This window comes from Mangifera indica, chromosome 10 (assembly GCF_011075055.1).
Source record: "Mangifera indica cultivar Alphonso chromosome 10, CATAS_Mindica_2.1, whole genome shotgun sequence".
Lineage (NCBI taxonomy): Eukaryota > Viridiplantae > Streptophyta > Magnoliopsida > Sapindales > Anacardiaceae > Mangifera > Mangifera indica.
The window spans coordinates 7,648,125-7,720,213 of NC_058146.1; the positions used below are offsets into that span (position 1 = coordinate 7,648,125).

At 31.6% G+C, this 72,089-nt stretch overlaps 1 protein-coding gene and 1 pseudogene across 4 annotated transcripts; both read left to right on the forward strand.

Annotated features, from left to right (window-relative positions):
- Positions 1–16,312: 16,312 nt before the first annotated feature.
- On the forward strand, positions 16,313–29,133 carry LOC123227885 (annotated as a pseudogene).
- A 17,094-nt stretch (positions 29,134–46,227) lies between these two features.
- Positions 46,228–59,832, forward strand: LOC123227739 (kinesin-like protein KIN-7K, chloroplastic). Of its 4 annotated transcripts, none has more exons than XM_044652855.1 (24): positions 46,228–46,483; positions 47,120–47,380; positions 47,475–47,572; positions 48,066–48,155; positions 48,989–49,041; positions 49,490–49,555; positions 49,639–49,692; positions 49,852–49,911; positions 52,820–52,898; positions 53,119–53,186; positions 53,299–53,361; positions 53,568–53,672; positions 54,158–54,262; positions 54,393–54,500; positions 54,582–54,728; positions 55,494–55,676; positions 55,865–56,023; positions 56,257–56,487; positions 57,032–57,172; positions 57,242–57,367; positions 57,451–57,501; positions 57,702–57,749; positions 57,860–58,060; positions 59,001–59,832. In XM_044652855.1, the coding sequence occupies exons 2-24, from the start codon at positions 47,148–47,150 to the stop codon at positions 59,559–59,561; spliced, it is 3,030 nt and encodes a 1,009-aa protein (XP_044508790.1). In that variant the 5' UTR covers positions 46,228–46,483; positions 47,120–47,147; the 3' UTR covers positions 59,562–59,832. The 4 variants fall into 4 exon arrangements, with proteins under 4 accessions (XP_044508790.1, XP_044508791.1, XP_044508792.1 ...); XM_044652856.1 differs by lacking the exon at positions 46,228–46,483 and adding an exon at positions 46,527–46,667; XM_044652857.1 differs by lacking the exon at positions 46,228–46,483 and adding an exon at positions 46,981–46,996.
- Positions 59,833–72,089: the final 12,257 nt, after the last annotated feature.

Consider the following 72,089-nt stretch of genomic DNA (forward strand, 5'->3'; position numbering starts at 1 on the left):
ATAAAATAAATTCAAATTCTCTGATGTTTTAACGTTGTGTTATAAGTACAATATATATTCAACAAGTCATCTATCATATTCTACGCAAGCCAAGAGACTTAACATGTGTAAGGTATACATCTCTTGAGATCGGTTTAGTTAGAGGATCAGCAATCATGTTACGCGTAGAAATATATTGTACCATCACTTCTTTCTTCGAAATGATGTCTCTGACAAAGTTATATATGGTGTCGATATGTTTGGTTCGATTGTGGAATTTGGGATCCTTTGTGAAAGCTATCGCAGCTTAATTATCACAATGCATAACTATAGGACCAACTGTTGCGTCCAATACACCCAAATTTTCAAAAAATCTTTTTTTCAACCAAACAACTTTTTGCACAGCAGCAGAACATGCTACAAATTCTGCTTCCATTGTGGATAAGGCTATGCACATTTGTTTCTTACTGCTTCAAGATATAGCGTCATTTTGGAGTGAGAAAGCATAACCTGAAGTTGATTTGCGTTGGTCCAAGTCACCACCCCAGTCAGCATCCGAATAGCCAACGATACGCAAATCCTTTCCTTGGTAGCATAAACAATAATCCATAGTGCCTTTCAGATATCTCAATATCCTCTTGACAGCCTTCCAGTGTTCCCTTCCTAGATTTGATTGATATCGACTAACCAATCTGACAGCAAAGTATATATCGGCATGAGTACACATCATCGCGTATATGAGACTTCTAACCGCATTTGAATATGGTACTAAAGACATTTCATTTCTTTCGTTTTGAGTCTCTAGACACAAGTCTTGGCTCAATGAATCGCCTTTTGACATAGGATTATCTACAGGCTTGCAGTTTCCCATGTTGAATCGTTCTAGAATCTTTTAGATATAACGCTCTTTTGACAGAGCCAAAAGTCTCTTTGAACAATCCCTTTTGATTTTTATACCTAAAATGTAATCTGCTTCACCCATATCCTTCATGTCAAAATTTGTGAATAACCAATTTTTAATGATCATCACATATTCCAAATCACTCCCAGTTATCAGCACATCATCCACATAAAGAGATAGAATTACAAATTTGTCATCAGACCTTTTCACATAAACACAATGATCTTGTTCTAACATCTTAAAATTATAAGACAATATTGCCTTATGAAATTTTAAGTACCATTGTCTTGATGACTGTTTTAGGCCATATATTGATTTTTGGAGCTTGCATACTTTGCGCTCTTGGCCTTTTACCACAAAACCTACAAGCTGATCCATGTATATTTCTTCGTCAAGCTCTCCATTAAGAAAAGTTGTTTTGACATTCATCTGATGTAATTCTAGATCTAGGTGTGCTACTATAGCTAGAATGGCACGGACTGAAGTAAACCTCACAATAGGCGAAAAGGTTTCTTCATAATCTATACCTTCTTGTTGAGTATAACATTTTGCCACTAGACAAGCTTTGTATCTATCATTGAGCCATCCGCCTTTCGTTTAATTTTGAGAATCCATTTATTCCCAATAGGTTTTCGATCCGACGGTAAGTCCACTAGACTTCAAACTTAGTTAAGTTCCATGGATTTCATTTCTTCCTCTAATGCTTTTTGCCACTTTTCCTTATTAAGGGATGATAGAGCTTCTTTGATATTTTTAGGCTCATCGTCTTCTGGACGAGCAGTTATGAAAACTTCATTTTCAATTTCGAAACATCTCTTGGGGATTCAAGAGCTTTCGCTCCTACGCAATTGAGGATCTTCACTCCCACTATCTGAAATAGGTTAGAGCATAATCTCATTGCTCCCACTTTCTATAACAGGTAGAGACATCCTCTCTTGTGACACAACTAATGATCGTTGGGACGAACCTTCTCCATATTCCTCTTCTGTTTCATACAGATAAAGACTTTTATCAATATCACCCTTTTTAGGAAATTCATTTTCTATGAATGTCACATTTCGAGATTCTATTTCAGTCATTCTTCCATCAGAGTCCTCTCATATGAACACGTACCCTTTGGAGTGTTCAGAGTATCTTATAAAGATACATTTCTTGCCTCTTGGACCCAATTTTCTAAATTTATGGAATGTGTCATGGATATATTTAACAGACCCCTAAAGGTGCATCATATTTAATTCAGGTTTCCTACCTATCCATAACTCATAAGGTGTGGAAGTTACTGACTTAATGGGCACATTGCTAAGTATATAAGTCACAGTCAATAAAACATCTCCCCAATACGAAATTGGAAGATTCGCTTGCGCCATCATAGACCTAACTATTTCCAACAGTGTTTGATTTCGCCTCTCCGCTACACCCTTTTGTTGCGAAGTTCTGGGAATCGTCAATTGCCTCATAATTCCTTTTTTACTACATAATTTCTTAAATTCGGTGGATAAATATTCACAACCTCGATCAATTCTCAAGGCTTTTATTCTTTTGTCCAACTGATTCTCAACCTCATTCATATAATATCTAAAACAATCTATTGCTTTTGACTTATGGGAGATCAAATAAACATAACCAAAACGTGAATAATCATCTATAAAAGTGATGAAATAGAATGCTCCTTTTCTAGCTCTAACATTCATAGGGCCACAAATATCTGAGTGTACAAGTTGTAGAGAAATTTCAGCTCTAACAGTTTTGTCAAAAGGTTTTCTAGGAGTTTTTCCTACTAGACAATGCTCACAAACAGGCAAATCTACTTTCTTGACAGGTCCTAATAAACCTTCACGGGCCAGTTTGTTCATTCTCTCTTGGCCAATATGCCCTAATCTAGTATGTCATTTATTTGCATCCACATTTAGACTATTAGGAGTTGTAAATAAAGAAAAACTAACAATATTATCATTAATACAATTTAAGGTGTCCAACACCATAAAACCTTCAGACAGAAATCCATATCCATAAAACATATCATTATAATGAAGTTTAACCAAGTTTCCAAAGAAAATAAAACAATATCCTAATTTCAACATAACTATTACAGAGACTAGATTCCGTCGAATTTCTAGAGCATATAAAACATCATATAGGTACAAGGTTTGACCACTGCACAAAACCAATTTGCATGTGCCCATTCCTTTTACTTCAACTTTGGTATTATTACCTACATATATCCACCGTGTTTCCCTCGATATTTGACGAAATTCAATGAAAGCGTCTCTATCACGAGCTACATGGTCTGTGGCTCCTGAGTCTATAGTCCACATAGGATGAGATTCAGTTAAGAAAAAGGTACTGAAAACATAAATCTCACAATTTGAGACAAGATAAGGTAATACCTTTTTCGGCTCCATGCATTCACGGGCGAAATGACCCTTGTTACCATAGTTATAATAGGTCAATTTAGACTTATCTCTTTTCCCAGAGCGCTTACCTCTTTTACGCTTGAACCGTTTGTTCTTGTTCACAGGTCTTTGGACGATTTCCTTCTCTTTTTCTGGATTTTCACCATTTTCTTTTATAGTCAGAAAACTTCTTCGAACTAGACTCAGCAACATATGCATGAGCATTTGGTCCAGCAGCCTCTAGGTGTTTAGCTTCCAATTCAAGATGGCGAGCAATATCATCAAAAGTCCTGATATTGTCATTATGGGTCATGTTCACTTTCATGTGCTCCCAACTATCAGGAAGAGATCGTATAATAGCCTATACTTATTGTTCATCAGTCAGTTCATGCCCAACTTTGTTCAGCTCAGTTATCATGTCTGACATTTCCCTCAGATGTTGCTTCATCGGCTTATTGGGAACTTTTTTATATGTATCGAACTTGATGGTCAACTACCATAGTTTGGAGACGGTCGTTCCTCCAAACTTTTCTTTCAATGCTACCCACATAGCATTTGCAGTTTCAAATTGCTCATACTGATAAGCAATATCATCATTCATTGAGTTGATAAGTATTCCTCTGGCAATCGAATCTTTCTTTTTCCAGGAATTATAAGCGTCCATATCACACTTATGTTGGGCATTATTAGGATTCTACCCCTCAGCCAGCTGGGGCTCTTCCATGACCTGATTAACAGCTTCCAAGGCATCATATTCATCTAGGATATAATGCATTCTCATTCTCCATATTTTATAATTGTCCCCATTCAATCTTTTTCCCTTTTTCAAATCGGCAATTATGTTTTTCGAAGTCATTTCAATATATAACTACAGAGATACGCAACACAACACCAACAATAAGATATATACACATTTTATTGTCGCAATTGTGCATTAAAAATTAAAATATGTCACATAAGGCATAAAGTCGAAAGTTCACTATATTCTCAATCATCGTCTATGACGCAAATGTTTCACATTTTAACAATTAATCCAATCACGTTAATGTATATTCTAAACGAGAATAATTGAATTCTACTAGTCTCAGAATTCTCACAAATAACCATAAAATATATTATATTATATCAACATGGAGTTCAACATAATCATAATTTAAAAACAAGCAAATACACATGAAAATAAATATGGACATGAAATTCAATAACTATGACTAACTTATGAATTATCCTTGACTTGAGATTTGTACAATTTAAAACAGGGCGTCTTGTTAATCAAACGCTCTCCATATTTATAGAGATTTGATCTCCACCAATCAGATTGAGAAAAGACATTTTCTCTATCTCTAACAATATTAGGAGTAACTTTATCTAAGATAAAGTTATTATCATGCCTGCGATATCCTACATGCCTTGCACTTCATTGATTTGGGAAAATAGAGAGTGATGTAGATTTTCTTATATTCATTACAATTCTACGTTCTTCAACGAGCTGTAATTCATCTATACATTGCCAATAATTCTTGAATTTCTTGCCCCGGACAAGATTAGAAATTATTGAACTCCAATAATCTGGCAATGAACTTAGTAATCCAAATATTCTCTCATTTTCAATTAATTTTATGCCCTTATTTTTTAAATCGTTATATATCTCATGCATGACACCAAGGTGAGTGAAAAGATTGTGCACTTGATTCATCTTATAGTTCATATAGTAGTCTTTAGTTAACATGTTCACCCTATATATGACCAACAAATAAACAATAATAAATTATACATGCATAACAATATAAACAACACATGTTCACATGTTTAGCAAAGTATAATTCAAAACCATGATCAAAATAACACCTATAAGTGTTCAATTCATGCATAAATAGATTACATAGAATAGAATCTGAGCTAATATAAGCTGCCAAGCATAATTAGAAGCATGCACGTGCTCCCACTCACCAAAGCACTAACTCACACGCTTCCACACGAGAACAACTCAATTCATGAGACCCCACGCATTGAAACTAGGTCCTCACGCACTGCCACGCGTAATCAAAATGTTGACCGTTGATTGGTCAACTATTTGACCATTGATCGATCAACAGTTGACCGGGTTACCCATGAGTCAGGATTCAGGTTGGGTCGACCCGATTGACTAAATGGGTTGACCCATTGACCATCGAGTTTGACCAACCCGTTGACCAATCGAGTCAGGTAATTAGGTTTTCCCAACCCAATTGCAACCCGCGACGCAGTATGAACCCTAACATTTTGACTGCAAAATTAGTCGTCTTCCAACCACCTTCTGGCGAAGATTAAGTTCTATCAAATTTTCGACAACAAAGTCGTCGGATTTTGGCGAATTAAATGCAAGAAAGTCACGGTTTTTGGGTGAAACATAGACCACTGAATTTCGTCCAATTTCATGCAGTTTCATGCAATTCTTTTTCTAATTAATCATGCAACTAATATCCAGAATTCATCCTAACATGATTCTAAGTATCAATTTCACAAAAATTGTAACAAATCCATCAAGAAGCATTAACGTCCGTACGCATTATTTAAAAGAAAATTTACTGTTCACATAAATTTAATCTCTAAACATGCTTCCTAATCATGTTTATATCACCAGCATCACAATTGCACAGATATAAGATGACTCTGATACCAACGTGAGTATGCTCAAATTTTCAAGCTTTGTTTGGATCAGTATGTTAGAGCTTGAAATTGGCTTGAACAAAGCACAGTCAATCTAGAATGGTGAGCAATATTTCCAAAATATACATCTATTCAATATGTCCAAAATATACATTATGTCTTGTTAAAGATCCATCTAATACAGCATTTGAATCCTTAAATATGTCTCCAAGTACCAATCAATATTTTCAAACTTGTTCAAAACAACATTTGAATCCTTAAATCAACAAGATAATCGTTCTAATACAAGATAATACAAAATCTAGAATGGTGATCGAGCAAATAAGCAATTGAAATATTCAAATAATCACCAACCTAATGCATATTGAAGCTTTGTCATCAACTGCTTACAGGCAAGTTTGTGTAAATAGATGAAACGTCGTGAACTTATTATGAATGTTTCAACTTCTGTTGACTCAATAACAACATGAAAATGCAAGATGCTTTTTAAGTTCCAGCAAAGCATGAAAAATATGTGTCAAGCCCATACTAGCAAACATGACTTTCTAATAAAATATAAAACTTGCACCAAACTAAAACATCTTGCATGATTAGCATAGCACAAAACCAAATTCAAATTTGTTGGGAAGAAAGCAAGCAAACAAACAAGACCAAAATCAAACTTTTCCTCTCTTAATTGAATTATGTGACTGCAAATAATCAACAAAAATATGATTCTTTCAAATAATTAAAAACAAGTATAATAAAAATGACCACAATTTAACGTGAAAACTTCTTCAATATAAAAAGTAAAACCACTAGCATCGCCCAAATATAATCCACTATATCCAAAATAATGGTACATAGTTTTCAACCTACGAATAGACACACAACCCTCCAAAGCAACAAAACATGACAACAATACAACTGCAGAAAATAGAAAATATCACAATAAACTCGTAAGTTTATATCTCATGTTATAAACATAAAAAACAAATCTCCATCATCCAAACTATAGAACTAGATGTGCTTAAAATACTATCAAAATTTACAAGGAATCTAACAGTAGATAAAGGAGAAAAAGATATTTTTTCTAATTGTCTAAATTGAACTTCAACATACAATTAGTCATGTTTCAACATAGATAATAGGTTATTTGAAAAATAAAATGCGATCTTCATTATTTAGAATGAAAAATAATGAGTCTTCTACTAGAAGTCCAAAAATAAGAACCATCCAATGGTGAAATTGAGAGAACATGAAAATCTCTCATAAATGCAAACTAAAAATCCAAGACAACATTTTTTTCCTTGTTCTTTTCTTTCTCTGATTTGTTGTGTGTTATATATATGCATTATTTTGCAATGTTGAACTTTATTTTGCCATAATTCATGAAGACAGTGAGTCGAGCTTTTCACATAAAGCAAATTTGGGTTTCTCCCAATAGGAAAGGATTCAAAACAAACAAAAACTAGCTTACAACTCGTATGTGTGGTTGATGTGTTGAGTTCTATAAAACTCAACACCTTTTTGCCTTTCACTTTCAACATTATAATCCTTGCTTGATATTGCAATAAAATTGGTTACAACTATGGTATAAATACAGGGATAAAAATATATAGAATAAATTAAAATGAATTGAGTATCACTAAATCACACATAAACAATATCTTTTCATAATTGGTGTTAGAAAACCAAGTATGTATTGTCATTCATCATAGTTAATAAACAATGTATACTTTGTTTCTAATCTTCAAACTTTGCAATACCAAAAAGAACAAAATAAATATAAATAGTGTGCATATAGTTTAAAATCTCTAATAATAAGTAAAGGGTCCTCAAAAGAGGGAGAAGACTTGAGTTTTAGTCTTTGTTATGTTTGTAAAACCCTAACTTATCTAGTGTAATAATTGTGGATCTAAGTCACTGTGTCCCGAGTTTATCCTTCTAACCAAATCGAGCAAGGTTCCTTAATTAAAAAAAAAAAGAAAAGAAAAGGTGTATACCCCATGGTGGTATTTAATATAATCTAGTTTGGATATAAGTAAAGACCCTCTTCTCTGAAACAATATTAAAACTTAGGAGAGAATTATGATTGATAATTTTTAATAATTTTTAAAGAACTATACCTACAAATTTTATTATAATTATTGTGTTAAATAATAGAAAGGAATGCATAGCAATAAAGGGAATAAATTCATGTTTTATAGGTGAAACACTTGTGTTTTATGATAAGCTTCAATCCATGGAGTAATTTCAAACGAAGCAAAAAACTACGAAAGAAATAGCTCAAACCTCAAACTGCAGATAAACTCCCTTGCTCAAAGAATACAATCTACTAGTTAACATTCCTTGCATGTCACTCACACATAATGGAAAATATTAACCTCTTGTTTTATCAAGTCTAGATCGTTATATTATCTCCAATATGTAATGAATTAAGTAGGTATTATTTGAATTCGAATTTAAAGTGTAACTGATAAGACCATAAACCCACCGTCATTATCATAGTCTATCTTGCATAAAATTTCAAATTGTGTACATTTGTTTATAACAAAAAAAATATTATCAATACTTTAGTGTTATAAGAAGGGTCTCCACCTAACATGACATCGTATTGTCAATCTGTAACATAACACTCTCCTAACATCTTTTAGAATTCAAATAAATTATTTAACATATTAGTGCTAGACATAGCATTCTTATTGTGATTCTCCATGGAAAGATACCAAAGAAGAAACTCAATGTATAGATGTCTCTTGAAGTATGAAGTTTAACCCATCAATAGCAAACAACATACAATGCATAAATGCCTAATTGCAATATGCTTCTGATCTTATAGAATGAATAGTTTCTTAGACCTTAAGCAACACATTTTCTCTTCTTACTCTTCATGTCCCATCGTAAGCCTACTAGCTTCATGACTTCAAATGAGAATGTATAGTTTTTGCCCTGAGATGACCACTCATGATATCGACTCTTGAACCCATTGACAAAATCAACAATATTGATCCCTTTAATGGTACGTAAATAGCACTTGTTTCTCAATCACTATCAATCGTTTTCACTAATGCAAGCAACAATTAAGTACTTTAGACCAGGGATCCTATACCCTCTTTAGGGTGTATAACTTTCCAAGCTCCCTACCTTATGCCAAAAGTTCTCCTAGCAAAAGCAATAGTAAGTTGCCTCTAGACAATATGTCCCAAAGTCTTATCTGATATGTAACACATATTAGACCTAAAATTAATAATCAATACAAATATAGGTTAACAATAATGATAACTCTCTCACCATCCAAATATACTATATGCTAAATACCGCATATGTTAACACCTTGATTGACCGATTGTGCCATTAGGCTTGTTAAACTTGTGGACTAGAGCGGTAACTTAAAGATACCATTTTTGACGTAAGCAGTTTGTATCTTTCAAGATGACCTGTCTACTTGGCTACCCTAAACATATAACTAGCTTGTTGATCCCAAGGACCAGATTCGTGCGGCTCTAAAGTGATTTCATATTTGACTATCACAAGCGATGTAACACTCTTCTTCAGTTGTATATATACCATCCGAAAGGAATATGAATTTGAAAAAATGTGATTATTTGAAATTCTCGAAACCTTAAATACTTTTTCATTCAGTGCAACAGAACTCGACTCGAAGAAATACAAGCCCATCTTGTGACTCAGTAGGATTGAGTTTGAGGTAGCCATGGTGGATTGAATTCATAATAATAATTCTATAATTAATTATGTACAGTTATAATAAAAATCAGATGAGGCCACAACATTTTTACTTGGACATACACTGGTCAAGGATACTGTAAATAAGCATTGTTAGATTTCAAAAGCAATAGAATCAAAATCTGAGTTTCGCTTTGATACGAATACTTAAAAGACATGGTCGGTTCTCCCGGTATTTTCTCTGGCAATTAATTGATTGATCGTTTTATTTCTTCCAATAATCAAAGTTTCTGTCGAACTGAGGATTCAATAACTGTTTCTTCAAACGATTGATTGATTTTGAAGAATTGCTCATAATTTTAAGTGCATTTTTTAAGAAAAAGTTGACTCGATGTTGATTACGGAACAATTTGTTGAATTTTGAAGAAACGAGGGCATTATGTAAATTTAACAATTGTTTCATTTGTTTTGTGTGTGATGATTTCTATTTAACATGCACGGAGCAATTTGTTTTAAGGTAAGGAAATTATGTAAATTTACCAACTATATCATTTGTTTCATGTGTGATAATTTCTATTTAACATGTTTGAATTGCTGGAAATTTATTCGTATTGATTAATAATGAATCGTTGCAATTTGAAATGGCGAGGACTTTTGTGAAGTTTTACCTGCTTCTCTTTTTAATTTATGTGTGATGATTACTAATTTGTGATTAAAAGTTTGATTTGTTTGATAATCTAAGTTTCTGTCATATTGAGGATTCAATAACTGATGCTTGAACTAATTGATGGTTTTGAAGAATTGCTTGCAAATTTAACTACATTTTTAAAGGAGAAACTAATTGGGTTTTTGATTATGGACCAATTTGTTAAAATCTAAAGAGCTAAGACGTTTATTTGAATTTACCAGTTGTTCATTTCTTCTTATGTGATTAGTCCTCATTTATGTGTTTGATGTGCTTGTTGAAGATTAATTTGAAACTTTCTAGGTGCATCTCATGTGACACAAGTTCATGAACACATTTCTAGGTACATCTTATGTGACACAAGCTAAATGTTTGTACAACTCAAAGTTCAATGTTCACAGTATAAGTTCATGTTCATATATGATTCATGTACAAGTTCATGTTCATGTTCATACACAAGTTCAATGTTAGGTTATTAATAGCTTATGTACAAGTTCAATGCTAGGTTCATGTATTTAAGATTTTTAAAAGTCATCCTTGTACCTATAAATATCCTAGTGTTTTGTATTTGAAGCATGAATAAAAAATTATAAGTCTCTTCCTCTCAAATAATTCTCTCACACAAAGTCTCTCCCTTATAAAATTACCTCTTCTCTCTAACAAAGTAGTATCAGAGCCTAGTTCTTTTAAGAAATGGCAAATAACAATGGAGTCTACTCATTTCAATTTCCTAGCCTCATAAAAGAAAATTATGGAACTTGGTGTCTACGCATAAAAGTCGTACTTAGCTCGCAAGATACATAGGATTTTATTTAGAAAAGTTATGTACAACCTGAAAATGAAGTTGATTTACCATATAATAAGAAGGATGTTTTGGCGAAGATAAAGAAGAAGGATCAATAAGCATCACCCTCATCCATCAATGTTTGGATGATTCAATATTCGTGAAGGTGGTCGATGCAAATACCTCAAAGGAAGCATGGGAGATTTTGCAAAGTTCATTTCAAAGAGTTAACAAAGTGAAAAAAGTGCGACTCCAATCATTACGAGGTGATTTTGAAGTTTTGCGTATGAAAGATTTCGAGTTAATTTCAGATTATTGTTCAAGAGTAAAGACCATTGTAAGTTAAATGAAAAGGTATAATGATCAAATTGAAGATGTTCGTGTGGTAGAAAAGATTTTTCGTTTCTTAACACCAAAGTTTGATTATGTGGTTTATGTCATTGAAGAGTCCAAAGATTTAGACTCCTTGTCACTTGAACAATTATAAGGCTTTTTACAAGCCCATGAAGACAAGATTAAAAGGAGGGAAGATGAACCACTAGAACAAGCTCTAAAAATAAAAGTTTCTTTGAAAGATAATAATAGTAAGACTAACCAAAAAGGACGAGGAAGAGGGCGAGGTTGTGGTCGTGGTCATAGTTGAAGAGGACGAGGTAGAGGTGATTATAACAACCTCACCAATGATGAAAGGAGTCATCAATCATATAGAAGGCGAGGAAGAGGAAAAGGTAACAATTCTAGACCAAATGAAAATATGTATGATAAGTCTAAAGTTAAATGTTACAATTGTCATAATTTTGGTCATTATTTTTGGGAATGTTATTTTGCAACGACTAATGTTAAGGAACAAGTGAATGTTGTTGATGACAAACAAGAAGTTGGAGAGCCCGCTTTGTTACTAACACTCAGAGATGACAAAGGAAAAGAAGAAAATTTGTGGTTCTTAGATAATAAAGCAAACAATCAGATGTGTGGGGACAAAGAAAAATTTGTGACACTTGATAATCAAGTGCAAGGCAATGTTTCCTTTGAATATTCTTCACAAATTCAGATTTGTGGAAAAGGTATTATTTTAATTTCCTCAAGAAATGAAAGTCATATGCTTATTATTGACATATACTATTTGTCTAAATTAAAAACCAATATTTTGAGTTTGGGACAACTTATTGAAAATGGGTATGAAATTCACATGAAAGATTGTTGCCTTTGGCTCAAAGATCAAAATGATAAATTGATTGCTAAGGTGTTTATGTTCAAAAATATAATGTTTATGTTGAATCTCCATACAATAGAAGCAAAATGCTTGAAGGTAGTTGTGAGAGATGAAGTATGGCATTGGCATATGAGATTTGGGCACTTGAATTTTAGAGCACTTAAATTTTTGGGAGATAAATACATGGTGAAAGGAATGCCTCACATAAACCATCAACATCATTTATGTGAAGGATGTTTACTTAGTAAGCATTTAAGAAGGAGTTTTCCAAAAGAAGTTGAGACAAAAGCAACTAAGCCATTTCAGCCTGTGCACATCGATATGTATGGACCGATCTAATCATTATCTTTTGGTAACAATATATATTTTTTGCTTTTCATTGATGACTATAGTCGAAAGACTTGGGTTTATTTTTTTAAACAGAAATCTGAAGCATTTGAAGCATTCAAGAAGTTCAAAACTTTGGTGGAAAATGAAAATAGTTATACGATTAAAGCTTTAAGGTCTAATCGAGGTGGTGAATTCACATCAAAAGAGTTCAACAATTTTTGTGAACTACATGGTATTCGTTATCCCTTAACAGTCCCTAGATCGCCACAACAAAATGGTGTTACAGAGAAGAAGAATTAAACAATTCTCAACATGGCTCAATGTGCTGAAAACCAAGTGTATGCCTACAGAATTTTGGGCAGAAACCATTTCTTGTGCAGTTTATTTGTCAAACCTATCTCCAACAAGAAGTGTCAAAGGTAAGATGCCACAAGAAGCATGGAATGGAAGAAAGCTTAGTGTTGCTCATGTTCGAGTTTTTGGAAGTATTGCATATGTTCATATGCCTCAACAAGAAAGATCCAAGTTAGATGATTGAAGTGTCAAACATGTTTTCATTGGCTATGATCAAAAGTCTAAAGGCTATACGTTATACAATCTAAGCATGCATAAGCTCGTAGTGAGCTGAGATGTTGAGTTTGATAAAGAAGCAATGTGGGATTAGGAGACAAAAGAAAAAAGCACCTATGACTTTTTTCCATACTTTGATGATGATGAAGAAAATCTTATTCAAGATCCAAGTTTATCTCATTTTCCTACTTCTTCTACATATGAGGAAGGTTCTAGTAGAGAATTACAAAAAATGAGAAACTTGTATGATATTTATAATGAAACTGAAGAAATTTCTAATTATGATGAAAATAATTTCTTTTGTCTTCTTATAGATAGTGAACCACTAAACTAGGAGGAAGCAGTGAAAAACAACAGGTGGAGGCAAGCTATGGAAGAAGAATCAAAGCAATTGAGAAAAATAACACTTGGGAATTGTCAACACTCTCTGAGGGTCATAAAGCTATTGGAGTCAAATGGGTTTATAGGGCAAAAAAGAATGCAAAAGGAGATGTGGAGAGACATAAAGCAAGACTTGTTGCTAAGGATACAAACAAAAGTATGTTATAGACTATGAAGAAGTTTTTGCACCTGTTGCTCGCATAGAGACAATTCGATTGATGATTTCTCTAGCAGCTCAAATGAAGTGGAAAATCGATCAACTTGATGTTAAGTCGACTTTTCTAAATGGCTATCTTGAAGATGAGGTCTATGTTGAGCAACTAATGGGTTTTCTAGTTAAAGGCCATAAGGATAAAATTTTGAGATTGAGGAGAGCATTATATGGTTTAAAGCAAGCACCGAGGCTTAAAATACTCGCATTAACAAGTACTTCAAAGATGATGGATTTATTTGTTGCCCTCATGAGTACTCTCTTTATGTTAAATCATAGAAGAATGGAGATTTGTTACTTGCTTGCCTTTATATGGATGATCTTATCTTCACTGGTAATAATCCAAGATTGTTTGAAGAATTCAAGAAAGCTATGTCATAAGAGTTTGAGATGACGAATATAGGACTTATGTCATACTATTTGGGCTTGGAGGTGAAGCAAACACAAAATGGAATTTTTATTTCACAAGAAAGCTATGCAAGAGAAATATTGGAAAAATTCAACATGCTTGACTATAATCCTGTCAGCACACCTATGGAATATGGAATAAAATTGTCAAAGTTCGATGAAGGATGTAAGGAAGATCCCACTATATTCAAAAGTCTTATGGGAAGTTTGAGATACATGACATGTACAAGGCCAAATATTCTTTTTGCAGTTAGAATGCTAAGTCGTTTCGTGGAAGCTTCTACTTCTACCCACATGAAAGCTACTAAAAGAATACTGCATTATCTTAAAGGAACAATTGATTATGGGTTGTTCTATTCTTCAACAATTGATTTCAAGTTTATTAGATTTTGTGATAGTGATTTTGCAAGAGATGTTGATGATAGAAAGAGCACTACTGGTTTTGTATTTTTCATGGGTGATTGTGCTATTACATGGAGTTCGAAGAAGCAGTCCATTGTTACTCTTTCAACTTGTGAATTTGAATATATGGTTGCAACATCTTACACTTGTCATGTTATTTGGCTTAGGAGTTTATTGAGGGAACTCTACTTACCACAAAAGGAAGCAACTGAAATTTGCATTGACAACAAATCTGCACAAGCATTAGCCAAGAACCCGATTTTCCATGATCGTAGCAAACATATTGACACAAGGTATCATTTTATAAAAGAATGTATTGAAAAAAAGGAAATAGAGCTTAAGTATGTTAAGACACATGATCAAGTTGCGGACATTTTTACAAAGCCACTCAAGTTTGAAGAGTTTCATCGATTACAAGCATATCTTAGAGTAAAGAGAAGATTTCAAATTAAGGGGGAGTGCTGAAGATTAATTTGAAACTTTCTAGGTGCATCTCATGTAATACAAGTTCATGAACACATTTCTAGGTACATCTTATGTGACACAAGTTAAATGTTTGTACAACTCAAAGTTCAATGTTTATAGCATAAGTTCATGTTTATACATGATTCATGTACAAGTTCAAGTTCATGTTCATACACAAGTTCAATGTTAGGTTATTAATGGCTAATGTACAAGTTCAATGCTAGGTTCATGTATTTAGGATTTTTAAAAGTCATCATTATACCTATAAATATCCTAGTGTTTTGTATTTGAAGCATGAATAAAAAATTATAAGTCTCTTCCTCTCAAATAATTCTCTCACACAAAGTTCCTCCCTTATAAAATTACCTCTCCTCTCTAACAGTGCTGGAGTATTATTTGTATTGATTATTGATGATTCTGTTTCAACTCTGAAGAGGTGAGGGATTGTGTATAATTTTACCTGTTGCTGTGTTTAATTTATGTGTGATGATTTCTCGTTAAGGAGTTTGATTTGTTAGATTTCTTTTTTCAGTTTTGCAGGCATGAAAGAAAAGAATACTTCCTCCGTGCTGAGACGCATTTCAACAAATTGTGCAACTCAGGTTTGTGGCTGAAAAGTGCTTTTTGGAAAGCAGTTAATAAGTTATGTTTTAGGAAAGTGCTTTTAGAGAAGTGTTGAGAGCATGAAGGAAACGATGGAAAAATAATTTTTGAAATATTTAAAACAATACAGTAATTCTATATTTTGAACATGCATTTTGATGACCTTCCTTTGAAATATATTTGTGAAATCTTCTGACTGCCATGGCTGATTTTTCTGAATACAATTTCATTTTGGCACGCTAAAATGTATGGAGGTTGTGTTGCTGCAAAAGTTCCAGAAGTTGAGAGTGATATGTGTTTGAAAGAATTTATTGCACTCAAGAAGTGCATGCAATATATGGTATCATATTCTACATTACAAAGAGACGCACTTTGTTCTATGACTGAAAAATTGTGTTGAAATTTGTTATAGCATAGGATGACATAGTTTTTGGTATTTGTTCTCTTCTAGAAGATTTTGCTCTTAACATCGTACTTTTTATCTTGCTGAATAGCTCCGAGAAGGTCTAAGCATACTATTCAGTCAATATCTTGAGGAATATACCTTATATGACAAGCATCAACTTGAAGCTCAAGAAAAAGAAAAGGTTCTTTATTTACCTCAAAAGTTTTGATTTTTTCTGGTTTAAATATGCTCCACAAGCTTATTATGTTTGCTGCTATTGCGCAGATATGTTCCTGATATTTCATATTTTTCCTATAGGTGTGACAGAAGTATATGATATTCACATTGGACCATCTGCTGTTGTATTTTCTGAGCTCTGCCATTTTGGGTTCCTAAGGTTGAAATTGAAAGTTAAAGAAGTTGATTGCATTTGTGGATAGCTTCACAGTGTTATGACATTTATGATATAAGCTTGGGTTTCAGCTCTCCTGAGGTACCCACCATATCTTGTTGGTAACATTACAAAGCTGATTATCAGGAGATATGTCTGGAAAAGCATCAAGTTCTTAGCCTAGCATTGGTTTAAGTGGTTCTAGTGCTGCTCTGTCACATGTATATATACAATATCCACCTCTATGTTGTACCGCTCCTGAAACAAGGAGCACATTATGATGATGGAAATGAGTTGCTCTTCTCATCAATATCTGACCAGGTAATGTGATCAATCTGAAATTTCATAAGCATTTGATGCAGTATTAGGTGTTTTTCAAGTAATTATTAACTTTATAATCCCCCTCTGACTGGGTAGTCTTGTAATCTTCTTCGTTTTCCTTTTTGTACATATATTTTCATGGAAAACTGTTCCTTTCAATCCTCTTGCCACCCCTACATCTGATTCAGTCAGTGAAGGGCCAATCTTATCCATCTGATTTTCTTTAAATGCAAAACTTGTAACAATACAACGATCCAACACTGAGATTCAGATTTGTAACAGAGAAACAGAGGAAAGCTTTAGCCATAGGTGGAAGTAAGAGTCAGAGAGTATACTAGGTTTCTTTTGGACAGACTGTGCTCTCTGTGATATTGTAATTGCAAAGATTAGGCAAGAGAATATCTAGTATGTTTTGGAAATACTGAACAATTGATTTTTATTGTCTATCAAAAAGATTTTATCTTAATGAAGTTTGATTGTTTCTTTTCAAGAAAGATATAAACACGATGCCACAAAAGCTGTTGAGAACAAAAAAGTTATGTTTGTTCCTTAGATTTTTAATGATACAGTATGCTCCTACAAAAAATCTGTTTTGGAATTTGGATAAACTAACTGTGATGAGCCTGTTGATCTTGGTAACACCAAATCTAGGTTTTCAGGATATTTTGGTACAAATTGCAAGACTAGCACATCATCCTTGACAGTCATTTGCTGCCTCCTTATCACATTTTGGTATATCTGGAATAACTGCAAATGAGATATTCTGCCCTCTGTTCTTATGCTGGGTAGAAACATTGTAAAAATCCGATAGATAGATCTCAATTTACAGTCATTCAGTGTTTAATTTGGATAGATAATACCCATCTCCATACATGTTTGCCACTTTTTTTTTTTCGGGTGGACTTGGCCCTAAGGGTTAAAGGTTGACAGCATGCATCAATGGTAGATGTTTTATGTTGAGCATTATTTTTCTAAAATCTAAAGGTACTATTCGTGTCAACTTAAGGACGGTGTAAATCTTATAACCTCTTGGTGACCTTGGGTAACTAATTCACCTATTTCTCTTTTGCATCTATTTTTGCCATCAACTTTCCTTGTTTTTTCGTTTCACTAAATGGAGTTCAATTACAGTGGGCTGGACTTGTTGACTTACAATTCTGTCTCAAAATCACTTGCTTGGTGGAAACAAGGAAAATGAACATGCGCTGGTATGTGTACACACGAGAGTAGATTGGTTCTTCTTGCTCCTGGAATGCAGTGTCAGATGCTCACTGGCTTTCAGGTATTGTTGCCAACTCCAATATTAGCTTTGTTTTATTTGAAACCTTCTAACCTAGATGATATCTTTGGTATGCTTGCTTTCCTAAAACAGTGGCCTTGAAAATTGGTTTTGAGGAAATGTTTTGGGTATATTTCTAAAGCATTATATTGGTAAATACAGGGTCACATTTTGAGATCATGAAACAGAAATTTTTCACCAAAATTTCAAATGGTCAGTTTCCTCATTCTGCCATATACTGTAGATCAGTTACCCTGTCTTAAAAACCACTGCCTTTTCTCCAGTAACTTTACATGCCAATGTGTATTGTTGTGTGCATTTATTTGCAATAATTCAATAGTTAGTAATATATACTTTTTGAATCTTCATATGGTACAACTTCAATAGTCAATACTTTTTCTAAATTTGCATGGGGTGTTTTGGTGCACCATACAGTGTTTTCTTTTGTAAATTAATATTTAGTACATAATATGCATTTTGAGAGAGACTCGTTTGATTACTTTAGAAAGTACATTCAACTTTTTGAAGTTTTCTTCCAGCTAAATTAAGAGGTTATATATAAGGTAATTCAATTATTAATTTTTTCTTTATATTAAAAGATTACTAAAATAATACACCCACACCACCACATGCCGACACCTCCAACACCACCCTCACTTGCCACCACCCACACCACCACCTGCCGATTTTGTTCTCTCCAACATTTTTGTCCTTTGATTTGTTTTAGCTCCGGCCTATAGATGGAGATCAATTATCTTGATTTCATTGATATGAAAAGATTAGACTGAGATTGAGATTGAGATGAATGAGAGCACCAACAAGCCCTAGCCATTGTCAAGATAAAAGATGAGAGATAAGATTGAGAATGATTTTGTTGATTATGTCAAGATGAAATCGAGATAGATTTGGTTGATTTTGTCGATTTCATCACCGTTAGATTCTCTTATTCAACTCCCACTTTTTGATATATTACAGTTTCCATTTTGTCATTTCTTTTCCAACCCTTATTAGGAACCTCTTAAACAAAAACGAATACTACAATATAAACAATGCTAATGCTAGCAACAAAAAGTAACAGTTCCTCCCAAAGGTTGTAGCCTCTTAATTAGCCAAAGGTTACCTTAAACTCAAAGATAATATTTTTCTCTCTTCTCCTCAATCCAACCACTCCTATTTATTCTTCAAATATCCTAAAATCTAATATATTCTTTATTTTTATTATCAATATCATTATTAATTATTTTTATTATTAAATCCTAACATTAGCCACGTCTTCGAAAACCACTTTGAGGAAAATTGGAAAGTCTCTTTTATTTGTTTATTTATTTATACTTTGTTTTGTTTTTCCTTTTTTTTATCCAACTAGTTTGACTTTTTTTCATCTTTATATTTCTTCCTACTCAATTTGGAAAAATTCCTCCCATTTTGTCATTATTTTGTGGTCACTAGTGATCGGAAAAGTCAACTCCATACTTCCTTTATTTTAATGTCATCTTCATTGATATTGGCCTAGTGCATCTCCGTCAATGTCTCATTTTGTCTTCTTTTTGTTTCTCGTTTTCGTCTTTGTTTATTGCCCGTTTTGACTCTGTCACTAACTAAATCAAATCACCAAGTAAACAAATGGATTCCAACAGTTGGAACTTGCTAGGATCTGTTAATTGAACCCTTGAATATGCTGACTCTCCTTCTTATACTCCATTTGACTGGTTAAACTCTAGATTCTGTCGATTCCCTTTCTTGGTCCATCATCAACCTAATAAATTTGTTGAAACTAGCCAATTTTTTGCTAGAATAAACAAATTTAGATTTTTCGGCCGCATCACATTCAAAGTTACCAAATCCACTTCTCTTGCTTCTCGTCACTCACGATTAGGATGTCATCGTTGTCGGATCCATTCTTATCCACCAACAAGACTGCCAACAACTTGAATTTATAGTCGTGATTTGGCTTGTATTCACTCCCACATAAGAGACAAATCCCTTTCTCCCTTATAACCGAGCTTCTATTTTTGTGAATCAATAGACCAACAAATAACTTCCACTCTCATCCTTTACAAAATTGAGTTTGCCCATTTTAAGCATCACAACAACTCTAATTCCAATTTGTTAGGACCCTTTAAAGAAAGAACAAATACTCTAATATGAGCAATGCTAATGTTGGCAACTTGAGGTGTTAGTTCCTCTCAAAGGTTGTAGTCTCCCCCAATGGGCCAAAAATGATCCTAAACTAAAAGGTAATGTTCTTCTCTTTTTCTAAATCCAATCAACCCTATTTATTCTTTAAATATTCTAATTTTCAAATACTATCCTGAGCAAATATATTATCCTAATCAAAGATATTCTTAATTAATTTATTTATTATTATTATTATTAGTATGATCATCATCATCTAATTGTAATAGCTTTTCCCCATGTTCCCACACCTTTGATTTAGTTTAACATAAAAGGGAATTTCAATACTATTATATCTTAATATTTTTTTATTACTATCACCCAAACACATTAATTAATCATATATGGTAATTTAACAAAACATAGTAGAAATTTATATCTTCTAATCTTCAAAGTAATTTATCTTGGTAATGATAATTTATTACTAGTAATAAAAAATTATTCAAATTAAACACACCCTTAGAGGGGTTTGGTTTAAAGGACAAAAATATTATTTTGATAATCTATCTTTTATTACTTATATTATTTTGTTCGGTTTATAAATAATAAAATATTTCAGTAATTTTCTATTATCAATAGTGATATGACAAATAATAAAAGAGTTAATTTGATTATTAACTCCACCTTAAGTATTTGAAAATTATCAAAATAATCTTAATTTTGTTATACTTATATAATTACTTACTAATTTTTTAAGGCAAAAATACTCTCATGTTTGATTAATATAACAAATAATATGAAAAATATTTTTAAATAATTATATCCAAAAATATTTAAGTAAAATAATATTTTAGTAATATTTTATTATATCAAATCAAATATAATAATTATTTATATCTACCAATATTTATCAAATATAATAAAATTTTATACCCAATAATCTTCTAGGTAATTTATCTTTGTGAAAATATTCATATTTGGTATTAAAACATTACCCTAACCAAACGCACCCGCATTGTTATTAAATTCTTCCTTTATTTTGACACAGTTGCTAGTTCTTTTCTACAGCCTTCATCTGCCAGAGTGATTTGCTTGTCCAAGTTTGAAATGGCAATGGCTAGGCCTGAGGCCAACAGTAAGCCTGTCCTAGCTGTTGAAGATGTCTATATTGTCACTGTGTAGGTTACTTTTGCTTAAATCTATCTGTTATTGAATCCTTTTTTTAACAGAAATCAAACTTAGGAATTCTTGATATTCCCAGCTATGGTAGGTTATACTGTTTACAAGTTGATAGAGTTGCAATGCTACTGCACTCATATAGATTTTACCGTAACGCCATTGTACAACAGGTAAAATTATGCTCATTTTTTCTGTGGCCAAAAACCTTTCTGTGTCTATGTGTGTGCTGGGCCAAAAGTCATTGCAATATTTTGGCATAACAATTATTTTTCTAACTGGACATTTCAATATGCAGGGATCTCTTCCAATATATTCAATCAAGATTGCCATTAGTGTGGTTGATAGTGTACTACTTGTTCATCAAGTAGATGCAAAGGTTATTATACTTTATGACGTATTTGCTGATTCTCGAGCTCCCATAGGGGTTTACCAAGGATGTATTCTTCTGTCTCGATCTGCCAGCAGAGATAGCGGAAGCTCAGAGGCCAGTAATACTCTTGATAATAAAGCTACTATTTACGGAGATAACTGGACTTTTCTTGTTTCTGACCTCATTTGTGATATTTCTAACAAGCTTTTGTGGAAGATTCATTTAGATTTGGATGTAAGTGTTGTCATTTTTCTAGTACATCATTTGAATTATTAAACAGTTCTTTCCTGTACTACTTGTGCCTTTCTTTTCCTGCAGGCAATTTCTGCCAGTAGCTCAGAAGTGCCATCAGTATTAGAATTCTTACAATGACGAAAGCTGGAAGCCAATAAGGTTAAAAACATTCTAAGTCTTAATATGTGCCTTAGTTTGTTTTATGGGTATTTGTTCACTTTAAGAAAATAAATTATGCTCTTTCTATCTGAGTGTTTTAGCACATTCATTCTGAGAGTGAAATCTGTCACCCCCATAAAATGTATTTTTGATTGTAAAAAGGATAAAAATTTTGAGACGATGTTACGTTTTTGGAAAACAAGATTTTACATATGTAAGGTGAATCTATAACTAATGTTCTGAGGCACCTGATGAATTAATTATGTATCATTGTGCTGCTTTTATGTTTTATTAGAAATAATTTATTCAATTATTAGCTATTGCAATTATAAAGTGTTTCTGCTGTTTTAGGCTAAACAATTGTGCTTGGGAATTGCACGAACTGTTAGTCAGGAACGCAGACCTGTGTCTATGGTTGCCAAGGCCATAGATCTATTAGTTACCTCTTATTCCTACTCAATTAAAACGGGCAGTTATTTTAAGGCAACAAAGACGGAGAAAACTTCTTCAGGTGTGTCAAATGCTAGTAGTCCTAGATCCAGAACTGATATATCCACCAATAGAATAGATGGAAAATCCATCAGACATGAGCCAACTACTAGAGTTGACAGTGAACTTCTCAATAGACCAACGTTCTTGAGTTCAGGTTCAGATTCAGATTCAGAGAAGAATGCCAATTTTCGACCCCTGAAAACAGACTCTACCAGTCTCCAACTTGGTCATGGTAAAGTTAATTTAGCTGTTGCTGGAAGTTCTACTGCTGAAGTTCAGTCATCATCTTTTAAACATCAACTCTCCAGGCCAAGTGCCAATAATTCTGAGCAGCAGGATTCTCAACTTTCTTCCCCAGCTATTTCACCTAATGAGATGCACAGATTTATTTTCGCTCCTGTTGAGGAGATGTTGGGTGACCCTTCTTACTTAGTTTCCATCATTGTCGAGTTCCTTCACAGGTATGTCAACCTTTGAAGGGAAGAATTAATTTTCTGAATTCAAACTGATGTTGATACTATTAGAATAATTGAGTTAATATTGTACTGAGGTTATTAAAGTTGGTTGGTTTTTTAATTTCAATCTAATATCAATAATATTAGTATAAATATATGATGTTTTCAAGGTATCAGTATGATTGAAGATGCCTGGTTTTATAAACGGTATGATTTAACCAGGAAAATCAATTTTGGTGTTGGAGATGTATTGAATTTTTTCTTATGAACTTTTAGTCATTTCTTCTGTGCAATGCCAATTCAGAGAAGATCAAAGTACATCCAAATCTTTATGTGTTGACCATTCAATTGCTGGCCCGCAGCGAACGATATGCTGAGCTAGGATTGTTTATCATAAACAAGGTTTAAGATCTCAATGATTATTCTATTGATGAATATTAGTTGAATTCTTTATATGCTGTACTTAAAGTGGAATTGCTGTCAAGAATTCAAGCTTTATGATGAAGTCATTTTTTACAGATTCTTCAGCCATCAAGAGGTTGCATTGCAGCTCCTCGAGTCAGGTCGGAAAAATGTTGAAACCAGGATGCTGGGTCTGGATATGCTGAGGCAGCTCTCTCTACATCATGACTATGTGGTCGGAAGCACAAGGTAATTCTTATAAGCTGATTCAGATCAAGTTTAGTTTATCGAAAAATGAAAATTATACCACAATGAAGTCAATTTACTGTGTTCTCTTAAATAGCATATAAAATTGAGTGTTTTGATACAATAACATTTTCAATTCTTCAGGTGACTATTGCCCGGCCCTCATTGTTTCTTGAGGCAGCTTTGTCATCGAAGGATTCGCAACATCTGGCTGCAGTTCTTAGCTTCTTTTCCCATTTTATTCCTGGCTTTCGAAATTCTGCTGGTTTCAGTACATATTACCACGTTTTGAGTAACATGAACTCTTCATCTATTGCTGCTTGAGTTTCCATTTCGAAAAATCTCAAGGAATTGCAAGTCTCCACTTATTCGAAACTCAAATAAGTTATATTAAGAAATTGCTCCTGAATTATGGGTGCCAGAGATTTTTGTCTTTTTCACTGTTTCCCTTTTGTCTTTTTTCATAAATTATTATGGAACCTTGACAGCACATAAAGATTCTATTATAATTGCCTCATTCCATTTCTTATATATGTGTATATATATGTATATGTATGAGTCTTTAGATTCCTTTGGCTTTATTAGATGAATAATAATTATAATTTATTGTAAAATGATGAATATGTTGATTTTGATGCATCATGTGAGTAGATGATGAAATGTAATGGCCTCTGAAAAGTGGATGATTTTCACCATTTTTCTTTTACTTTTTTTGGTGGATGGAGAATTCATTTTTGTTATCTAACTATGGTTGTTTTTTTGCCTTGCCTTTTTCTTTTGGATTGCTCACTATTCTTGGTTAAATTTGGCTAAATGATAACAATTAGGGAATCCCAAGCTAAAAATTATGTTTCCATTTTTGCTTTTTAAGTAATAATTATTCACTTTTTCTTTGGAAGCTTATTGGCCTGAGAGAAATGAGTATAAAGGTAAAAATGATTCTTCACGTAAAAACGTAATTTATGCAATGTGATCATCTTAACATAAAAAAGTAATGGTAAATGACAGTAATTCAAACTGTCTTCTTTTTATCTTTATTTGCAGCTCTATATTTTGATCCATGGGGTGGGGAACCGTCAGGACGAAATTAAGGTTCCAAGGTATGTTTGGGAGAATCAGGATTAGACAATGAAGAAAAACCAGGTATGACCAAAGGTGTCTTACTTCTCTTAATAACGGAAATAGATTTTTTTGAGTTTTCTCTTTGTCACTCACTTTCCTCAGTTTTATCTCTTATGGAGAATTAGTATAACGCTATAATCAGATTCTAATGTGTAGGATTTCATATAAAGGTAACCACAAAGCATACTCTTGATTAGATAGTAAATATGATTACCAAGCTAGGAAGACAGAATTAGATTGTTCTGTCAAATAAGAGAAGTTTACTCGGAGATCGGAGAAAACATCTGTGACCACAAATCTTTGCCATTTTTAATGCAATTAATTATTTTACAAAATTAAGTTTGATTTTTCTTTAATTATTTAATTAATTCATTGGATCTCAATATATATATTTTTTTTTCTTTCTATCAGAAAAAGTCACAGGGTTAGGTTATATTTTTTTTCTATAACCCACTTTTTGTTTGTCAAACCCAAAAAAGATTAGAAAACATGTTTTTCTCATTTTTTTTCCCTAAAAGATTTTATTTCAGACTATATTATAATACTATATATTGTATAGATTCTTGAACCATCAAAGGGGTTGCATTGTAGCTCCTTGAGTCAGGTCGACAAAATGTTGAAATCAGTAAGCTGGGTTTGGATATGTTGAGGCAGCTCTCACTGTATCATGACAATGTGGTGTTACTAGTGCAAGATGGATACTACAATGAAGCTTTATGTTATGCTCGGAAGCACAAAAGTCAAGATGATTCAGATAAATTTCAAACTACATGGTAATACTATGTATTTTACGGATTCTTGAACAAGAAGCTGGGTCTGGATATGTTGAGGCAGCTCTCTCTACACCATGACTATGTAGTGTTACTAGTGCAAGAAGGATATTACAATGTGAAAATGGTATGAATTGGATTGTAAATTGAATGAATATTACTGACAAAATATTGTAGATTTTATAGTATTACAGTGTAGTCTGAAAAGGAAATTCAATCCTACAAAAAGGAAAAATAATATATACTAAACCAAAATAATATCAAATCAAAATCAAATCAAATCAAAATCAGATCAAATAAAATCAATCAAAATTGGATCCAATCAAAATTGGATCCAATCAAAATCAGACTGAATGGAAAAATAAATGTTATTTAACATTCCCCCACAATTGTAACAAGAGCTTACAAAGCTACAATTGAAGACATAATGAGAGAAAACGCTTATGAGACAATCTCTTGGTAAAAATATCATCAAGTTGAGAAATGGTAAGGACATGTCGGAGTTGTCTAGCCCCTCGAGCAACTAACTTATGTATGAAGTGTAGATTGATATTGATATGTAGAGTGCGAGCATGAAACACTAGATTGGTAGCCCTGTGCAAAACAAATTGTTTTTCACAAAACACTATTGGAGAGAAGTGTAGTAGAACATTGAGCTCCCGTGAAAGATAATAAAACCACCAAACATCAGTAATCACATATGCAAGTGCCTAGTACTTGGACTACACTAGAGCGAGACACAACAGTTTGTTTCTTGGCAGTCCAACAAACAATATTGTGGCCTAGGAAAACACAACCACCAATGATAGAGTGATGTGTTGAAACATCAACAACCCAATCAGCATCTGAATAGGCAAAGAGATAAGGATTACAATCATGATGGAATGTAAGGCTATGAAACAAGGTGCCCTTATTATAGCAAAAAATATATTTGACTGCATTCATGTCTCTGTGAGTAAGAGTAGATATGTGTTGAGTGACTTGATTCACAATAAATGCAATATTAGGTTGGGTGAGCGTAAGATATTAGAGGATCGACCATACTATGATAGAGTATAGTGTCTAGAAATAGGACATACTGAATAGATGGTGATGTCTTGGAATTAAAAAAAGGGGTAGCATAAAGAACGCATAAGTCAAGTTGAAAGTGTTAAAGCAAATCAACCATGTAACAACAATGAGACAAATGTAAGATAGTAGATTGTCGAACAATTCTCATACCAAGGAAGAAACCAAAGGTAGTCAAATCATGACAAGCAACAAGGACTAAACAAGTGTGGGTGAAACTATGGATTTAATCCAAGTCAACACCAATTTGTTAGCTTGCAACCAATGAGAATGAACTGGACTAAGAATGTCATCGAGTAGAAGTGGTGGTGATGGTGGTTATACATCACTAGCAATTAGATGCTAAAAATTGTGAATAGCAAGAACATCAATAAATTGAAACTTTCATGCACGATAAGTATCGTGAATCATAAAGGAAGAAAAATAGCTCATAATGTTAATTGTTGCAAGTAAATAGGACAACGGGAAAGAAGAGGTCGTAGTAACTGAGGTAGTAGCGACCAATGTGAAGAGCAATGACGATAAAGATGAAAAGTCAGTGACCATCAAAGAACCATGATTTATAGTGTGAAATTAAGTTACCGATATAGACAAACCAGGGGGTGGACTTTTGAGATGGGGAGTAACCAGAGTTGTCTTAGAGTCAGCAATGGGGAAGATGTTAATTGGTTGGAGGTGCATATGTTCTAGTGGAGAAATCACAATGATAGAAAAATGCACAACATTAGGAAAATGCGGGCGAAGAAGTCAACTAAAGCAAGCAAAAGGAGACACAAGAGAACATTTTCAATTTTCTCATGTCACTATTGTCTGACCTTCATTGTTGCTTGAGGCAGCTTTGTCATCAAATGATTTACAACATTTGGCTGCAGTTCTGAGGTTCTTTTCTGATTTTATTCCTGGCTTTCAAAATTTTGTTGATTTATGTACATATTACCACGTTTTAAATAACATGAACCTTTCTTGTAATGTTACTTGAGTCTTTGGATTCCTTTGGTTTTATTAAATGAATACAATAATTATGATTTATTGTAAAATGATGAATATGTTGAATTGTAAGCATTAGTGGGTAGATTATTAGAAATCATATGAAATCATATCATATCCATGGAAATCCTACATTATCCTTGGAAATCATATCCCAAATTATTAGAAATCATATCCTTGGAAATCATATTTCACATTGATTGGCAGATTATTCTCTTTCATTCAAAGCATATTTTTTGTACAACTGTTACTATGTTACCAAAGATAGATTAAAATTTACAATATATAAGTCATTGTATGTAAAGATTGTATATACAAGTAATAAAAAAACAATTATTCTTTCTTTGCATTTCTTTTCTTGAGCTTATATAGTTTATTGAACCAATTCTGCTCTCTCTGATTTTCGCATGGTATCAGAGCAAAGTTGTGAATTGCTCTTTTTTTTCTTCTGTTCAGCTCTAATACAAGGCAACCTCACTTGCATTCTAATAACCTACATAAAAGAAAATCTGAATTAGATGGAGCCAATCAAACTAACATCCATCGATCCTATATCACCAAAATCCACTGCTGAAACATCAATAATGAACCAAGGTTTCGAACCAAATGCTAGTTCTAAATAGATGCTAGCCTTTCACCTGATTCCTACAAAAAAAATAAACTAAAGCCTGGAGATATTCTTTATGTTTCGCCATCAGACGAACAAGAACTCATTTTAATAAAACAAACTTTAACTAGAGCCGAGAATTATGCACAATAGGCTAGAATTTCAGAAGGGTGCTCGTTGCAAATGACAAAATTGGATTCGTTGACAACACTGTACTCATGTCATCCGAACTTGATCTTGTCTGATTTTAGGTATGATGTAATGCCCTTATCTGAGCTTGGATTAACAACCGTTTGACTGAGGACATCGTAACTAGTCTACCACCTACAGAAGACACCGTGGAGTTATAGGGATTCATCAAAGATATGTATGGGGCTTTAGATCTTGCAAAGATTTATAGCATTCGACAAACCTTTGTCAAGATCCAATAAGAAAATCAGAGTGTCACGAACTATTTCAATAGACTTTCCACTGCATGGAATTAGTTAGACGTCGTTGAAGAGTCAATCGTTGCACCACCAGAAGTTCTCAGACAAATCCAACGTGTAAAGGAACAAGAGAAGCTGACTCACTTCCTAATGGGGCTAAACGAGGGGTTCGTCGCTTTTAAAACTCATATACTTACCTTTGCAAAGGCGTCATCACTACGACGAGCATATTATCTTGTCGTTCAAGATGAAAGTCAAAGGAACATTAGGCATGATGAAGAGAAGAGAGTTGTTGCCCTCAACGTTTATCAAAGGAAGCAGGCGGTTGGAGAAGAAAATAGTGAATTAGGGCCACCTCAAGCGTTTAATTTGTATGGCAGGATGAAGCTAAGCTATCCAATGGCTCATATTCACCCACAGCACAAAATTAGATTAGAACCCAAACTTTTCATAATTTTGTCAAGCCCCAAACAGTTTCAATAATCACAATCAGTCTTTTAAACAAAGGGGAAAATTACATTGTGACTATTACAAACGACGTAATCACACCAAGGATACTTGCTGGAAGCTACATGGTCATCCTAGATTCAGCAAAACAAAGGTAAAAAGGCCCACAGCAAATCAAGTTGCTTCAACCAATCTAGGATCTACAACAGGACTCTCATTTGAACAATATGATCAATTGATTCAACTTCTAAATCAGATACCAAAGGGCAATGACATCTTTACCTCTTACGTAGGTACGATTTCATGCTTAAATACTTTTATTTCTCTAGATGTTTGAATAATAAATTCAGGGGCTAGTGACCATATAATATGTTCCCTAGAATTCTGTACCAACATAAAATATATGTCTCCTCCAATACCTATTAAATTACTTAATAGGACCACAACTCAAGCCACCCAAATAGGAGATGTTCAATTAGATAAACTCATATTAAAAAATGCCCTTTGTATACCTATATTATGTTTCCACCTTATCTCAGTATCCAAAATATGCGTAGACAACAAATGTGTAGTAACTTTTTTGCCTACTATATGTGCATTTCAAGACAATTCGACTAGCAATCTGATGGTCTAGGGTAAAAAACAACATGGGTTATACTACTGGACATCGAACTCCAAGACATTTCTTTTATTAAATAAAAATTGTATTACTTCTCCCTATTGTAATACAAATCAGATTAATAAAGTGTCATTTATTTCCCATCAAAGATTGGGGCATTTAAGTACTATCTCATATTCAAAGTATCTCATTTGCCCCCTTGCTAAGCAAACTCGTACTACTTTTCCCACAAGCACTTTTACAACCACAAAACCATTTCAATTGATACTTTTAGATAGTTGGGGACCTTATAGTACACCTAATTATGATAGATCCAAATATTTTCTTTTCATAGTAGATGACTTCTCACGTGCCCATGGTCCAAACTTAAAGGCCCAAACACATTCTTTTTTCTTGAAATTTGTATCCATGGTCCAAACTTAATTCTACACAAAAATCTAGGGAATTCAAACAGACAATGCAAAAGATTTTTTTAACTACACCACCACTACCTACCTTGGCTCTCAAGGAATTTTACATGAAAATTCATGTCCTTACACACCACAACAAAATGGTACTATAGAATGAAAACATAGACATCTATTAGAAGTAGCTTGTGCCTTTAAACTCCAATCCAAAATTCCACCTAAGTTCTAAGGAGATTGTGTGGTCACGACAACCTATCTGATCAATAGAATGCCAACCAAAGTTCTGGGTGGAAAAACACGTTATGAACTTCCCTTTAGCAAGAAACCAGACATCAGGAACTTAAGAGTATTTGGTTATCTCTACTACTTTACCAAACTTTAGCAAGCAAACAAATTTGACACATAAGCAACTCGTTATGTATTCATGGGATATCCTTCACTACAAAAAGGATATGGCCTATATGATATGGCTATAAATAAATTATTCATCAGTAGAGACGTCACATTTCATGAAGATGTTTTTCCTTTTGCTGATGAGATTAAAGACATGACATCCACTGGTTCACAACCAATGACTCACATTAAATTCTTTGAACAAGAGTATGATGTAATTCTATCATCTTACAACACTAGTGATCTATCGATAGGATCTGACTCTACACAAGGTACTAATTCACCTTTACCTATTCCAGATCTAACTTCATCATTATCCATGGATGTTTCGGTTACTTCTGATGATCTTACATAGGTTTCTTTCAGACATTCATCACAAACCAAAAAACCCCTCATTTAGAGCACTGACTATGTTTGTGTTGTTTTATCTGAACCATATGTTATTTATCAATATATCAATTATGATAGGTTATCTCCAGGGCACAAAGCCTGCATCAGTCACATCTCTGAACATTTTGAACCAAACTCATATTCAAAAGCAGTTCAATTATCTCATTGGCATTAGACGATGATAGAAAAACTAGAAGCTCGGTACCTCAACAAAACCTAAGATTTAGTACCACGACCATCTCATAGAAAACCCATAAGCTACAAATAGGTCTTCAAGATAAAACATCAGGCTGATGGTTCCATTGAACATTATAAAGCTCGATTGGTTGCAAAAGGGTTCACTCAACAGGAATGACTTGATTACTAAGAGACCTTGTCACCTGTCATTAAACATGTTACTATTCACACACTCCTTGCTATTGCAACTTCTCATGATTGGTCTCTTCATCGGATAAATGTTTACAATGCTTTCCTTCATGGAGACTTAAATGAAGAAATATATATGGAAGTTCTACCAGGAGTTTGTAGACAGGGGGAGAATCTTGTATGTCGACTATGAAAGTCCTTATATGGCTTGAAACAAATATCCCGACAATGGAACACCAAAATTACATAGGCATTGATCAAGCTAGGTTTCAAATAGTCAAGACACAATTATGCCTTGTTCACATGAAGATAAGGAAATTCATTCATATGCCTCGTCGTTTATATGGATGATATCCTTATAACTGGGAATGACGCAATCACCATAGAGAAGTTGAAAAGTCACCTCTATAAATCATTCAAGATAAAAGATTTAGGATCTCTAAAATATTTTCTGGGAATTGAAATTGTTTGATCTGTAGATGGAATTATCCTCAGCTAAAGGAAGTATGCCTTGGAATTAATAGTAGACACTAGATTATCTGCTTACAAACCAAGTATCATCCCAATAGAACAAAGTATCAAACTCACCAGTCAAGAGTATACTCATAACAGCAAAACAGTAGAAAACTCGCCACTACAGAATCATCTAGAATATCAACGACTAGTGGGATGATTGATCTATCTCATAATGACTAGACCAGACATTAGTTATACGGTTTAAATTTTTAGTTAATTTATGCATGCACCAAAGCAGTCTCACATGGATGTAGCCTTAAAGGTAATTAAATACCTGAAAGGATGTTCGGGTCTAGGGTTATTGTTCCCTCGAGATAAAAACCTGAAAGTAATAACTTATTATGACTCAGACTGGGGTATATGTCCTATGACAAGGAAATCACTGATAGACTTCTGTGTAAAACTTAGGGATTCACTTATCTCATGGAAAACAAAGAAACAATCCACTACCCTCTCTCTTCAGTTGAAGCGAAATACCAAGCAATGGCAAAAACTACTTGTGAAATAATATGGATTCGTGGTTTGTTAGAGGAGGCGTGACAATCTCAAAACCGATTAGACTTTATTGTGATAATAAAGCAACAAAGGATATTTCTACCAATCTAATCTTTCATGAACGAACCAAGCTATAAAGATTGACTATCACTTTGTGAGAGACGAGATACAGGAAGGATTAATAAAACCTTACTATATTCAAACCATAAAACAATTAGTTGATATATTCACCAAACCCTTGGGATCAAGACAACATTTTTACCTTTTACATAAGCTTGGAGTTTATAATATCTACAAACCACAAGCTTGAGGGGGAGTATTGGAAATCATATGAAATCATATCATATCCCTGAAAATCCTACATTATCCCTGGAAATCATATCCCAGATTATTAGAAATCATATCCCTGGAAATCATATTTCACATTGATTAGCAGATTATTCTCTTCTACTCAAAGCATATTTTTTGTACAATTGTTATTATGTTAGCAAAGATATATTAGAATTTACAGTATATAAGCCATTGTATGAAAAGATTGTATATACAAGTAATAAAAAAACAATTATTCTTTCTTTACATTTCTTTTCTTGAGCTTCTCTAGTTCGTCGAACCAACTCTGCTCTCTCTGATTTTGGCATAGATGATGAAATGTAATGACCCCTGAAAAATCTAGTTAGTGAAAATATGAATTATTTACATTTATGTTTATTTTACATTTTAAACACACCTTTATGAATTTTTGAAACAAAAATGTATTAAACGAGTATTTTATATGTTTTCTATATTAAACATGTATTTTTGCTGTTTTATAGATTTTTCATTTTTTATGAATTTTTAAAGTACAAAAATATCTCATATGTTTTTAATTAATTATCATAATATCATAATTATAAAAAAAAAAACCTAATTTTTAATGACACTATGATATGAAGGTATTCTACGGATCTCTCATACACATTTAATTTTCTTAACTCAACCATCAACAAATCATAATATTTTGACGATGATTTGATAAAAAATTCATAAAATTATAGTTTAAAATATGTTTAATAGTCAATTAAATGCTTTATACTTGATAAAAAAATTTATAAAATAATAATTTTTTGATGATAATTGAATCTTGATTATATATTATATTATATTAGGTTTAATTATCGATTATATATTTTATATTTGAACTATTATATTAATTTTAACTAAAAAATATATAAAAAGTGTTAAAATTATTATTGATATTATCATATTTTTAAAAATATATTACTGATGATATGTGTTATTAAATCCATATATATATGTTTCGTATCTTTTTCGTATCCAAATTTTATAATTCTTTTTTTTTACAAATATATTTTTTACTATTTGTCATATTATACCTATATAATTCTTATACTTTTTTTTTTTTTGTTTTCATATTACTAACCAGGTTAAAAAAATAGATGATTTTCACCATTTTTCTTTTACTTTTTTTGGTTGATGGAAAATTCGTTTTTGTTATCTAAATATAGTTGTGTTTGTCTTGCCTTTTTCTTTAAAGAAAATTTGGATTGTTCATTAGTCTTTGTTAAATTTGGGTAAACGATGACAAGTGGGAATCCCAAGCCAAAAATTATGTTTCCTTTTTTGTAAGTAATAATTACTCACCTTTTCTTTGGAAGCTCATTGTACTAAGAGAAATGAGTATCATGGTAAAAATGATTCTTCACGTAAAAAAGTAATTAAAAACTTTAATTGAGTGTGGTGATTTCTTTTTCAGGTAAAATTTTCAAAACTAGGGAAGTGTGAAAATTCTTAAATAAATGCCTCTTATACAAAATTATACGCCATCTTTAGTATTATTAATAATAAAATAATATATACCCAATTTAAAATATTCAATAATATAAAATATAAAAAATAATATAATTTAGATGATATTGTATGGCAATTGAGGTGATTAAGAGATTTTAATAAAATCATTTTTTTTTTTTTTACATTTCGTAATTAGAAAAACCTTCTAAAAATTAATTGCATAAATTCAAATTGAAATATGCCTATCCTTTATACCACAATGAAGTTAATTTACTGTGTTCTCTCTAACTAGCAAATAAAATTGAGTGTTTTGATACAAAAATATTTTCAATTTTTCAGATGATTATTATCCGACCCTCATTGTTTTTTGAGTCAGCTTTATCATCGAATGATTCGTAACATCAAGCTCGAGTTACGAGGTTCTTTTTCGATTTTATTCCTAGCTTTCGAAATTTTTTTGATTTTAGTACATATTATTGTGTTTTGAAAAACATGAACCCCTTTTTCTATTACTGCTTGAGTCTTTGGATTCCTTCGGTTTTATTAGATGAATACAATAATTATAATTTATTGTAAAATGATGAATATGTTGAATTGTAAGCATTATGTGACTTGATGATGAAATGTAATAACCTATGAAAAGCCTGGTTAATTCGTGTTCTCATTTAATTTGTATTTTAAATATGTTGTTTTGAATTTTTGAATTCAAAAAATATTAAACATATATATTATACATTTTTCATATTAAGCATATATTTTTATTGTTTTATACATTTTTCATTTTGTATGAATTTTTACTGTACGAAAATGTATTTATATTTTTAATTAATTATCATAATATCATAACTATATAAAACAAGAGTATTTTTTTTAATTATCCAAATCCTAAGACATATTTTATATTTTTGATGACACTATAATACGAAGGTATTCCATAGATCTCTCATACACGTTTAATTTTCTTAACTCAAATATTAACAAATTATAATATTTTGATGATGATTTAATAAAAAATTCATTAAATGAAAATTTAAAGCCTATTTACTAGCCAATTAAATATTTTATATTTGATAAAAAAATTTATGGAATAATATTTTTTTTTATGATAATTGAATTTTGAGTACATATTATGTTATATTAAATTCAGTAGTCAATTTAATATTTTACATGTAAACTGTTATATTAATTCTAAAACTAAGAGATCTATAAAAATTGTTAAAACTATGATGGATAATATCGTATTTTTATAAACATATTATTAACAATCTCATATATTAAATCTATATATACATGTTTTATATATTGTTTATATCTGAATTTTATGACTTTTTTTACAAACATATTTTTTACTATTTATCATAATATATCTGTATAATTTTGATACTATTTTTTTTCTTGTTTTACCAACTAGGGTGAAAAGTAGATGATTCTCACCACTTTTCTTTTGCTTTTTTTGGTTGATGGACAATTCATTTTTGTTATCTAAATATGGTTGTGTTTGTCTTGCCTTTTTCTTCAAAGAAAATTTGGATTGTTCATTAATCTTGGTTAAATTTGGGTAAATGATGGCAATTAGGGAATCCCAAGGCAAAAATTTTGTTTCCTTTTTTGCAAGTATTAATTATTCACCTTTTCTTTGGAAGCTTATTGTACTAAGAGAAATGTGTATAAAGGCAAAAATGATTCTTCACGCAAAAAAGTAATTGAAAACTTTAATTGAGTTTGGTGATTTGTTAATTAGCTAAAATAATCAAGATTAGGGAAGTGTGAAAATTCTTAAATAAATGCCTCTTGTACAATATTTTAAGGCAAAATTAAAAACAATCTATAATTTTGTTAATAATAAAATTATATGTATTTAGTTTGAAATATTTAATAAAATGTGACGTAAGAGGTGATGTAATTTTAATAATGTTGTATGACATTTGAGGTGATTAAGTGACTCTAATTAAACCACAAACTTTTTCTACTTTCGCAAACGGAAAAACCTTCTAAAAGGGTTATTTGCATAAATTCAAATTGAAACATACCTATCCTTTGTACCACAATTAAGTCAATTTACTTGAGTGTTTTAAACAAGAACATTTTCGATTTTTTAGGTGACTACTGTCTAGCCCTCATTGTTTCTTGAGGCAACTTTGTCATCGAATGATTCATAACATCTGGTTTTAGCTCTAAGGTTCTTTTTCGATTCTATTCATAGCTTTTGAAATTCTGTTGATTTTAGTACATATTAGCGCGTTTTGAATACCATGAACCCTTCTTCTATTGTTGCATGAGTCTTTGGATTCCTTTGGTTTTATTAGATGAATACAATAATTATAATTCATTGTAAAATGATAAATATATTTAATTGTAAGCATTCTGTGAGTAGATGATGAAACGTAATGACCTCTAAAAGCTTAGTTAGTAAAAACGTAAATTATTCGTATTTCTGTTAACTCATGTTTTAAACAAACTATTCTGAATTTTGAACTCAAAATATATTAAGCATGTATATTATACGTTTTCCATATTAAATATATATTTTTACCATTTTATATATGTTCCATATTCTATAAATTTTTAAAGTACAAAAATATATTTTATATTTTCAGTTAATTATCATAATTATATAAAACAAAATTTTAATTTTTTGTTATCCAAATCTCTAATGCATATTTTAAATTTTTTATGACACTATAATATGAAGGTATTCCATGGATCTTTCATATATATTTAATTTTTTTAGATCGAATAATAACAAATTATAATATTTTGATGATGATTAGATAAAAAAATCCATAAAGTGATAATTTAAATATGGTTGTGTTTGTCTTATTATACTTTTTTTTCACCATTTTGCTTTTGCTTTTTTTGGTCTATGGAAAATTCATTTTTGTTATCTAAATATGGTTGTGTTTGTCTTGCCTTTTTCTCGAAAGAAAATTTAGATTGTTCACTAATCCTGGTTAAATTTGGGTAAATGATGACAATTAGGGAATCCCAAGGCAAAAATTTTGTTTCCTTTTTTGTAAGTATTAATTATTCACCTTTGAAAGCTTATTGTAGTAAGAGAAATAAGTACCAAGGTAAAAATGATTCTTCACATAAAAAAGTAATTAGAAACTTTAATCTATTTATTAGCTAAAATAATCATCAAAACTAGGGAAGTGTGAAAACTCTTAAATAAATGCCCCTAATACAAAATTTTAAAACAGAAATCGAGAGCAAACTCTATTAATATTATCAATAAAATTATATATATTTAATTTTAAATATTAAATTAAATATAAAATAAAATAATACTAATTATGTCTCAAGAAACAACAAAATTCAAACTGTCTTCCTTTCCTTTTTGGTCATAGCTATATAATTTGACCCATCTTTGGCATTAGTAATGCAATCAATTATTTGAGAAAATTAAGTTTAATTTTTCTTTAATTACTTCATTATCTCTCTGGGTTCCCTTTTTTTTTCCCCACTTTCTATAGCAAAAGTCACAAAGAGTTAGGTTACATTCCCTTTCATAATACACTTTTGGCATTTCAAACCCAAGACAAATTAGAAAGCATGCTTTCTCTACTCACAATTCTTTTCATTGGTCCCCTAAAAGAACTTGCTTTAAGAAAGCAAGAAAGAACTATCTTTTGCTACCTTAAATTTTACACATAAAAATTATTTTTAAAAATTTTTTATTTATGGTATAATTTTTTAATAATAAATTTATATATATCTATTTTTGATACATAAATAGATATATATTTATAAGTGTTATCATATAATTAAATAATTTTAAAATAAAAATAAAATAACATTTAATATATTATGATATATATATATATATGTAAAATTAGTAGGCATAATAATATTTATTTTTTAATTTATTTACAAACTGTTACATGCCTTTTAAAACACAAATTTTGTATCATAATCTAGCTGACCTTTTGATCATACTAAATCATTTGCACATATATCAAAGAAAATAGAAAAGTCCATTGAAAAACCAATAATAGGCATGTCACTTGACACAATTGTTTCTATTTCCTTATAAACTATCATACATAATTTAGTTTAAATTATAAAATTAAATCAAATTATTTAAAAATTATAATTTAATTGATAAAATAATTTAGTTTGGATTGATAAATTTTTTAAAAACAATTTTCACTTTGAGTTATGATTTAAACGATTTTTAAACTGGATAAAATCATACATTGTATTTTTTAAAATACGTAATTTTTTAAAAAATTTTAATAAATAATTAGGTATATAACTTTATTTTTCATATTTATTTTGTCATTTTCTTTATATATATATATATATATATATATTATGTATATATTTTATATTTATTTTATATGTTTTTATCATGTTCTAAAAAACTATAATTCAATCAAATTTATTACATAATATGTATTTAGAAGTCAGTGATTTTAATAAGTTTAAAATGTAATCTAAATTGGATTAAACTATATTTTTTTAATTTAGTTTGGTTTAGTTTAAAATCTAAAATGATTTTGTTTCGTTTATAAATTTTTCAAATCATTTTTTCAGTTTGATTTAAAAAACTCTTAAACCATACTAAATTAGACCATACACACCCCTATGTCCTATGATGGTCAATACAATTTTTATTCCATACTTATTTCTTAGATATTCTCATTGCTTCATCTCTTTGAAAAGTAATAAATAAATAAATAATATTTACTAATTTTTTTTCATTTTACAACCCTATATATTTTCTGTTTGTAATTATTCATATAATATTTTAAGAGTTCAAACAACAAAATTTTAAAGTGTTATTGGTTAATGTGTGAGTTGTCATGAAGAAATAGGAGTTGGTTGAGAGAGTAGGCCCAAGCTTATTATAATCAGTTGGACCATCCTTATTCAAGCCTGGCTTAATCTTTATTATTATTATTATTATTATTATTATTATTGTTATTTTGCTTTTATATGGTTGAGGCACACATTTTAAAGACTAACCACTCCCAATTTCAAATTTAATTTGAGTTTTTGTTAACACTATTTTTTCCAATTCCAAACCTAATTTATTTTATTTTATTTTATTTTTTATAAACTATCTTATTTTCCTGCAACTGATTTTTTAAAATAAAATATTGGTTTTTCATGTGAAATGCATGCTTCATGTTTAAATTATTTAATCAACAAAAATATGCCTAGACACAAAATATGTTATTATATGATTTGATGAGTTTGAATTAAAAATAATATAATATTTAATTATATGATGACATATTATATGTGTATCTAAATTATATATAAAAAATATTTACACATATCACTACTCTTATTTAATATATGTTATCTATTTTTCAATAAAACTATGTGTATAAATAATACATATAATTTTATATATAAATAATAACACATTATTATGTGATTAGATATTATTTTATTTTTAATTTAAAATTATCTCATCACATAGTAATAAATCATTATTTATATATAAAAGTATATATATTATCTCAGTTCTGTTGAAAGATGTAAAAACAAACGTGTCCCCATTTTTTATTTTACAAAAATTTTTAGAAAAAAAGTAGGTATTAATTCCTAGTCAGAATTATCATATATGAATTAATATAGAATCTTTTCTGAAAATTGTTGTAAAATTAAGAAAGGGATATAATCCATAGTAATATTACGCGTACTCATTTTAGATATATAAATATATATATATATATATATATATATATATATATATATATATATATATATATATATATATATATATATATATTTTTTTTTTTTTTTATGTATAAAAAATGGATCCTTATAATTTTATTGTACAAACAATAAATACCTTCATAAATAGGTAGAATATTGAGATATATATTCATTTCTCAGTGCCATTTGAGGTTGTAATTTATTGCATAATTAATGTTAGTTTCTAAGTTTAGCTTAATTTTTTTCGATCCAGTAAAATTAGAAAGGTACATTCTGGTCCCTAAAAGTGAAATTTGGTCCTTATAAAATTTATAATAACACCTTTAAATACCTCAAACAAACTATTGAGTCAAAAGGTTACTTAGCCTAAATCCTAATAACCTAAATTAATTATTCTTGCAATTCACAACAAATGGGATGGAGTTATGTGCTTGTCAAGTAACATTGGGGAGATCATCTACTGTAGATTTGGACTTAGGAGTCATATCTTGCTTGGGTTGTGTTATGCTAACCTTAAAGATGAACTAATTGTGTAAAATTGGCTACGATAACGATAATTAGAATTCAGCTATAATAGTATTGATTAAAATAGTATAGAATGAACAGAAAGAAGATTTTTTATCTTGTTCAATTCAACCCATTGATGACTTTGAAAAAGTATTCTAACATAGCATGAATAATGTTTACAAAAGAGATTATTATAAAAAAAAGACTCGATTTTGGATAGATGTTTAAAGAGGATGGTTGGGCCTTTTTTAGAGCTTCGTCGCCTATCCTTACATGATTTAGTATACGATAGCTTTTTATTACGTTACGTGGAGACAGATTAACAGTTGGGTCTTGATATAATAAGAAGTTATTGTTTTCTCACGTTAACATGAGATAAGGAAGATGTGCAAGCTGATGGGTGCTTTCAAGGCCGAACCTGAGCTATGGTTGAGACCTAACCTCAATTTAAAAAAAACGTTATTGCTAACCCAATTGAAATTTATTTTGCAAGTTTTAGTGGAATAAATGTAATATATTGAATAGAATGCTCCTTTTCTTAATTTGTGTAAATAACTACCGTGTAATCCTTTATCTTGATTTCAAGAGAAAGAGTTGCGACCAAGTAGAGCTGCTAAGATTTCTGTTTCAGGTGGTCATGGCGTGCCATTGTTCTTTTCTTTGCCACTACTTCACTCTTTCAAAGCTTTGATCCTTACTATTTTCTCTTTGTTGTTCATTTTAAGTTTTTCTTTCTACATTTGCGCTTTTGAAGCTGAAGATTGCATCTTAAGCCTCAAACTTCATAAGCTTTCTACATCCAGTTCTTTTTTTTCTGTTGTATGTTTCATTTATGTTTTGCGAAGTTTTAGTTTTTGGTTGTTTTAAGACTGATTTTGTCAATAGCTTTGTAGCGTAAGAATACTTATTTGTGTTATAGGGAAAAATAGTCAAGATTCTTTTGCACATTTTCTCTGTACTATTCTTTTTAACACCAAAGGTTTAGTCTATTGCTCCTCTACTGTAAAATTTTAAAAATTTAAATATCTACTCATTAACTATTAAAGTTAACAAAATTTATTATTATTAAAGGTATAATTATCATTTAATTAATAAGATTAAAAAATAAAATTTTATCTTATTTTCTCATTTTAATTTTAAAATCTAACAATTTTTCTCTAGTTTAATTTTGAAAACTTACTATTTCTCTCTTAGGGTTTTATTTCTTTCCTCCTTTCTCAAGCGACTTTTCTCCAACCGATAGCCCATCTTATTTCTCTGTTAGTGCTCCCTTCCACCTCCCAAAGACAGACGGATCAGTGGAATTGGTCAAAGACAAATTGACGTGTGTTCAAAGATGGCCCCACAAAATTGCTCTCTCTTGTTCGAAGATGGTTTGCTTCTCTTCATGAAACATCATCCACTACTCTTCGTCCAGAGTGCTTCATGAAGACAAAGACAAAGATGAAGGGCGTCTGAAGATCGTCTAAAGACGAAGAGCGCACGATGAAGAGATTTTTGGATGCCCTTCGTTTTTAGGCGATCTTTGAAGCACTTCATGAAGACAAAGGGTTGACATATTGTCTTTAGCCTTTGTTGTCTAACCTTCATTGTCCACAATAGAGAAAGAAGATGAATTGTCAATTGGAGAAAAAGTCATCGAAGAAGGGAGGAAATATATGAAACCTTAGGGTGGGAAATGGTAAGTTTTCAAAACTAAGTTGCGGGGTAATTGACGAATTTCTGTAGATTTCAAAACTAAGTTGCAAGGTAATTGTTAGATTTCAAAACTAAGTTGTAGGGCAATTGTTAGTTTCAAAATTAAGGTGGGAAAATGAGATAAAATTTTATTTTTTAATATTACTGGTTAAATGACAATTATACATTTATACTAACAAATTTTGTTAACTTTAATAGTTGACAAGTGGATATTTGAATTTTTGAAATTTAGTAGGTAAAAGTTTTGCGATTGACTAAGTCTTGTATGGAAATAAGTCTTTCAGCCTTAAATTAATGCTAGTACTTACATTTACACTTTAATTTTTGCCAACAAAAATTGTAGTTCATATAAATGTTTATTCATGAAGGTTTCAAAATGTGAAGTTCATATAAAATATAAAAAGTTTTTATGTTTTTACAATTTGAATAATTTCTACGTCTGTTTTACATTAGTTGATCTTATTTATTTGCACTGATTTTAGGGAATTAGTATTTTTGTTCATTGATTAGTGCTCAAACTAAAGTTCCACGTGACTTGCAAATTTTTTGACTTAGATGCAGCTGGATCCGAGATGCCTAAGCTCAAAAGCGGTTTGATTCGATTCGATTTGAGAGAAACTAAGTTTAAACTTATTTCAAAGTTGTTTGAGTTTGAGCTTGAGTTAACTTGGTGTTATAATTGTGAAAAATGAGTTAAACGATATTATTTTAATATCTATTAGTCAAAATAGTATTAATCTAATCGATTCATTTTGAAATTTTTTTAAAGTCATACATTTTGCAAGCCAAACACCCATAAATCTCAACTTTGAGCTAAAAAATATTTAACTCTGAAATTCAAATTTGAATTCACTTTACTCGAATTTGTTTCAGACTTATTCAAATTAAACTTAAATTTAAGCTTGAGCAAATTTAATTTAAATTCAACCCTAGAGATAGACTTAAATTTTAGTGATTGTCATGACTTTCTTAGTAGGAATAATCCGCTATGCAGTGCTGGTTAGGCTATTGATGTAGCTGTTCAAGTTTGAATTTATTATTTGGCTTATTTTTGTTTTTAAGTATGCTTCTCTTACATGTGGCTGCCACGCATAATCTAAAAATATCTAGTAAGACAGGCTCTGTAAGGAGGAAAACTTCCACTTAATCCCAATTCATGCTGCTTCTGCCATTTCTTTACACCCATTTTATTATTTTTATCAGTTAATCCCAAAAACTTGCTTCAAAATCTTTCCGAAGTAATGAACCTACTTACAACCAATCAAAAATAAATGAACATGTCTAGTACAGTGGTTATAGGTCTGATTATTGTATTTCAAATTTATCCATATAACTAATACGGATGAGATCTTAATTATACAAATAATAATAATAATAACAATTGAACATACAACCAGTCAATAATAAAACTTATTAATGTTAGAACATGAAACTTCAACTAGCCTTATAATTACTCCGTTATCTCATAAGTTTGTTGTATACGAGACTTACAACAAATGAAATCACATTACTTAATTCGATCTCAACATCTGCTTACAGGTATGCTTTATATATCTTCACTTTTTTTTCTACCTTTTCACTCTCTTAATTTAGGGTTAAAAGTTTTTTAAAATTTTTGCTAATTAATAATATAGTTGTAGAGGTTTTCTTCCTTAGAAAAAAAATCTTGAATCTATCAAAGATTGCTTTGTTTAGATGAGAGACACCGCTAAAGATGATTTGTAAGAATGGTTAATTATCCTATAATAAGTTGTTACTAAATAAAATATAATTAAAAAATTTAAATTATTTGTTTCCAATATTACCCCTATGATACGACTATCTTGAAAATTGGGTTGTTCCTCATTGTTCAACTTTTGTTGTTCTTCCACATGCACTTCATCTTCTATATTTTTCTTGCATCCAATCCAATTCGTGTCTCCTCCGATGAAGACGATAAGGAGATGGCCGAGAGGGAGAGAAAATCTTATCATTGTAGAGTTGTCATCAAAACCTTAGGGGAAAAATGATGATTTTTTAAACCTTGATTGGGAATCTAAAAATTGTTAGTTTTTAAACCAATTAGAATAGTTTTTTTAAAATTTTTTAATTAAATGATTATTTTACTTTTAACAATAACTTAAAAAATTACAGATGAGTGGGTATTTATATTTTTTAAAGCAAATAAATAAAAACTTGAGAAAATACTAATCTTTGTGTGGAAATAAATCCTTTGGTCTTAATTTTATTATCCTTAAGAAATCATTACGGTTCCGTTTGGTAAATTGTTGGATTAATGTGTGGTGCTAATAATTGAGTAACTTAGAAAAAAAAAAAAGACTGAATAAAATTTATTTAATACTAATATCTAACATTTAACTATTTATTTATTAGTTTGATTTGATTACTTATGAATGAGATTTTTATAAAATATTTTGATATTATCTCTAAAATTTTTAATAATTTTAAGGTATTTAAAAAACTGCACAAAATATTTAATAAATCTCAAAAACACGCCATCTCTCACGTGGCAAATGAAATTAATAAGTTGTTTTCTTTCTGCCACGATTATGTTGATATTTAGTACATTAATTAGTATTTAAATAATCTGTTTATAATTCGCCTATCTAAAGAGTTGTTGAACTAAACACAAACAACTTAATATTTTTAACACCACTGCTTTAAGTATAAATATTTTGCGGGCCAGAGGTACAACGCGTATACCAATTATGGTGGGCTCTATTTTTTTATTTATTATGAAAATGGTGTTTGTGATTAGTTAGATGAAATTGGTCCTCATGTGCTAATAAAAAAAAAATAATAATAAAATAATTATTATTGTGGTATAAAATGCCCAAATCAACCCCTGAAAGGGCAAATCAAATCTCATAGCTTAGTGATCAAATATAATTAATTACAATCATCTTTGTCAATATTGACCTAACGTTTCTGTTTTGTCGACCACACATATGTATTTAGGTACATGTAATGTAATATTTTATATACATACATACATAATCGTCTTCTTGCCTACCAAACACCATTTGAGATTAACAGCCAGCCAGCCACATTATAGCATGGAGCGAAACTGTTTCTTCAGTTGACACGTAGTGAATTCAAGGTGGGCCATAGCTGACACTGAGACGTCTCTACTTCGTCACACAAGACTCCTGTGACTTCGGGTCATACGGTTTGCCGTTAGCCTGCGCGCTCTAAAATAGTAAAAAAAATGTACATCGTAACATAGGGGTGTGAATGAAAAATACCAAACTATTAAGGTGTGACTTGCAATAAAAAAATTATATTATATTTTTTTCTTAAAGTAACGATATATACACAAACAAATAATAAATAAAAATTTAAAAAACAACTTTTATTTTAAAAAAAAGGGATTAACATGAGTGTTTATATTAAAATAGTTAGTGGAAAAATTGAGATTAATTGAATTTCTATAATATATTTGATTTTTTTATATTTTTAAAAATATATAAAAATCATATAATATAATATAGTTGAATTTGACACTGTAAATTTAAAATTGGACACCAATGGTAAAAAAATAATCATTTTTAATATTCTAAATTAGTAATTTAAGTTAAAAATTTGACCAAATTCTTTGGCAAACTTGTCTTAGGTTAAATATGTAATTTTGAAAACTAACCAAGGGCACAAAAGCAATTACACCACACATGAAAGAAATGGTTTTTCGTAAACTTTTAACAAAGAAATACCTCATTTGAAATCTTTAATTGAGCTTACAACTTAAAAAAAATAAAAAAGAAAAAGAAAAAGGTACAAAAATGTGAAACATAATTTCTAGTGAAGTCAAGAAACCATCATCTTTTACAAAATTCCATGGAAACTAACGCTGGATTCACACCAAACCTATTTAAATTCGAATTTAAACTCAGTTTGAATAAGTTTAAAATAAATTACTCATATATAAACTTACTCAAGTTTGAGTTTAAGTTCGAGCTACTCGTCAAATTTATAAATTAAAAATTTTGATACAAAATGATATTATTTTGATTAATATGTATTAAAATGATGTCATTTTAGTAACAAATTAATTAAAAGTTTGAGTTTAAAACAACTCAAACCGAATTTAAATCTAGTTTAGACTTAACTTTTACAAGTTCAATAACTTAAACTTAAACTCAAATTTTATTATGTAAAATCAAATTGAGATCAAATTTAGCTCTATTTAAATCTAACTGGACTGGAAAACCCAAACTATTCTGCAAAATTGCACAATCCCACCACTACTATTTACTCTTAAACTTTCTTTTTTTCTCTCTCCTCCAGCTTGCAAAAGTGCTCCTGTCAAGTCTCTCTCTCGCTCTCTCTCTCTCTCTCTCTACTTTCCGCCCTTTCTTTCTCTATCTAAACACATTTGGATTGATTGGTCTATGGATTGAGAATGCCTTTCGCCTTTTCATCAACGATATCGCATCGCTTCCAAGCCAAGCAATAACAAGGACAAAAATATACGTAAATTTTTTTCTAATCAAACAAACAGAAAAAATCTCACTTTCTCTCTCTATCTACTTCATGACTGGTGAGTGATAATGATTATGAATTGATTGTGATTATTATTATTTGTTTAAACATTTGAAAATTTGTTTCTCTCAGATCTATATATAAGATTGTGTCTTCATTTTACCCACACAGGATTGCGATTTTTTTCTTTGTAGTCTTAATTTTCTTCACTTCCCTTTTCTTTGGAACTAAGTGTTTTGAAGGTAGAAATATATATACTGCTGAAGTCTCTGTTACAATTTTGCCATGTAGCTGCTCTCGAAACTCGTTAATTTATTTGTGGAAATTTTTTTTTTTAGTGTTCTCATTTGTTTTTTATTTAAAAAATTTATAGTTTACATTTTATTTAATTCTGTTTGGTGGCTGAGAAAGTGGACGAGAGGAAAAAATGAGGTGTCTTCTGAATGAGAAAGTCAGCTCGAACTTTTCTTTTACTTTTGTTTTCTTATTTTTTTCTGCGCGTAAATTTTTTGTTTGGAAGCCGAAAAAATGAAGGAGAGTTATAAGTTTTAAAAATCTTAGAAATGAGAAGGTCAACTCAAAATTATCTCATTATTTGCCTTTTCACTTTCTATAAAGATCCGCGTGAATCGAGTAAATTAATTTTCTTATTTGTGTTATTATTTTTAATTCAATTTAGTTATTTTGTTTTCAGTGTTTTGAAGAACTGACGTGAAGAAGCAATGTCGTCAAAGTATATATCAAAATCGAAAATAGTGGATTCAAGCAATTCTAAAGCTGCTAATTCTCTATCATCTTCTACGACGTCGTCTTCCAAGCAGTTTCTAGAGACATCTATAGATGGTCTGAGCTCTCCCGCATCTTCATCCGCACGAAGTAAGCCTCGGTATTTCTATACTGAGAATTTGACTTCCAAAGAAAATGTTACAGTCACTGTTCGGTTCCGGCCACTTAGGTATCTTAAAATGTGCTCTTGGCACATGTTTGGAACTGAGTATAATTTGTTTAAAAAATGCTTGAAATTTTAACTGCGGTTGTTGAATGTGTAGTCCTAGGGAGATTCGTCATGGTGAGGAGATTGCGTGGTACGCAGACGGGGAAACTATTGTGCGGAATGAACATAATCCATTGATAGCGTATGCGTATGGTAAATTGTGTATAGAGTTTATAGTGTTTTGTGGAATTATATGCTTACTAGGGGTCAATTTGTGGTGCAAAACTAGACTAAAGAAAGTTACTCAGTGTATCAAGGAAATGCAACTGTAATTTAGTAGAAAATTCAGATTTTATAAACAAGAATCAATGTTACAAGTTGTGCTGAACTGATAATGTTATGCATTTACCTTTTACATTCATGTAAATTTCTCATCATTTCATGAATTTCAAACAAAGCATGCCTTTGGAATTGTAGTATGGTAGTTTGTTTGTGTACTATCATCATTATTCCATGTTATATTGTAGTTTACGTATGGGTATGACTTGGGATGTGATGTGACGATTCCTTCTGTCTACATTGGTAAAACACAGTCTTCGTAAGGCTAAACATTAGTGTTACTGTGTTATGTCATGCATTTATCAATTGTTGTCTTTTCTTTAAGATTCAGAATCTCATTTCATTTCTTCTTTCCTAATGCTTCTAGATCGGGTATTTGGCCCTACAACCACTACACGCCATGTCTATGATGTTGCTGCTCAGCATGTTGTCGGTGGTGCAATGGAAGGCATCAATGGTAATTATTGAAGATCCATAATCTTGGCAAACCATTTTCCACATTATTATAGCTTATGTGAACTTTATGAAATTTTTGCATGCATTTTGGAAACATTGAGTTTTTGATTAGTCTCTGCTTCCTTGCTTATTCATAAAAGTTATGAAATTTCGTCATGGACCTTTTCAATTCATGTTGGGTCATTATTGGTGCTGCTATGATTAATTATTCTAGAGCAATAAACCTCTGCAATGTTCAGTTACATGTATTCAAGTCACAATTCTTTTTGCCTTTCCATCTTGAGAGTTTAATTATTTAATGAGTCAGAAAAAGTTTCCTTTTCTTTTGTTTGTGATTGTATCATCTCATAGAAGTGTAAGTTATGAATGCTTGGAGTAATTTTTCTTCTTCCCATAAATTTAATAACCAAATATAAAATAAACATCTTGAGAGGTTGAAGGTGCATTGATGTACTGTCACTTATCAAAGAGTGCATGGTCTTGAATTTTAAAATTTGTGATAGCAGATTTGTACCTTATAGCTAATAGGTCCAAATTCACTATCTGCCTAACATCTTCTATGCTTGAGGGCCTGTGGCTGGAAAAGACTAACTCCCGGTTGATGATATGCATCATATGCTCTCTGTGTTCTGTTAGGCTTGCCTTGTCGACCTCTTATACTGTTACTCTCAAGGGCCTAAGTTGATTCTTAGGTGATATAGTAATGACACTTTTATTAAAATGCAAGCACATTCATTAGAAATTATCTGCATTAGTTGTGCAATTGTTATTTAACTAAATCATTTATGTGGCCATAGTTTAGAGTGGATTGACTTTTTGTTATCTCTCTCTCAGGCACCATCTTTGCATATGGCGTGACCAGCAGTGGGAAGACTCATACGATGCATGTAAGATTTGATGATGGCACACCACTTTACAGATATATTTAATCTTGTCTACATAAGGGGATTTATCTCCCTTGTTTCATGATTTCTTATCGATTATATTTCATGGTAGGAAGAAGCGTAGATTCACACAATGCATGTTGATAACTTCTTATAAGTTACCTGACTTCTGCATCTTCATTGTGCTTAAAAATGAAATTCAATATGCCGATCCTTGGCAAAAAGATACCACATCTTATATATTTACTGAGGTTAGCAAATATAACATATTGAATTATCATGTTTGTAATAAGTCATGCTATCCAAAGATTTCTATACAAATTTAAGCCTTTATTGGAAATCATATGGTTCAGTGATGTGAATAAGTTTGTTATGTTGTGACTAATCGAACTATCAGCTTGGATTTATTATATATTACTCCTGTGCTTACATGCTAACTTGTAAATGGCAGGGTGATCAGAGGTCCCCTGGAATTATACCGTTGGCAGTAAAGGATGCTTTTAGTATTATTCAAGAGGTACTTTATGTGAAATACTGAAGCATGCAACTTTCTCTCCCTGTTGTTATAAAACTAATTCCCATAGTTGATGCATGCTGTAGACTCCAAATCGAGAATTTCTTCTTCGAGTTTCATACTTGGAGATCTATAATGAGGTGATCTCCTTTCTATTCTCATTTATAAATTTAATCAATGATGCTGCACTCTTTCCTGGCTTATTATTTGCTTCTAATGCTCGATGTAAATTAGCTCCCTAACTGCTTTTTCAACTTTTCAGAGAGATTACAATACTATAAGGTTTTCTGAATTTTCAGGTTGTTAATGACTTGTTAAATCCAGCTGGACAAAATTTAAGAATTAGAGAGGATTCTCAGGTACTTATTTATATGTATCTTAGCCATAACCTTTTGTTAAATCTGACAATAACTGCATTATGAATGATGATGCTATTTGTTCATTGCTTCTAGTTTTGGCACCTTCATTGTGTCATGCTTCATTGTTGAACTCATTAAGCATAGAAAATTGAAGACGGTAGGGGCTAATAGTAAGTGGATTATTATCTTAGGGCCTAGGAAAATTCATGGATTTTAAAAACTTTATCACGTTGTTTTACAATTTGGTTTTGCTTTACATAGGTGAAATTTTTGTCTATTGTGTTCTTGTGTTAGTTTGATACATTTTGAGTCTGTCACAAGAAAAATCAAATTAAAACAGTTGTCATCTTGGTATTATGATCTCTCTTGTAGACACTTCCATGTACTGACTAACAGTTGGGAGTGACTGAGGACTGTGTGTTTCAAGATTAAGCTGGGGATTATTGTGTCATGTATCAATGTGCCTGGTACTTGTATAAGGGCATGAATTGATTGCAAGGAGTCTGCAATAGCTATAATGTGAGTTGATATGCTAAGTGGGCAGTGGCTTTTGGTGTTGACATGAATTAATTAGTTTAAGAAATATGTGGTGTACTGGTTTGAATGATGAACTTGTCACATGCCATAGATTCAACCATCTTGACAGATGCCTTCTGGATGCTTGTCATCTAACATTGGCAAAAAATTCATGAAGGCAGTATCAAAGTAATGTACAAGAGGTCCCCAGTTTATCAGGTTTAGATATTTATTGGGGCTTTCATGTCAGGCTACATATCAATTTCTGGTTGGAGTAGAACTAATTTTTGTTGTATAGGGGTAATGATCCTATGACATAAAAAAGGGATGTGCTCGGGTTTACTTGTTCAAGTGGAAATGTAAGAATATTTGTCACAGCTTCCAAGTGCAAGAATGTCACTATGTAAACCCAAACTTTTGTTGAGCCTTGTACATTTAGTAATTTTCTGAGTATGACATATTAATCATTGTTGCCTCTTGAGCCTCTGAAGCTATTATGCCAACTTTCTGGAGATTTTGGTGGATAGTTTGTTCAACAAGTAAACTACTTTGTTCTAGTTTGACACCTTACTGTCTCACCAGTTAGTAGGGTGGAAGTTTCATTGATTATCTTTGTAACTGATAGTAGGTGGAAGTGTTATGGATTATCTTTGTATCAAGTAGTGGAAGTGTTGTGGATTATCTTTGTACCTGGTACTAAAAGCGTTTTGTAGTCATCTTCATATATTTCCATATATTCTGGAAATGGTCTGGGCATACTGAAAAACTGCACTTACAATGCACTGCAAGCTATGAATTTAACTGATTGGTTTGATTTTTGGGGTTTGGGGGGGGGGGGGGGGGGGGGGGGGGGGGGGGGGGTGGGGGGGGTGGTGTGGTGTGGTGGAGAGATTGGGCTTTTACGTGATGCTTTCACTTGCTTGTGCTCAAAGGGGGAAGAGGAAGAGCAGGTTAGTTTGTGTATGGTTGATCTACTGGATGGCATCACATAGAAGAATCAGCACTTTGCAGATGATTAGGCAAAAGTACTTGTCTCAAAGGCGCAAAAACTATTTATAGATCTGGATTTTGAGTGTTTGGCTTCTGGTTTGAGGATTTTTACCGTGTTTAAGGTTTTTTTTCGTTCAAAGTGTTTTGGAGTTATTGTCTGTTGTGTATTTTAGAAGAACCTCATCTCAAAAGCTAACTATTAAAATTAGATAACCCAAAACCATAAAAACCTTACATTAGAAGTCCATATTTTCCGATGTAAGATTCAAGTTTTATATCTTACACTTGAGATTCTAACATGTTACCACGTTTTACAGTCTTAACACCCATGCAGACTGGTTGTGCGTTAACTCTTTGTGAGCATCAGATGAATATTACAATACCAACGTTACCATTCACACCGCACGATTGCAACTGAGAGATGTGATAGTGGCTATAAACCTTAGGAGAATCTGTTGCGAATTTGAACCACACCTCAGAACTAGTTGTTGAGATTAGAGAGTCAAAAGCCATATACACCCCACATCAAAAGCCCATACTTTACAATGAGAGATTCGAGTCTCATATCTTGCATCCTAATGTAATCCGTGTTTGAAGCTAGTTTCTATTAAAACTATGTTTGGTCATGTACAACTGTAGCAGTGGAAAGTCGTATGAGTGACTAATGTGGATGAATTGATGGATTCAGCAGCAGCTTTCTGCTTGGAACAACTTTTAAGTTGGCTTGGTTGGGATAAAGACACTGGTTAAGGTGGCCTTAATTTGGCTGTTTGGGGATGCCTGAGTGCCATATGATCATGTGCTGCTTTTTAACGGTCTTGCTGCCTGGCTGACTTTTCATGCAATAATATCTGATACTGAATCTGGAACTTGAGGGTTATTATTTGTTACAGGAATTTTGATTAGTAGCACTGTGAGAATTGTCTTTATTTTGGAAACTTAGGTTTTCTCCTTTTTATGTTGATATTGAAGGAATCATTCTTAAGCAGAGGTTTATTTTTTAAATTGGTTTTGGCCACAAAAGCAGGCATTATGTTTTATTGCTGACTTGATTAAGTGGTACCATGAAAATTGGTTTTCTCCCATAATTTTCTTTATTCTTCTCCTCTTCATAATTTTTTATGTCTTCTCTCTATCCTCCTTTTATTCATGTCATGTCATACAGCACTATCCTTTCGGGCACTCTTATTAGAACATTTACGGTATAACATTTGGTTAAATATTAGGTACCTGTGCAAGAAAATGGCACAAGATTTAGTCTATGGATTTTCTCTATTGGAGCATGTGGACTGATCTTTGTGATGGGTTTATCTCTTTTTAATTTTATTTTTCAATCTATTCAACTCTTAGTTGCTTAAATGTTGGAAAATGTTTTAATTTATTTTTTGAATGACGGTTTTAGGGAACGTTTGTTGAAGGTGTAAAGGAAGAAGTTGTTTTATCTCCTGCTCATGCCCTTTCCCTCATAGCAGCTGGAGAAGGTAAGACTTATTTCTTACTTCATTATTTGTAGAAAGAGGCAAAAATTCAGAGGTGAATGAATTCAACAATATATTGTATTTTGAAATTCTCTGGAGTGTTTTCAGAAGCTGGCTAGCATTTCTTGTCAGCTGATTGTGGATGCCATTACAATCAATGGTCTATTTAAAATGATACTATTCATTTCATGCGTTGTAACTAGATGTTGGTTTTTGACTACAGAGCACAGACATGTTGGGTCAACAAATTTCAATTTACTAAGCAGTCGGAGTCATACAATATTTACTTTGGTATTCTCTTCAATGCGTATTGGGATAAACACTTCATATGCCTGTCACTGTTTTCTTATGCACTACTACATGTTGATCTTCTGCCTACAAACTAATTTCTCTTTCTGTGTAGACGATAGAGAGCAGCCCATGTGGAGAAAATAGTTCCGGTGAAGCTGTAAATCTGTCCCAATTGGTAATTTCTAATGCCTTATCCCTGGTATCAACTTTAGTTGTTTGTCGTTTACATGATTAGGTTTCTAGTTTCTACCTATTACTGATATTTTCAATAATAACCTCATTTTTTACTTTATTGCTTTCAGTATAATGTTCTAATTGCCATGTCATTTGGCATCTATGATTTTTTTTTTAACTTCTCCAAAATTTTACTTATACCTGCAGCACCTCATCGATCTGGCAGGTTCAGAGAGCTCAAAGGCCGAAACTGTTGGTGTGAGACGGAAAGAGGGATCTTATATTAATAAAAGCCTGCTAACTCTTGGAACTGTGAGGCCTTGTATACTGATATTTTTCTAGCCATGTCAATAGTTTGAATGTTATGGGACATCTAAATGCTTCCTCTTTTGTCAGTAAATAAATGATTCACTGCATAAATACATATATATCTTCCCCTGCACATACAATGTAGTGTAATTTATATATGAATATATGCATGTGCACATTAAAAAATATTTATGGATTTGATGCTGGTACCGTTGATTGTTCTTGTATTTTTTTGTGCTAAACAAAGCAGACAGTTTTATTAATGTATTTGAGGCTTATGTTTTTTATTAGTTCTTGGAATTTAATGGAAAAATACTGTATTATGCTATGTAACAGTAATCTCAGTTATTTGGTGTTTATAACACTAAATTTATTGAAATTTGACTTATATATTACTTTTTTATACAGTGCCTTGCTTTATATTATAATCTTAAATAGAGTTTGGACACAAACTTATCTTGGGATATACAACTAATGATTGTTTATAGGTTATTTCAAAGTTAACAGATGGGAGGGCCGCACATGTACCATACAGGGATTCGAAATTAACCCGGCTCCTACAATCTTCATTAAGTGGTCATGGTCGTGTATCTGTAAGTCCTGTCAGTTTTTTTTTTTTTTTTTGATAATACACCTTGCATGAATTTGGGTGAATGATGGACATACATATAATACATTGCCCTTACAGTCTTTGTTCATTATCATTGATATCTGGGATTTCAGCTCATTTGCACAGTCACTCCTTCATCAAGTAGTTCAGAAGAAACGCATAATACATTGAAATTTGCACACCGTGCAAAGCACATTGAAATTCAAGCGTCTCAAAACAAGGTATTTACCTCAACATAAGGATGTCAAAAATATGAACTCTCAGGTTTTTCTGTGTGACTGAGTACTAAAATGAATGTGCAGATTATTGATGAGAAATCACTCATCAAGAAATATCAAAACGAGATACAGAGTTTAAAGGAAGAGTTAGAACAGTTGAAGAGGGGTATTGAAACAGTTCCTCAACTCAAAGATAATGAGGGAGACGATATTGTGCTCCTAAAGCAGAAGGTATGCCTATGGGCTACGCTTGAAAAGGAACTAGTCAACTTATTATTCAATCTTGTTGCAAGTCTTGCTTACAGGGATATATGACAGATATTTTGGATAAATCATGTTTCATTGTTTATTTAATTATTTATATTACAAAATTTTAAATGTTTATAGAAGGGGAAATCCCTGTTTGTTATGAGCTCATGCAAAAAATAAGAAAGGCTTACATTAGAGCAGAATGTTGTCCTTCTGTATTAGGCTTACTTCAAATTCTAGTTCTAGTAAAAACTCCTAGATTTATTGGGTGCTTCCACAGACCATATATCATCCTTTGTTTCAAAATTGTGTTTAATATACTAAGGTTGCCAAAAGCACAGCGTAAAGATGATTGAGGCTCAGAGAGCACTTTGAGGATATATGATATAAACTGAACAGTGGAAACTGAGCATGCCTTACTCTAGACAGTTTTTCAGGAATAGTAAATGAGGTCAATGTATCTAAAGTGAATTTTAAATTATTACTTCATTTTATCTTCTCTTTTCAATGTTGTTGAATATTGCGAACAGCAATTTGCAACTTTCATATCAACATAAACATGTTGTGATGATCCGTTTATGCATTATTTCAAAAAGTGATAATAACCTAATTGACATGGGTAGAGCCAAAACTATAATTAGTTGGAGGCCAAAAGTTATATTATCACTTTGACACATTTTATATTTGAAAAGAAAGTGGTGTGAATGACATTCTATTATTCATTTTGTGTTCTTGTCTTGTGTGAAGCTAGAAGATGGTCATGTCAAGCTGCAGTCTAGATTGGAACAAGAAGAAGAAGCAAAAGCTGCTTTATTGAGCCGAATACAGAGATTGACCAAATTAATTTTGGTCTCCTCAAAAGCTTCACAATCAACAAGATTTCCCCACCGCCCTGGTCCAAGGAGAAGACATTCTTTTGGAGAAGAAGAGGTGTTGTGATTGATTCTACTTAAATTGGTTTTTTAGTATTTATGTTTGACCTGTTACACATTTGAAGTCTAATTTATTTGTATTAATTCTAATTTATTGATAATAGTTTTCACGATTTCATTTCCGCTGGATATTGAGTGTTTGTCCTTCTTTGATCTGATTATGTTTATGTAACTTAAACTCTGCAGCTGGCATACCTCCCACACCGAAGGCGAGACTTGGCCTTGGATGATGAAAACATTGACTTGTTTGCTTCTCTGGAAGGAAATTCAGAAGCTACAGATGATACAATTAAGGAGGAGAAAAGAACCCGGAAGCATGGATTGCTCAACTGGTTAAAGCTGCGGGTATGTGTATCATGGATCTTTGGTAGTCATCAATGTTACAAAGATTGATCTTAACAGTTTATATCCAATGGCAGTCTTTTTCTTTCTAATTTTCATTTTGAATATGAAGAGATTCATGAATCATGAGAGTCTGTGTCATTAACATTCGAATGAATTTCTCCTTTTGTTCTTCATTTTTGAACTTTACCTCGAGCCAGTTTCAAAGCTAATTAAATTTAAATGATTCTGATCAGAAACGAGATAGTAGCTTGGGGCCATTGACTAGCACCAGTGATAAATCAAGTGGAAATAAGTCTAATAGCACACCTTCAACACCTCAAGGTGTGAGTACAAATTTTCATGCAGAATCCAGGATTTCTCAATCTCTACTTACAGAAATCTCTCCAACTGCGGATATACTCTCTGAGGTTAGACTGGACAGAGAAGTTCCTGAGGACAGTTTCCTTGGACCTGAGACACTTTCGGTACGTGAAATTTTTTCTCCTAAACTGCTTTAAGATTTTTCTCTCAGAGATAAAACTATCTTTTCTGTGCATTTTGCTAATTTATTATCATCTCTCAAAACACTTGCAATAACATAATTGCAGATACAAAGTGTTCAGCCCCGCACATGGGGCTGGGGAAGGGTTTTGTTTCAGTGAAATATAGTATAACTCAAATGATTACAGTATCAGCAGTGCTTTCTATTGCTATTCCTCTTGATAAACAGTGATATGGTTTTTCCTTTTTGTTTTTAGCTGGTTTCTCCCCTGAAGTTGGCATTACAATCCTATTTCTCAATTTAGGTGGTTTCATTCAGTTGATTCACCGCTTTTAATTAAAATAACTAATTTAGAGGGCTAGAGTTACAAATGTAGAGGTAGACATTTGATACAAAAGAGATTCAAGAATAGAACCCCTGCTCAAATTCCTTTCCTAAATGATTCTGAGTTTACAGATTTTGATCCAGTTTTGTTGATGAGAATGCTTTGTATATAGGTCTAAAGTTCTGTGCCCTGTTTGTTGTAGACTACTATCAAAACAATTGATCAGATTGATCTTCTGAGGGAACAGCAGAAGATTCTGTCTGGAGAAGTGGCTCTTCATTCAAGTGCTCTGAAGCGATTGTCTGAGGAGGCTGCTAAAAATCCCCAAAAGGAACAACTTCAGGTATTCTTTTTCCACGATCTGCTTATGATGTACCAAAAATATTAAACCTCATGGTCCTTGTTTACATAGGTGGAGATCAAGAAGTTGAGACACGAAATCAAGGGTAAGAATGAACAAATTTCTATGCTTGAAAAGCAAATTGCTGATTCCATCATGGCTTCACACAACACAATGGATAATTCTGAAGTATCTCAAGTAAGTTTAACTTACTAGATCTTTCCTATGCTCACTCGTCTCTCTCTGAAGCATGTCTTTATTCTCTTTCCCGTATGCTGCAGTCTATTGCCGAGCTGGTGGCACAACTAAATGAGAAGTCCTTTGAACTTGAGGTGATCAATCTTCTTTATATCTTGGCTCAAGAATATTGTTTCCAGTAGCCTTAATAAATTATTCTGAAGTTCACAAATCGAAAAAAATTGATTAAAGGATAAAAGAAATTATGTGAAACTTCCTTTCCTCAGCCCCTGTTAATTGTTGTCATCTATTCTTTCTAGTTTTATATGACAACTAAAGATTATTTTAATTTCAGGTCAAAGCTGCTGATAATCGTATAATTCAAGAGCAGCTTAATCAAAAGGTAAAAAAACATTTAATTAATGTATACATGAATTTTTGCAGATTTTTCTTTGTCTATTTTGCAATAAGCTTACCAGCTAATTGTAAGTTGACATATTACCATTCAATCAGATCTGCGAATGTGAAGGATTACAGGAAATGATTTCTTCCTTAAAGCTGCAGCTAACTGATGCACTAGAGCTGAGAAATTTCAGTCCTGTAGCCAATTATTCGAAACGATTCACTGAGAGTTTCCACAAGGAACAGCTTCAAATTGACAAAGACATTGCTGTCTTGAAAGATTCAAATGAAGACTTGCTTTCACGAGCACAGGTATTGCACCCTCTTTATTCTTTCAAAATGTAAGTTGCTAGTTCTTCAACTGAAAACGCATATCACATGTGTTTCTCTCCACTGTTTTCTGACAAAAGAGAAAAAGTAGTTGATCATAATAATTAAATAAAGATAATATGTAAACAATAAGTGAAGGCCACAATCAACGGTTATAATTGTTCATAATGATTCCATCGAATCATCAATCAACTAATAATACCTTCACGTATTGCTAAAATTTCATTAATTGCATTTTATTGTATAAATTGGTGGTTTTTAATAGGTCTTGGATTGTAATCCTGCTTACATTAAGTGTTTGTGTTTGAGTAACTTCCTTGAGAAAATTAATGCTGGAAAATACGATAGATCCAAAGCAAGTTACTGTCAAAAAAGTGCAAGCTAAAAAATATATGGCCTTGAGATTAATTAGTTTGTGTCGTCGTTAGTTTATTGCACGTAGGGATGAAAATTTCGGTCCAAATTTAAGGTTTCCAGCTCTCCCCGACTCTAACAGAGAGGAGATTCTCATATTAACATATCTTTATAGCTTTAAATTATTTATATTTTTCAAATTTATTTATATTTTTTGTTATGCATATTAATGTGGTCAGTATATGTTATTTGTGACATTTGAAATAGTGAGTTGGTTTTAGTTTTAATTAATTTTGTTGTTTAATATATTTATATTATGTTTAAAGAGTATGAGAAGAGGATTCCTTTGCATGGGTAAGGGATGGAGGATCATTGTCGTCCCCATAATAGGAACGGGGATTGATATTTCCTACGGGACGGAGATGGAGACAAGGAATAGGATATTCGACCTTGCCCCTCTCTGTTGCCATCCTTAATTGCACTATGAATTATATGGGATGGCTTTTATAGATTTAAGCTGGCATGCATCTCAAATTTTTTAATGATTGTTTGCTTTTTCCTTGTTAAGGCAACTGAGATTGAAGAATTAAAGCAGAAAGTTGCAGAACTAACCGAATCAAAAGAACAACTAGAACTTCGAAACCAGAAATTAGCAGAGGAGAGTACATATGCCAAAGGACTAGCTTCAGCTGCCGCTGTTGAGCTCAAGGCACTGTCAGAAGAAGTTGCTAAGCTTATGAACCATAACCAGAGACTAGCCACTGATTTGGCAGCAGCAAAGAGTTCCCCGACCCAGCGTAAAACAAGTACGGTACGAAATGGCCGCAGAGACAGTGGTCAGTACATGCGACAAAATAAAGCTGCATCACCGGACCTCAAGAGAGAACTAGCGCTAAGCCGAGAGCGAGAGCTTTCCTATGAAGCTGCCCTTGCAGAGAAGGATCAACGGGAGACCGAGCTTCAAAGAAAGGTTGAAGAATCCAAGAAACGAGAAGCTTATCTAGAAAATGAACTTGCTAACATGTGGGTTCTCGTGGCAAAATTGAAAAAATCCCAGGGAGGCGATGCCACTGTTGTTTCTTCTGAATCGACAAGGGAAATTCAGCAGGTAGATGGTTTTGAAATTTGAAATTATCAAAATGGTATAGTGATATGGTATGAATGATCGAAGTGTGTTGAAAATTGTGTTGTGTTTTCCCAATGTGGTTCTCTTCTCATCCTTTTCTTTTTGTTGGTTCTTCAAATTTGTCTATCAATTGGGCTTTCCGTTTTCAGTTTCCTTATTTTATTTTTTTTTATTCTTGTTCATATATATATCTGTAGAGGCATTTTATATACAAAACAATGTTACCGTCACATGGGATTTTATTAGATTGTTACAATCCATTATGCTTCTGAAATCGACGTCCACGACGACTAATGTACTTAGGATGCTGATGCATCCTTCCCACGATTTGGTAATAATAGCCAACTGACTAGTTATGTCCACTTGTTTTATTCTATTCGAAAATATCATTTTTAAATTAAATAATTTTCACGAATAAAAAGGTTATTAATAAAATTACCATAATTTGAGAGATCTATATGAAATAACTAACTTTCTGGGGACTAAATTATAACCAAGCCACCTAATTAAATAACATTTTACCTGTCTCAAATCAGCCAACCCAAACCGCAATTTGTTCATACCTGAAACTCTTGTATCCGAATTTTCACACTAAAAATTCGAGCAAAAAATATTATAAAATTCATATAAGAAGATCAATATTTATCGGCTTTTTCATTGTAATTGGATGAATTATTGTATTGTTAGGAATATAATCCAGAAGTTTAGTGGCACCACTAAAGTTTCTAGCGTGAAAGTGAAACTTCAATTTGGGGGTGAGTTAAGGGTTAAAGTATTTTCAATATTGATTTCAAGAGTGTAGGCGCAAAATTTAGAAGATCAATGAGAAATAAAGTTTAGTGGGAACGTTAAACTTTGATTTGAGAGGTAAGCGCAAGATAAGGGATACAAGAAATTTTCTAAAAGGTATTAGTGGGGTATCTACAAAAAAATTAAAACTAAACATCAAATTGGGGGGCTAATTATAAGAATTTAAAGCTAGTGGAGGTTTATATGATGCTAGAACCAAGATCTAACGCTAGAAAGTTTGATGTATGTGACAAAATTACTAGTTAGTGGTAATTTGATGATATACATATAAACTAGGGGGTTATATGTACTTTCTCTTTTGAAGCATTAGGAAGTTTAATATAGGAGTGTAGAAGTAAATTTAAAAAGCTGAAGGGCTAAAACTAGTGCTACTAAGGAAAATTACTAGAAAACCTTGTAGCTTATACATCTATCAATTACCCCCTATATTCAAAGTTTGGCATGGGGTGTATGTGAAAATTTGAAAAGCTAATGAGGCAAAAACTAGTGATACCAAGGAAAATGATAAGAAAACCTATAGTTTATATATTAGTTACCCTTCATATTCAAAGTTTGGCATGAGGGGGTATGTGAAAATTTTAAAAGCTAAGTGAGTCATTATTTTAGAATACTAACTTAAATTACAACAAGGCTCCTTGTCTTATAAATCCATCAATTTCCCCCCATCCTTGAAGTTTGGTGTTGGGTGTATTTGTTAGTTATGAAAGCTAAGGGGCAAAAAAAATTTGTCAAACCAAGCTTTTAAAAACAAGATAGTTGACACTAATAGCGTGACCAACAGGGTTTTATGAAAAAGTTTAGCTTACGGGAAAATATAAGATTTTAGAAGGGTAAATGTAAGATTTTAGGAATGTAAATACTAGGTTTTAAATTTTTAAGAGTTCATTATTAGACATATAAGTCAAAATTTGTTAGTTGTAGTGTGATATCAAGAAAAAAAATAAATATTTTTATGAGGTTTTAATAATCTCACATACATGTTTGGGTTGTGTTTAAATTTGTTTAGTTTTCAGTTGAATTAAAATTAGTTATTGAAAATTTTTAATTGAACATGGAATTTACACAAAACAGAGGAGCAAAGCAATGGTAAATTGTTATGTTGGTTGCATACAATGGTTAATAAAGGATGAACTTTAAACATTAAACGTTGACCTCTAAACTTAACAATAAATCCTAAACCATATACCTCAATTGTAAACACCAAACCCTATGCCTTGACATTAAACCCTAAACATGCATGATAGCCAATCTAGAAACCTTCCTTTCGTCAACATTATCTTAACAAAGGGCATGAATAATGGGATAAAACTATCATCGTGTAGAACAACCCTACCAAAAGGTAGTGACCAATATCACATTTCGAGGTTGTTAGTGTCAGTCTAGTATAACGTATGAGTGTATGTTAACTGCAAATTCATCAAATTGGCCTGTCAAAGGATTCCACATAGATAGTACCCATAGTGTTTATGGAGTTAATCCTCTAATGGACAATGACATATGTGATCTTTAGACTTAAGATCACTAAAGCGTTTTATTCACCAATTAGCCTAGTTTGACCCTAGCCTAATGTAGCCTTCTTGTTAAAGCTATCTATATAGTAGTTGTTGGCTATGACAAGAATTGTAATGAGGCTATGATGGATTGACATATGATTTATTACTCTTGGGTACGAGAGAAGATATCTTATGGTGCTATTTAACAGATGACTATGACTAATTAAATTTATAGCCATAATAAGATAAGGTCAATGCCCAAATTCAGTAATATTTATTCAATTATTAATTTGAAAGTCGAATCATGAAATTAAAAGAACCTGAGATAGACACTACTTTTGTGTCTTAACCTTAATTGAAATATCACTATGATAAAAAAATTCTATTATATGCTAACCGTACCATTGAAAAGTATAATTAATTTAACGTTGATTTTTTATTAGTTGGTGAACATGATGTCTTGTTAGAGGCAACTCATGTAAATAGATGATTAATTGTAAATTAATCACATTATTTACTACAAACTTAATAAATAGTCAATGGATCACATAGAATATGAGTTTGTTTGTTAGGTTTTAAAGACTTGGGTTTGCCTTGAGATTTATTTAATTCTTTAATGGATGGTGGTACATATGATACTTAGACTTAAGATCACTAAAACGTCTCTTGCACCAACCAACTTAGTTTAACACTAGTCTAACGTAGCCTCCTTGTTAAACTATCTATACAATAGTTGTTGGCTATGTGAAGAACTGTAACGAGCCTATGGTGGATTGACATATGATTCATCACTCTTGGGCATGAAAGAAGATATCTTGCAGTGTTATCTAACGGATGACTATGACCAATTAAATTTGTGACCACAGTAGGATTAGACTAGTGCCCAAATCCAATAATATTCAATTGTTACTTTAAAAATCAAATCATGAAGTTAAGAGAACTTGAGGTAGACACTACTTTTGTACCTTAACCTTGATTGAAATATCACTATGATGAAAACATTCTATTATACGGTAACTATATCATTTAAATGTATAATTAGTTTAAACCATTATGTCTTGCTAGAGATTGCTCATGATTTGTGAATAAATAAATGACTAATTGTAAATTAATTATACTTTTATTCGTTAAAAACTTAATAAAAAGTTTATGAGTCACACATAATATGAGCTTATTTGTTAGGTTTAGAAGGTTTGGGTTTGCCCTAGGATTTTTCCCTAGTGTTTATGGAGTTAATCTTCTAATTGACAGTGGTATATGTGATCCTTAAACTTAAGATTACTAAAACGCTTTGTGCATCAATCAGTTTAGTTTGACACTAACCTAATGAAGCCTTCTTTTCAAAACCATCTATACAGTAGTTGTTGGCTATATTGAGAATTGTAACAAGGCTATAGTGGATCGACATATGTTCATCACTTTTGGGTACAGAAGAAGATATCTTGTGGTGCTATCTAACGGATAACTATAACCAATTAAATTTATAGCCACGGTAAGATTAGATCAATGCCCAAATCCAATAATATTCAATTATTACTTTGAAAGCCAAATCATGAACTTAAGAGAAATTGAGGTAAACACTACTTTTATATCTTAACCTTAATTGAAATATCATTATGATGAAAGGATTCTATTATACGATAAACGTACCATTGAAAGGTATAATTAATTTAACATTAATTATTTATTAATTGGTAATCATGATGTCTTGCTAGATAGTCTGCGAATAAATAGATGATTAATTGCAAATTAATCACAATTTTATTCACTACAAACTTAATAAAGAGTCTATAGCTCACACACAATATGAGCTTGTTTGTTAGTTTTATAAGGTTTGGGTTTGCCTCAAGATTTTTCCCAAATACAGTGAATTTAGATCTCTAGTAATGTGTTTTAATATTTGAAAAGGGATCAAATTGTAATAACCCAAAGTTTGAGGTATGGAATGAAATTATGTGAATTAGGGTAACAAGAAGTCTCATATAAATTGAGACTTATCTTATAATTTATTAAGTTAGTCGATTTTCACAAAAGAGAAGAAAATTATTCTCTCAATGTTCTTTAAACATATTCAATCATTTAGCTGAATACACAAGCTAACAAATGTGAGACATCCCTAACACTTTCTCGATATTGGTGGTGTTGTAATGCCTCTATGTGGATGAGTGAGGCTTTGTTGATGTGATGAAGAATGCAAAAACAAATCTGTGATGAAATATATGTGGTGGAACCTTCAAACGTAAGTATCATGTTCTAAATAGATAATATTATATATATAAAGACCTCTTGATCTTAAGAGATGTTTCCCTTGTCCTTATTTGAATTTTAAAATTATATTTTGTTGTCATATTGCTTGAATCATTTAGATCACAATCCTTTCAAGAATCACCCTCTAGGTTGAAACACAATTTTCTTTGATTATCGAAAAAGATTTGACACTAGAAAGGGTCAAATGATATTTTACAAACTAAAAGGTTAAATGATATTTAACCAATCGGGGTTTTAAGATATTTTTAAGTAAATAGGTAAAATAAAAGTACCCATTATTATTATTATTTTTTGTATTTTTAGTGTATATTCATAATTTTATTTCATACTTCGTTTTTCTACCACTACAAGATTAAACAAAACAAAATGTATGATGGTGTTATCTTAAACCATATACCAATATAGATAAATCATGACCCATAAATTGTAAATCCTAAACCCAAAGTCATGCACCATAAATCATAAATTATAAGCCCAAACTCTTAAATATAATTTAGAAACCATAAACTAAAAACCATTAATCATAAATCGTAAATCATAAACTCAAATGCAAAACCCTATTTATAAATTTTAAATTGTAAAACCGTGAACCATAACTATAAACCTCAAACCTCTATACCCTAAATTGTTCACCCTAAACCCTAAAACCATAATATCATAACCCCTAAGTTGTAAACCCCAAATTTAAAATTGTGAATCATAACCCTTAAAACAAACCCAAACCCAAAACTAAGGGTGCTCAAAATTTTTTGAAAACCAAACTGAACTGATACCCAAATCATAATCTGATCTAAAACATAGGGTACCCATAAAATTAGTTTAATTACAGGGTTCAAATATTATAAAAATCAAAATTTTGATTCAGTTTTCGATACATTAGTATCTGAAAACCAATTATTTGAATCAGTTCAGTTTTCAAATTAAGTAAATAATAAATAATAATTTTATATTAAATATTTAATATAGCATAACAAAAAATAAAATCACATTAAATGAAAAGTTTCTTCGGAACTGGATTCGAACTGAGCCGAAACCCAAAGTCAACCGAGTTTGAACTCAGCTTTGTTAATAAATAGCCTATCCCGAGACCAAGCTCATGCTCGGCGAGCCAAAAAAATGGTGATTCAAACTCGAGCTCGTAAGCAAGCAAGCTACTCGTGAGTATGAACTAAAGAGAGAGATGCTATATGATTGGAACACATCGAACTGTCAAACATTATCGTCTACTGGAAATGACGTCATTGAATGCTTAAGTTTGGAGCACAGAGTGGATGCACGAAGATGAAGATGGAGTGTATGTTGAAAGAAGAAGAGAAGGCCAGAATCAGAAGACTGAAGAAAAAGAAGCAGAAACGCATGTGTTAAGACGGAGAAGAGGAGGCCAGAAGATTGAAGAAGAAGTGAAACTTCATTAATTGGAGGAGGGAAAGTCTTTTTTCCTTCTACCAATGTGCATTAATTGGAGAAAGAAAAGTTTCTGTAAAATTAATTGGAGAAGAGGAGGCCAATGTGCACTGTTTACTTTCAATTTTTTTTTAATGATACAAGCGGCTTGGCTCACAAGCCAAATGAGCCATTTAGTTGTGTAGCTCTGGCTCGGGTTTAAATTCATTTATATTAATATATAAGATTCTAATGTATTTATGTAAAACTTATTTTAAATTCATTCCAATTCGAATAAGTTCAATTTAAATAGTGTAATAATAAAGGATAGCATTCTGTACTCCCTCTCGGGCAAGGGCAATTAGCCACGTTATTCTTTTAATTCATTTTCATTAAAAATTAATATATCAAATATAAAAGTCAAATTACATTAAATGAAAAGTAAGCTAATAAGAAGAAAAGCCTACTTTCTTTAAGTGTGTCGTTAAAGATGGTTTTTCCATGAACCCTTGAATCCCTTCCCTTGCATTGCAGTGTCAACTTATTATTTTTTTTTTTTTCTCATTCTCTTGTATATTCTAACTCTGCCGACTATCTTGCATTGCAAGAGGAAAAGCCTCTTACATACATTTTTTACTCTTTTGGCTAACTATCTTGCCTTTTCCAACAATGCCAACAACCAACGATTTCAATGCTTCGATTTTTGTCTTGTTCGACTAAATCAAGTTTCCAACTCTTTTGTAGTAGTTTCAATTGATATTAGTTTCTCTCAATATTCAAAATCAGGTAAGCAAAATTCAATTTAGTTTAAAATATTTTTAACCTTCAGTATGAAAATCTTTCAAACTAGTTTCATTACCTGGTTTTGAACACCTTTACCCTAAACCCCTAAATGTAAATCCTACGTCTAAATCTTAAACCGTAAACCATAAATTCTAAACTGTAAACTCCAAATCTTAAATTGTGAACTGTAAACTCTAAATCGTAGACTCTAAAATCATAAACCCTAAACTATTAACTATAAACTATAAACCATAAACTCTAAAATGTAAACCTCAAACCGTTACACTCTAAATAATAATCTCTAAACCTTAAATCATAAATTATAAACTATAAACATAAACCCCTAATCATAAACTGTAAACCATAAACTCGAATATGTAAACCCGATACATTTAGACAATGTTCATTAATGAAGTTAACCAAAATGTACACTTGTAAACATGCAAACAATATCATATAACGTTATTCATTAAATTTTCTAGTAGATGAGTATACAACCACAAAAGAAATACATTAAGCATATTATCTTACCTTTTCAATACAAAAAGCAATGAACATCTTTGTTGGGGTATGGAGTCTAATTATGACTAAAGGACATATTCGCAAAGTTGATTGAGAGTCATTGTAAGGGTTCCATTGCCCTGATCAACAAGAGGCTCAAATGAAAATTTAACAAAGGATTTATATTTAAAAAATTAACCTACACTTTACTATATTAAAAAAAACAAAAAAATATTAAAAAAAACCTAAAATTATACTTTATCAATTTACCTATGTGTAAAATATTAATGTACCACCTAAATGTCACTACCCAGTTAAATATCTTATAAGCCTTATTAGGTATTTCTCCTATCAAATTTTAACTTCCCCCTTCCCTAAAGCTCTATATTATCTAAATATCATTTACCTTATAGGGAAAAAAAAAACTCTAAAGTGTTTAGTATGAAATATCAATTAGCCTCCACTACCCATAACCCTAGTAAAATATTGACGTTGTAAAACTTTAGAAGTCTGGCGGTGTTGTCTCCAGGAATGTGAAAGTCTGTCAGAAGAGCAAAATTTATAAGATAAGGGTAAATGACAATTTTTTTACTATTTCCATTATAGTTTTTGATTTATTTCGTGGTCTTCAGGTTGCTTCTCTAATTTTAACATCTCTACTTCAACAAAATTATGAGGGAAGTTTGAAACTAAAGACACTAAACCAAATTGCAATAATTATTTATTGTGATATTTTTTTTCTAAGTAATTTGGATTTGAGGTTAGGTGATTGATTTATAATGTTTTTGTTGGCCAAATAAAAAATACAGAGAAGGAAAAAGAGAAAATTTTTAATATATTTTTATTCATCAACTAAAAGCCTTTAAATAGTTTGCACAATAAAAAGTAGTAACTAGAAAATAAACACTAATTTAAACATAGCCAAGAAAATAGACACTAATTTAAACATAGCCAAGAAAATAGCCACTACCTAAAAAATGCAAAAGTGGTTCTCACAAATTTTGGAACCATTAAAACACATAAAATTAACTTCTTAAAAACTAGGACGCACTACTCATTTTATTGGCACACACTACACAATTTATTGACATCTACTATATACCTATTAATTATTAAATTATTATCCAATAATTCTTCCTTTAAACTAATGTTTATAACGTCAGTTTAATTTAACATAAAAAACCCTCCCTTAAATTGAAATTTCAATTTGGCAAACTTCAAGTAACTTTCTAAGTTTCTGAAATAGATCTAACTTGAGGGCCTTTATAAATATCTTAGTAACTTGATCTTCACTTTTGCAGTAGACAATATCAATAATTTCTTCTCTTGTGAGATCTCATAAAAAGTGAAATTTTACATCAATGTGTTTGCTTCTCCCATGTAAAACAAGATTCTTTGATAGTTTTATAGTTGAGTTGTTGTCACAATATATGAGAATGAGTCATTCTTGCTTGAAATGAATTTGCTTAAGAATATTCCGTAGCCAAATTGCTTGACAAGCACATATTACTGTAACTACAAATTCGGCTTTTATGGTTAACAAAGTAACTATTGGTTGTTTCTTGAAAGACCAAGAAATAACTCCTAATCCTAGCATAAAAACATAACCTGAAATGTTTTTTCTATCATTTGGATCTCTTGCATAGTCATTGCTTGTAAAACCAAATAAATTTGATTTTTCACTTTTCTTGTAAAACAACATATAATCAATTGTACCTTGCAAATATCTGAGAATTTTTTTTTGCAATCAAAAGATGCATTTCCTTCAGACATTTCATATATCTACTTTTGAGATTTATTGCATACATAATATCAAGTCATGTTGCAATAAGATTCATCAAGCTTTCCACAACTTGTCTATAAAGAGTATAAGATTCCATGTCCCTCCTTAGCATATTTATTTTGGGAAATAAAAATCCCAACACGAGACCACAACAATTTAATTCCCAGAAAATAATGCAACATTCCAAGATCCGACATTGTCAAATTCAACCATCATGGATCTTCTAAATTTTTCAAACATGTCTATATCATTTCCAGTGAAAATAAGGTCATCTATATATAAGCACACAATAAACATATCCCCATCATTACCTATTTTAATAAATCATGTATGTTCATATTGATATTTTTTAAAACTTTCATTCAAAAAATAATTATAAATTCAACTATACCAAGCACATGAAGCCTGTTTTAACTCATATAATGTCTTTATCAATTTGTACACTTTATACTCACTTCCATACTTCACATAACTAGGTTGTTGATTAGTAAATACATATTCTTGCATATCACCATGCAGGAGCGCTAATTTCACATCCAATGAAAAGTAGGCCATGAATTTTGAGCGTCCAATGCAATCACCAATCTAATTGTACTATGTCGAGCAAATGGAGCAAAAACTTCTCTGTAATCGACACCAAACTCTAGTTTATAGTCTTTTGCTACTAAACGCATCTTGTATTTGTCAACTTTCCTATTTTCATTCAATTTTGTCTTTTAAACCCACTTGATACCAATTGTCCTGTGTCTTTTTGGAAGCTCAATCAACTCCCAAATGTTGTTTCTTTCAATGGCTAGAATTTCTTCATCCATCACCTTTTACCATTTTAATTCTTTTACAACTTCAAAATCTATAGGATCACAATCAAAAAATAAAGCAAAATATGTAAATGGGTCTACAAACTGGTCATTTTCACTTACTTCATAAGTAGATCTCCATGCAGGTCTTCTTCTAATGCGTTGAGGTCTTTGTTTATTTTCTTCAACTGTAGATAAACTTTGAACATTTTTTTGGAACTACTGCTTATTGCATATTCTCCGAAGGTTGTTGACTTTTCTCATTATTGTTTCCATCAAAATCTGTTGGAATATCTCCTCCAATGCTATTCTCATTCCATTACCAAGTTTGATATTAAAAAAAAAACATCTTTACTAATAATAATTTTCTTAGTGATTAGACTGTAAAACTTATAAACTTTTGATTGCTCACTAATACTCACAAAATGCACTTCTCCCTCTTATCATCTAATTTCTCCCTTTTCTGGTCTAGAACACAGGCATAGACAATACACTCAAAAATTATAAAATGGTCCACCACTAGTTTTTATCTGTTTCACACTTTCTCTGGTGTCATATTTTGAACATAAAATGTGGGACTTCTATTCAAAATATGAATGCTCCAATTTATTGCTTCAAGCCAAAAATTTTTTAGAGCACCACTTTTTTCATAAGACTTTGCACCATATTTAAATTAATATGATTCTTTCTTTCATGATCACCTTTCTGTTGAGGCATATACACTATTATAAGTTGCCTCTTGATTCCATGATTCTCACAAGAATTTGCAAATTCATGTGAGTTGTTTTCTCCTCCATGATCCATACAAGAACTTTTATTGGGTTTCCAATTTTCTTCTCAACTAGGGGTGTTCAAAAATTTTCAAAAATTGAACTAAACTGATATCAGTTTTCAGTTCAATTTTCGATTAATTGAAATCTAAAAACTAGTGATCCAAATTTGAACCGGTTTGTTAATATAATAAAAAATTATTTTAAATTGTGTTTATTAAATTATATAAAAGTCAAAATCATTGCATAGAAAGCTAAAATTGCATTAAATGATGCCAAATTTTCAACCCAAAAATATTAAATAAAACTTTGAAAATTTTGTTGCTGTTGTCTGCTGATATTTAAGATTTCATATTCCCCAGATGGCTTTCTCTAATTCAAGACGGCAAAGGGGGGAGGTCAATGAGTATTCCTTGCATGCTTTCTTTTTTTTATGGACGATTGTTTTTCACTCCTCTATTCTTTATTTTCTGTTGTCAGTTGCTTTTATTCATTGTCTCATGGATGGTTTCAACTCAACTTGTGTCTTTCACTTTTCCAAGAGCATTTTCTTGCCTCTACCAACAACGCCTAAATCTGCTGCTTCTTGCCTTTTTTCTTGCCTTTTCTCACGACGCCGAGGATAATTTTAGAATTTTTATTAGAGAAAAGGACTATTTCCCACCCCAGTTTTATCTGAAATTCAAAATCACACCTAGAGCGGTTGAAAAACTTAAACTCTACTCATGACTCAACTTTTGTTAACTTTTTCTGTTAAAAGTAAGGGTAAAATGGTTATTTTACTGTTTATATTAAAAAGATATAAAGTTTATTACTTTTTCCCTCCTAAGTTTTAGAAACTAACCATTTCACCTTCGCCTAAACTTTTCAAACTTTAAAAAGTAACATTTACACCCCCAAACCTAAGGTTTCCGTATTTTTTAAACTGTAGTCGTCCCCCTAAAACTTTCAAAAACAGTAGTTTCAGCTTCACTCTTCAATTTCAACTTCTGACATCTCTTTTGGCATCCTTTCCGGTCTCCTCCTTCTCCTGAACCGACGATAGGTGGTGCAACAAAGAGATCTCCATCTCTTTGTCGCACGATGGTGTGATGAAAAGTGCGACGAAAAGACGTCTCTTCTCTCACCATTGTGTGACGAAGAGACATCTCTTCATCACACCACCGTGTGATGAAAAGATCTTCGTCTCTTCATTGCAGTGTACAACAAAGAGATCTCTATCTCTTCATTGTACCGCATGACGAAGAGATATCTATCTCTTCGTTGTATCGCGTGCCGAAGAGATCTCTGTCTCTTCGTCACATCACCTATCGTCAACTCAGGAGAAGAAGGAAGTCTAAAAGGACGTCGAAAGCTGAAGTTAAAGAGTGGGGGTGAAACTAATATTTTTAAAAGTTATGGGGGACAATTGAGTTTGAAAAATATGGAAACCCTAGGTTTAGGGGTAAAAATGTTATTTTTCAAAGTTTGAAAACTTTAGGTAAGGGTGAAATTGTTAGTTTCTAAAACCTGGGGGGAAGTAACAAGTTGTATATATTTTTAATATAAACAATAAAATGATCGTTTTACCCTTATAACAAAAAAGTTAACAGAAGTTGGGTCATGGGTAAAAGTTTGGGTTTTTTCAACCACCGTGTGATTTCGAATTTTAACTAAAACTTGGTTGGAAAATAGTCTTTTTCCATTTCGATTATTATCTTTCTTTTGCTACATCAGGTTTAACTCTCTCAAATCATTCTTTTCTTTTCTACTCTTCTTTAGTTGAGGTTCGACAACATTTGATGGTCTCCTTTAGTCATAACATTTGTCGATGCCATAATTTCTTATTCCAATTGAGAAATTCGGTAACTAAAAATTTAGTTCGGTTATCAACCAATGTTTATATAAAACTGGTTCAATTTCGGTTTAAAATTTTCTTCGAACCGAATTTTTGGTTCAATTTA

Coding starts and splice junctions, on each gene's coding strand:
- LOC123227739 (XM_044652855.1), top strand. CDS start 47,148: ATGTCGTCAAAGTATATATCAAAATCGAAAATAGTGGATTCAAGCAAT. Junction 49,042..49,489: donor GGAAGACTCATACGATGCAT/GTAAGATTTGAT, acceptor TGTAAATGGCAG/GGTGATCAGAGGTCCCCTGG. Junction 54,263..54,392: donor GTGGTCATGGTCGTGTATCT/GTAAGTCCTGTC, acceptor CTGGGATTTCAG/CTCATTTGCACAGTCACTCC.